This window comes from Cryptomeria japonica, chromosome 7 (assembly GCF_030272615.1).
Source record: "Cryptomeria japonica chromosome 7, Sugi_1.0, whole genome shotgun sequence".
Taxonomy (NCBI): domain Eukaryota; kingdom Viridiplantae; phylum Streptophyta; class Pinopsida; order Cupressales; family Cupressaceae; genus Cryptomeria; species Cryptomeria japonica.
Genome location: NC_081411.1, coordinates 339,870,167 through 339,942,255, shown reverse-complemented (window position 1 = coordinate 339,942,255; position 72,089 = coordinate 339,870,167). Strand labels below are relative to the sequence as shown.

The 72,089-nt window shown below is 35.7% G+C and overlaps 4 protein-coding genes across 4 annotated transcripts; all 4 read right to left on the bottom strand.

The window, feature by feature from the left end:
- Window positions 1–25,021: 25,021 nt before the first annotated feature.
- LOC131039080 (probable (S)-N-methylcoclaurine 3'-hydroxylase isozyme 2) lies at window positions 25,022–26,620 on the bottom strand. The gene is made up of 2 exons (XM_057971728.2): window positions 25,736–26,620; window positions 25,022–25,654 (listed from the first exon to the last, which is right to left on the bottom strand). Exons 1-2 carry the CDS (start codon window positions 26,618–26,620, stop codon window positions 25,022–25,024), a joined length of 1,518 nt encoding a protein of 505 aa, XP_057827711.2.
- Window positions 26,621–47,232: 20,612 nt separating this feature from the next.
- Window positions 47,233–47,814, bottom strand: LOC131039081 (cytochrome P450 76C2-like). Its single transcript, XM_057971729.2, has one exon. The coding sequence runs from the start codon at window positions 47,812–47,814 to the stop codon at window positions 47,233–47,235; it is 582 nt and encodes a 193-aa protein (XP_057827712.2).
- Window positions 47,815–52,404: 4,590 nt separating this feature from the next.
- On the bottom strand, window positions 52,405–53,291 carry LOC131039082 (probable (S)-N-methylcoclaurine 3'-hydroxylase isozyme 2). Its single transcript, XM_059208659.1, has 2 exons — window positions 52,641–53,291; window positions 52,405–52,530 (listed from the first exon to the last, which is right to left on the bottom strand). Exons 1-2 carry the CDS (start codon window positions 53,289–53,291, stop codon window positions 52,405–52,407), a joined length of 777 nt encoding a protein of 258 aa, XP_059064642.1.
- A 4,234-nt stretch (window positions 53,292–57,525) lies between these two features.
- Window positions 57,526–59,707, bottom strand: LOC131039076 (cytochrome P450 76T24). Its single transcript, XM_057971720.2, has 3 exons — window positions 58,700–59,707; window positions 57,995–58,619; window positions 57,526–57,855 (listed from the first exon to the last, which is right to left on the bottom strand). Exons 1-2 carry the CDS (start codon window positions 59,588–59,590, stop codon window positions 57,996–57,998), a joined length of 1,515 nt encoding a protein of 504 aa, XP_057827703.2. The 5' UTR covers window positions 59,591–59,707; the 3' UTR covers window positions 57,526–57,855; window position 57,995.
- Window positions 59,708–72,089: the final 12,382 nt, after the last annotated feature.

The following is a 72,089-nucleotide window of genomic DNA, read 5'->3' as shown; positions in this document are numbered from 1 at the left end:
TATTTAATTAATTCATTAGCCTTTTCTACCCATGACTCATGTCATTCATCTCTTAATTCCTACACTACCTACCCTCTCATTATTTTCTTATTTCTTTTACCTACCCTCTAATTATAGCCGACCATTTATCTTTTACACCTCTCAATCTTATCCCTCCATTTATTATAGTGTCTTCTATATAAGGAGATACTTCCTTCATTATCAACCCTAAGCAGTTGAATCAAGCATTCTAGCATTCGAACTTTCATATGTGATCAAGCCTACTTACAACCACATTTCTGTTCTTTGTTGAGCTCTTGTGCACACATAAAATCTGAGAGCAAATATATTAAGCAAGATCAATGGAGATAGGAAGAATGGATATCCAAACCCTATTGGACATGTGATGGTATAATCTTTGTGATTTCATTTGATTTGCATTGTCTTAGGTAATCTTCATATGTTATGGTGGATCTTTGTTGTTGTTAGGCTAGGGTTTTGTGGTTGAATTCATTTAGTCTTTCAATATTGTTGTTTCCACTTTTCACCATAAAAATTTTGGCATGCTCGGTGGGACTCTTGTCCCTTTTGCATTTAACATCTTTTGTTGTAGATTTCATGTTTTTGAAGTTGCAGATCTGACATTTTTGATATTTTCACGTTTGCGCACTTAGAGATCATGTTTTTGATTTTCTGCCACGTTTGTAATCTCTAGGATCGCATTTGCGTATTCGACATTATTTTACTTTTTTTTGTAGATTACAGGGCCGCGTCTATGTTCCCTAAATCGCGTCTGTGAAGCATTTAGACACGTCTGTGTTCCCGAATTGCATTTGTATTCAGAAGACGCATCTGTGTTAGATCTAGGCATGTTTGCATATTTATGTAGCGTTTGTGTTAGTTTTAACCACGACTGTGTTTTAGTTTTTGCATTTCGGTTTCTTTTGATTCAAATTTTCGTCATTTGGATTTCAGATCTGGTTTATATTGAGCTAACATCTTCAAATCTAGCTAACGAAATTGGTGCAGCTTGTCTTGAAAGCAAAATTGTTTTGTCGAAGGCCCCTATTTCACAAAGTCTTTTGGATCTAAAGTTTACCTAACTTGTGCTTGCAGGAAGGGGTGATCATTTGAAACAAGCCAAACTTCTAACAAATCATTGTTGTAGAATTTTGGCAAGGGTTTTTGATCTTTATTGTGTGCCTTATTTTCATAGACTAGCAAATACTTCAATTGGTGCACTAAAATTGTACCAGTGTCTTTTGCGTCTTGGGCAATAGGCTCTTTTTGTTTAATCTCTAGAGGGCTTATCTCCTTGTGTGGTCATTGGGACTACTAGTGAGGAGAGAATGACCCAAGTGGTAGCTAGGAAAACCCACCTCTTCTGAACCACTATAAACAACTGTATCCATGGTGAAAACCATGGGTAACATGTGTTGATTAGTTCATACCAACACTATGTCTCCCCATAAACCCGTTTGATCAAATTTATTTGATCATTTGTAGGACGTAACCCCTATCGGCTGGGAGCCTTCTATATTTACAGAGCTGAAAGTGTCGCATGTATGACCACACGAGCGAATGCCCTTACTATCACCTTTTTGTTTTAGAAATCCAAAATCCTTCTAGTTGTTGGGTCAGGAAGTCGGACTTCTAGAGCGACCCACACACATACGATTCTTAGTAGAGATACAAAGTTCGCCACGGGGAGTTTTCGTGGGGACTGGTGCTTGGCTGCCCTGAGAAGTGAGTGCCGAGGGTGGAGCCAATGGGGTCAAGCATCTAAGTATCCGCTCTGAATAGTGTAGCCTTGGGGGAAACACCATGTGGGATCAACAACTATTGTCCTGGCCAGCCATAAGAATTGTGCTTGTCTTCTTTTAAACATTCAAACATTCAAGACCAAACATCAAAACATTGTGTCTTTTGTGTCTTCAAGTGTATGCAAAACAAATTTTACATCAAACAACACACTTTTCTTTGAGTCATTTTGGGTCTAAACACTTGCAAACATTGAGTCTTCATCAACATTGTGTCCTCTTGTCAAAGAAAACAGTCAAAAATTTAGATTTGGTCACAACAAATAACTTTACAAATTGGAAAAATCGCACTCAGTTTTCATAAACACGCCTGTGTCTAACAAAATCGCGTCTATGTCATATGAACGCGTCTGTGAAGGGCAGAAAAATGTCCGTGTTCTCTTGAGCAACATTCATTTACAAAACCTCAGAAATGTCACGTGTCTGACAGAACCGCGTCTGTGTCCTTAAATCACGTCTATGAAGTATACAGGCACGCCTGTGTTCAGTATTGGGAAAAACACACAATCCAACAAACAAGAGCAATCGGTTTCAGAATCTTGAGCTTCCTAAGTTATTTCTACAGATTTTCATCTAGCATTCAACCTATTTCTGGGTCTCACAAAGTCCATCATTGCTTTACACCTTGCATTACATTCACATTTGTCTAAACTTGAGTCAAAAGGTCACTTGCTTGTCCTCATCTTACTTTGTCAACACACTACATACAACAACATTTTGCTAAGTGGTCCCTCATCAAGGTCTATCACCTTTGGGTCTCATTTGGTCTTAGTTAGAGTCAAGGTCAACTTACCTCATCAAGAGAAACTATCATCTCTTTGGAAGCCACACCTACTCTACTACATACATACTTGGTCTTACACTTTGGACATTGCAAGTAAACCTCAGATTCATTTACATTCCATCCAACTCTTGGTCTTCCATACTCTTTCCATTTTCATCTAGTCTCACACGTCTTGGTCAATACCTAGTTCATGGTTGAAACACATTTCCAAAAATCTAGGAGAGAAGCTAAAGAGGCTCAAGAGTCTGCAAACATGAGTGCCTATGAATATGACAATGATGTCTTTTTCAATTCTGATCATACCACATTACCTGACATGGACATCTATAGAAACATTCTAAATATTGAGAACATTGACACTGTAAACAACAATGATACACACAATGACAATATGGACAACATTTCAGTACATTTAGCAGAAGTGGAAGACTCCATTATGGATCCCTATTTCAATCGATTTGTTGAGAAAATAATGAGGGGAGATAGACAATACTTCTTACAAGTGATGGCACAAAGTGGAGCCAAGATTCCTCATGATTTTGATATGTCTCAAATAATGGAAAATCAACCTTTGCAACAACCTCACCCCCACATGGATCAAAGGAGGCCTAATAGTGGAGGCAATAGAGAACCACATCTTGTGCCTGAATCACCATCATCTTTGTTTCAAAAACCTGAGGGCCCATACACACATGGTCAAGCATATGATACTCATCTTCGCAGACCATTATGGAGGTCTTATGTAGAAAAATATACTCAATCACACGCCAATGCTAAGGACCAACCACCAAAGCAATTGGATATCCAAAGGCACGATCAAAATTTGGACACAAGGAAACCCCATGTCAAATTTGGGGGCAACACACTAGAACAAACTCATGACATGCCTATAGAGTATGGTATACATGGACAACGTAGATATTCTGTTCCTCATCATGACTCTATACCAAGTGGTCCTTATATGCAACATCACTATATACCTCCTCCATATGAACATGTGTATGATCAATATCATCCATATATGTAACATGCTCCTCCTCCACCCGGTGCCTCAGGCATGGGGTATGGTCCAAGAAGTCAGTATCCACCTAAGAACAATTTGGAGCAGCAAATTAAGGACTTACAAATGAAAATGGAGGACATAAATAAACTGAAGCCAACTTACACAATGAGAGACATATGTCCCTATCCATTTGACAAAAGCATTCCAATGCCTCCATTTCGTACATATTCCGTGACACCTAATTTTGATAAGTATAGAGGAAAAGGGGATCCTAAGGCACATATAAGACAGTTTTTCATAGCTTGCATTGAGGTAGCAGCAGAAGAGACATATTTGATGAGATTATTCCCACAAAGCTTAGGTGATCAAACTATGGAATGGTTCTCCCAACTCCCACCTAGAATTAAGTCATGGGGTGACTTAACAGAGGCATTTATCCAACATTTCTCATACAACATAGAGACAAATATATCAGTCACTACCTTGTGCAACACCAAACAAAAGGATGGAGAATCTTTTTCATCATTTTTACAAAGATGGAGGAATCTAGCCAACAGATGCTCTTGTGAAATTCCACAAAAACAAATGGTAGAGATGTTCACCCAAAATGTTAACAAAGACATTGGTTATGACTTGAGAAAATCTTGTTTGTCCACCTTCAAGGACGTCATTGAAAAAGGCTTAGCGACAAAGAAGGTCCTAATTGAGCAAGGCATCGTCAAAATATTCAAAGAAAACAAAGAGGACTTTAAAGGAAAAGACAAGCCAAGATTTTGGAACAAAAACAAGAACACAGTCAATGATGGTGTTGTGGATGCTAATACAGTACGACCCAAAAAAAAAATTTCCGGATCAAGCTCTACAAACAATCAAGTGAATACTCAAACAACTTCTAACTCACGAAGGAAGTACACCCCATTGGGCGAACCACTAGAGTCAGTTTTCAAGAAGCTAGTGGCAAACAAAATAATAACAATTCCAGATCTGCCTCCATATGAGCCAAAGGTTAAACCAAATTGGTGGAATGATGATGAGTATTGTGAATTTCATAAGAGCAAGGGTCATAAAACAGTAAATTGTCATGCTGAAGAACATCATACAAGATATCATTGATAGAGGTGACATTGAGATTGAAGGACATTCATCCAATTAAGAACATGAGATGTTTAAAGAACCATTCCCAAAACATGACAAGGGAAAAGCCAAAGCCACAGATGAGCAGACCAACTATACCAGAGCATCCTATAACTATGATTCAACTATCAATCACATTTCAATGGACAATTACGTCTCTACCATTATCATCAAGGACAAAATGCCTGAGAATTCTACCCAAAGACCCAAGATTGTCCTAAAAGGCATTGGATCTTCTTTCGAACCTACCTCTGAATGTAATGTTACAAATTGTCGAGGTAAATTCACTTTGCAAGGTGCTCCAGCTAAAAACACCGCTTCCTCAACAACCAAACCTGAGTATGACCTTGTAGAACAGTTAGGGAAGACACCTGCGCTTATCTCCATCCTTGAACTTTTACGCATATCCCCTGCACATAGAGCCATTCTTGACAAAACTTTGAGAGACACTTCCATCCCCACTAATATGAACATGGACTAGTTTCAAGCCATGGTGGGATACCTTTCTGTTCCACACTCCCTTACATTCACAGAAGCTGACGACGCCTCCATGAGCCAACCACATAATGCACCTTTACACATTGAAGCCTTCCTACACAAATATCGAATAAAACGAGTCTTGATAGATGGAGGAGCTGGTCTCAATATATGTACTTTGAACACAATAATACAATTGGGATATTCAGACAAAGCTGTGAATGCTACAAACAAAATTACCATCAAAGCATATGATGATGAAGAGCGTTCATCCAAAGGCACAATCACCTTACCTCTTAGAGTTGGGCTAGTTACGAAGGATGTGGTATGCCAAGTCCTTGATCTAGATCTCACATACAACATATTGCTAGGACATTCATGGATTCATGAGATGAGTGCAGTCCCATCTACATATCATCAATGTATCAAGTTTCCACATGATGGAGTTGAAGTGACCATCAAAGCTAACCCAAATCCATTCATATATTGCAACAATTTGTGACCTCAATCAGAAATCACAATCCCAGTCAATCGAGAGGCTATTCCTTCATCAGCATATGTGGATCCAGAATCCTTGAAAGCTTCTACGTCAACACAAGCAGAGATCAAAGAAAAGTTCAACATTAAAGACATGGGATGTGGTGAATATATCTTTCATGTTAATCAACTCCCACTATCTCCTAAGGTATTTAGTCGATAGGAACAATCTAAAAAAAAAATTTCAATGCCAAGGAAATGGGTGTGAACCACCTAGTGTTGTGGCTACTAAGTCTGAATGCAAATCTCCTCTAGTTGTGCAAGCATCTCTTGATATCAATAGTCCTAAGAGTGGTTCTAGCAAAGAATCTATTGAACGTATCGCTAGCCCTCTTGAGAACTCACATAGCTTTACCATTTCATCCGTTCATTCCATTTCCACTCCGCTCCTTGACTTGGATCAACAAGAATTAGAAAAGCCCTTACTCATTGGGGATCAAAAATCAAGATTTGAAAAGAAAAGTCTAAAAGTAAAAAATAAAGAAAAGTCCTTTAGTCCAAATCAAAATCAAAAGCTATTGGACTTTGCAAAAATCAAAGTCAAGGATAAAAATCCTATGAAAGAAAAAGAACAAGAGTTGATCTCCCCTAATATCAAAATAACTGGGGGCAAAAGTTCTACAATTTTAAGTCAAAAAACATACCTGTTGATCCTAAGTCTCCATCATGCTATCCTACTTTCACTTCTTTTCACAATCATAAGACTTCATCACTCATCCACTTGTTCCATACATCCTTCCCCTTTTGGTGATACATCATGGACCTTTAATGGAGCTTCCTCAAAGGACTTTGTTATCAGGGATGCCCAAACTTCTTCAAGTGACACACAAACGGGCCAGTGTAGTTCACAGGCTAGTAAATCTATCTCAATTCCTTTATCAAGGAAGATAGTCACTGGAGCTACACATCATTCAATCAAGCAACGACACAACTACAATCATAAGGTCAAGCCTCACACATTTGAGGTAGGTGACTTAGTTCTAAAGGAAAATCCTAAAAATCAGCAAGACAGAGAGAAGAAGGGCAAATTCGAACCAAATTGGCTTGGTCCTTACATCATCACAATCGCCTATGGATCCGGTGTATATCAACTCTCAACCACATAGGGTGAACCTTTAGAGGATCCTATCAACATCATGCACCTTCACAGGTTTTACACATAGCTCTTCAGCATATCGTAATCCAAAAATACAAAAAAATAAAAAAATATCAAAAAAATACATAAAAATAAAATCATAAAAACATAAAAAAATCGTTACTTGGTGAAAACCTGACAAACAGGCGCCTTGTGACACACAAAAAAATTGAAAAATCAAAAAGTAAAGAAAAACATTTTGTCCAACGGTGAAAACCACTTTGGTGGCGCCCTGGGCAAGTACCATGGTGAAAACCGAGTCACTGACGCCATGCATAGAGACATTGCTCCTCCCTCCTTCAAGATTCCATTTCATCCTTTCACTTTGCACACACTCACACCCTTTCCATCCATAATAAATCACCCCCTATCTGTGGCTAAGGCAAATCCTACGTCTAGTGATGGGTGTGGAACTAAGAGCATCACATGTTTCGAGGAGTACAGTTCTCCCAGTTTTCTTCAGTCTATCTGCACGCAATCCACAATAAAGAAACACTTGCATCACAATCCGCAATAAAGTTCCGCCTTCTCTGCAATGAAGTATCAGTTGCATAGATTCAGTCAGTTTCAGATGAGACACAACATCAACAATGGGCTTCAAAAAATCAAGTCTTTCAACAGACTCAGACAATATTATGGTTCAGTGCTATCTATCCTTTTGAGAAAGTAAACATTGTGACCACAATCAAATAAGACTTATACAAGTGACAAGAGACACTAAACTTGAGGACTGCAGTGAGTGTTGGTGTCAAGTCTTGGTTTTTTTTTTTTTTAATCTTTTGGTGACATGTCTTTTAGCTTTTCCAAGATGTCTCTGACTAGAGATTCTATCTCCAGGATGTCTTTGACTAGAAAGGCGAGGATGGGGTATCGTCACCTATTTTTCTTTGTTGTCTGTGGATTATCTCTTAGTAATTCTATGACTTGTCCAAGGATATGAGGACACTGTGAGTCTAGTGTGAACTGGGGTATTCCTTGTTTGTGACTGTCTTATCTCCATGCAAACGGATACAATGATTTTCTGGGTTGAACATATGCCTAGATTGTCATAACCTATTTTGCCATAATAAAGCTCAATAATGATAACGCACAAGAAGCTCTTTCACTTTCATATCTTCTATCTGCCATCCCCCTTTCTTGATTGCCCTTCATCGTCCTTCTCGAGTCCGTGTAGTCCAATATCATATGACTGAGTATAATGACACACCAAAAATATTTGCATTTCATGTAGTTGCACCTGCATTATCACATGTTAGCATTTCATACATACATATAGATATCACAATTGCATCACATCCTACACACAACACATGTTAGCACATGTTACATTCTCATTATGTAAATAGTTATTTGCATTATCATATTCATATGCATTTCATACATTCACATTCACATATGCATAACATATTAAAACATAAAAGAATAAAAATATTGCATTTCCTCATGTACATATTTGCATCCATATCATAAGCATCACATAGAAACATCTCATCAGATAGGTACACATGCATATAGCTGCTGCAAGGATGAATCATCTCATATATATATAATCATAAGTGTCATGATACAATAATGTCAAAATCATATGGCTACAATCACCCGAAGGTGTCATCATACAAAGTGGTACAAAAACTGATACATAGGGAGCCCTCTACGGCTATGATGAACTCCCTCCCTCGGAGCCAGCTGGCCTCGACGGAGTCTAAGCCCTGGAAGTACCTGCCCCAGGATCATCTCTCCTATCCCCTCTATCTGGTGGTGGTGGAGGACCCATGACCCCACCACTCGATGCCTATCTCCTATCCCTCCCTCCAGTGGTCATCGCTGTCCGTGATGGTCTACGGAAGCTCCTAGCCCGTTGATCTGGTGGCACTGCCTCATAGTATAGGTCTCTCCAATAGCCTATCTCCTCCCCGACTCGCAGAACTTAGGCATATCCAACTCCTGTGTCCTATGATACCTGTCTCCCTGCCCTTAGTGCTGTCTTAGCCTCTATATAGCGTAGGATAGTCTGATCCCTCTCCTGCTTAGTATCCCTCAGCTGTCTCCTGAGCCTATCCCTCTCCCACTCGAGATCCTTGATCTCATCTGCTTGTCCCTCGCAAATCTCCCTCAAAGCCTGTAACTCATCCTCCTCCTCTCCCCCCTCACCATGTGGCTGCTCCTGTGGCTGCCCCTGTACCTGTACCTGTGGCTGGTTTTGTACCTGTACCTATACCTATGGTTGCTCTTGTGGCTACCCCCATCCCTGTCCCTGTACCTGTCTAGGACCCTGTGCTGCTGGAACCTATAAAGGCAATCCACCTCTACCCCTCACCATGTGAGCTTGTCGAGCCTGCCTCTCCTCTCCACCCTCTCTCCGTGGAGCCACTCTCCTCTCTCCTACTATACCTCACCTCCTCCGTTAGCCTCTACCTCTGCCATCTCCATCATCATCCCCATCACCTCCGCCATCTCCATCTATCTGCTCCCCTGGATCCATCAACCGTGGAAACGGATGCTCAGCCCAATATGCAGTATACTCTGCATTCATCCCTGCATCCTCTATCTCTAGCCACATATCCCAAGGCAAGGGAATCATCTCTACCAGCTGCGTCACTACCTGATCATATGACAATAATGGCCCGAAGTGCACCTGATCCCTCACTGTTTGAGCATACATCCCGAAACCTCATGGCATCCACTATATCTTATCAAATTGCCTGCCCACCCTATCCACCAACTGCCTCTCTAGCACATATGGCATCCGCCCAATCAGATACATGCTTCTGAATGTATATGGCAGCTCCATTGCGTCATCCTCCCACTCCTTGCACTCTCGGTATGACCTCCATACTACAGTGTCAATCTCATCAATGACCCTGTGCCAGTACTCTAATCTCCCAATCCGCGGTTGCAATGTAATCATATCATATAAATGCACAAAACTGTGCCCATGGCCCCTGCCTCTAAAATGAATTAGTCGGGTAACCGGTAGATGCTCATATGCCCACACCTGCAACAATGTAACTCCGCAACCCAATCCTAGTGATCCATGGTATACAAACTGATGTAGCTTGTAATACAAATGTGCCGGCAGACATGGTCCTCATGCAAATATGGTATGCTGTGTCACCAATGTCTCCAGTGTGCCACCCCAGCCCACAGCCAATCCTCACGTTGCCCTATCCGGATAGAGGAACCCACTGATCACTCTTGCCAGTACTGCTGGTAGTGCTAATCCTGTCTGTGTCATGGTATCCCAAGCCACATGTCCAACCCTCATCTCTAATCCCGGATCTTGGAACACTTGTCTTAGTGCATCCCTATCTCCATCTCGATCATAGGGTACTAACTCCCCATCGATCAGTATCCTCAGTATCCTACAAACATCCTCTAAGGTGACTGTCATCTCACCCATCGACAAATGGAAGGTACAAGTCTCTGGGTGCCATCTCTCAGCCAACACAGTCAACAATCCCATGTTTGCCCAAAACCCAGGCACATATAGAATATGTCACAGGGCCATAGCCTGAATTGTTGCTCTCTCCTCAACTGTCAGCTCTGCTCGCAAACTCTGAGTCGATGAGAATCTCTCCTGTGACTCAACATAGGTAGGTACTCCTACAGTCAAACAAATCAGTCATGTCAGTCATAGTGGCATTCCCTGTTCATCACAAAATGCTGCTTACTATCCTAAGTGCTTATGGTATTCTATCCTAGTGACACTCCCTGTTCATCACAAAGTGTTGCTGTTTATCATAGTGGTACTCCCTGTTCATCATAAAGTACTACGTGTTTTGCACTCCCTGTTCATCACAAAGTGCTGCTCTTTTTAGTACTCCCTGGTCATCACAAAGTACTATGTTTTTGGTACTCCTTGTTCATCACAAAGTTCCTTGATCTATCCTATCCTAGGGCCTTTGCTTGAGTGTATCCTCTTGAGTAGTTTCCTAATTGGCAACGTATGTTCTATCACAGAATTGTCAATCCTAGCCCTATCTATTATTCTAGTCTTCCCTAGAGGACCTTCTTGAGTGTATCCTCTCAGCAGCTTATCCAATTGACAACGTATGTTCATCACAGAATTGCCAATTTGACCTTGAAGACATAAATGCGCTTACACACTGCACATACACGCCTGCTCTGCACAGACGCACCTAAAATACATAGACGTGCCTCTACTCTGCACAGACGCGTCCATATAGCACAAACGCACCCATACAGTATAGACGCGCTCGCATTTGACACAAATGCCTTTGCATTCATAGACGCGCTTGGCACAAACACAGATGTGCCTAGCCAACCCAGATGTGCCTAGCCAACCCAGACGTGCCTGGCACCAGTACAGACACGCCTTAGCATTTTTTTACCCTGCTTGACATTATCTAAAATTCATTTATTGCGCTACCTAACATGCATTAATGACAACATTTATTGCGACAAAGTACAAGGAGGTTTTGTGGTACTTACCGACTCTCCTGTATCTGCTGGCCTCTGAAATCGGCAAACGCGATCGAATTTGTGAACCAAAGCCATCATTGTTGATTGCTGCTGCTCTATTCTCTTTTTGCACTATGATCTCTTGGATGTGTGGATGATAATGAGGATGTATTTCCCTCGTGGTCTATCTTATAGACTGCCCTAGCCCTAGCCCTAACCCCAGCCCTCGTCTCTCGAGTCAGTATTCTTTATCCCGTGACTCTGTCACTCTATCTTGTCAGTCCATTCTACCCCATCTTTCTTATTGAGAGATTGTTTGCGATCTTTTTAGACGTTTTCATCCAATATCTCGAGGGGGCATATCATTCCCATCTTGGGGCAACTTTGTATCGGTTCATATTATCTTCTTTGAAACAACGCGACAAGTTGCAATGTCTCAAAGAGGGGCAAAATGTAGACACCTAAAATTATCTAGTCTAATTAAATAAATATATTTATTTATTTAATTATTTTAAGCCTAATTCTTCTATTAATTAAATAATGTTTATTTATTTAATTAATTCATTTATCCTCTTCTAGCCTTATTTCTCATTTAAATAAATACATTTATTTATTTAAATTATCCTTTATCCTTTTCCTAAATTAAATAAATATCTTATTTATTTAATTGATCCCACTCCCTCTATTAATTAAATGAATCTTTATTTATTTAATTAATTCATTAGCCTTCTCTACCCATAACACATGTCATTCATCTCTTAATTCCTACACTACCTACCCTCTCATTATTTTCTTATTTCTTTTACCTACCCTCTAATCATAGCCGACCATTTATCTTTTACACCTCTCAATCTTATCCCTCCATTTCTTATAGCGTCTTCTATATAAGGAGATACTTCCTTCATTATCAACCCTAAGCAGTTGAATCAAACATTCTAGCATTTGAACTTTCATATGCGATCAAGCCTACTTACAACCACATTTCCGTTCTTTGTTGAACTCTTATGCACACATAAAATCTGAGAGCAAATATATCAAGCAAGATCAATGGAGATAGGAAGATTGGAGATCCAAACCCTATTGGACATGTGATGGTATAATCTTTGTGATTTCATTTGATTTGCATTGTCTTAGGTAATCTTCATATGTTATGGTTGATCTTTGTTGTTGTTAGGCTAGGGTTTTGTGGTTGAATTCATTTAGTCTTTTAATATTGTTGTTTCCACTTTTCACCATATACAATAGGTATCTTTTCTCTTGCCTGAAAAAGGGCATCATCCTCATTCCCTTCTTTTTCTTTTTCAAAGTCTCCTTGCTTCTTGTCTATCTTTCCCTTCAACCCATCCAACTCTTTTCTCATCTCTTTGTTGGCTGCTGCCTGCTCACTTACCAACTTGGCCAATTCAACGTTGGTCATCCTTCTTCCATCACTAGTGTCTTCTCCTTCTGACATATTATCAATCTTCTTCTTCCACCCTCAAGAACCTTAAAGGCTTTGATACCATCTGATGCAGAGTGGGTAACAAGAAGGTAAGAAGACCCAATTCACCCTTCTATGCCTATTTAAGGGCTTATGACAACCCCACAACTAGAGTTCTACACACACCAATCTAACCAGTCACCCACAACACTTCCTAAGGAGGGTTTGGACTATTTTACAACCAAGGTCACTCACCCTAGCCTTCCAACCAAATTTGGAAGACTTCTTGCTACACCCGGGTCAAGAAACCCCTATTTAGACTTGTTTCTTGTAGCCCTAACAGATTGTTTTTTCTCAAATAATTCAAAATTATCTCAAAACACCCTAGGAAAAAATTACACATCAGAGTACCCTTTTGGGGCTTACATCCATTCCCAAGAGATAGAAGCTTGACCCTGCACCAACACCCCTAAGCACCTACTGGATTTGCACACCTAATAGGCCTAATTTGGTCAGTTTTCCAAAGCAACTACTTAAAGATGGGGTTGTAGAACTAAAATAACCACTTGGAATTGTCCCTTAGGATCCTAACATACCAAATCCACCATTAGACTAGTCACCAAACAAAAACTAGGTTATTGTTTGTTCATTCCTCCTTACGGGCTAGGCTAAACACATGGTTTTGTTTAACCTAGGTTTTGGTGGAAACCACACCAATTCTCTCTCCCAGATTCCACCCTTTTTAAATAATTATTTAAACACCCTCAAATTGAATTTCCCAAAGGGAATTTAAATTCCTCAATAGGATTTTCAAGTTAGGGCCATGTCTTTGGTGAAACCCTATGAACCGGGTCCTTGAGTGACAGTTTTTGGTAAACTGCCCACAACTCGCTCCAAACTCTATTAATTAGAGTCAAACAACTTGCATTCGAACCTGAACTCACACCATAATCCAACCAATTCAAATTTTCAAACCAACAAATGTTCTATCAGATCGTATAGTACGGAAACAATAGAAATTGGGCAAAATATGAGTTTTTCTTGTTATTCAAACCACCAAATTTTACATGCTTCATCCAACCCCCAACATGGATGATTTTAGAGGCACAAATAGGCTTTCCCCAAATGGCTACAACTATTTTCCAATTGGTTATGACCGTTGGAACTTCTTTTCCAATCGGTGGGAAAATGTTGCTTAGCAACTTTCGCAACTTTTAAAATTTTTGCATTTTTGACATTCCAAAGTCCCTAATGGACTTTTTAGACCTACCCTAGGCCTAAAACAAATTAAGAAAACCTAACAGCATACCTCCTACCCTACATGAAAACCATGGCCAAATTTGGTCTCTAGGCTCATAAATGACGTTAGAGCCAATTGACCTCACAATAGGTTCTTTATTACATTCTCAGGATCCAAACTGATCCAAATCACTATCCTAGGGTCTAAGACCACCTACCAACACACAAACAATGAATGAAATAAAAAACCAAGAGGTTCCTTGCACCATACTCCCAGGGTTAAAAAAAAATTCAAAGTCTCTTGAGTTGGCAAATCTAGAGCCTTGCATCTAATCTTCTCTAAAGCTTGCCATGTCATCCAAGTTGCATCTTCTAAGGGTTTATCCTTTCATTGGACCAGGTACTCATAATAGGTGTGCCTTCTTTTTTTCTTACTCATCCTTTGTTCAAGTACCCGCTCAACTTCAAGCTTAGGCTTCTTAGGGAGATCTTGTAATATCTCTTCCCTATTGGAATCATCTTGACCTGCATCACACACATCAATAATAGGACCTTTATATGCATAGATAAATGAAACATTGAAAGTGTTAGAAAGACCAATGTCTGGTGGGAGATCAATCTTATAGGCATTGTTGCCACACTTTTGAATGATTTTGAAAAGACCTATCTTCTTCATCATCAACTTGGTGTATTTATCCTTAGGGAGTCTCTCCTTCTTGAGATGAATCATCACCATATCTCCAACCTTAAACTGTAAATCTCTCATTTTCCTATCTGCTGCATGCTTGTACTTGTTTGAGGTTTTTTCTAATCTACCCTTTACTTGTTGGTGTATATCTCTCATCACTTCTGCAAATTCATCTGCTTGTGCACTTATTTTGTCCAACTCCTTCACATCTCACAACTCCAAGACACCTCTAGGGTGTAACCCATATACTATTTCAAAGGGACTGTGACCAGTGATCCTATTCACCAAGTCATTAAATAAGAAAATTCTTCTTTAGTAAGTATTGAATCCCATCTAGCTTCGTGATCCTTAGTTAGACACCTTAATAGGTTTCCAAGTGACCTATTGATGACCTCAGTCTGTCCATCAGATTGGGGATGATAAGCTGATATGAATGACAAATTGGTACCCAAGCTTCTCCAAAGAGTTTGCCAAAAATGCCCAATAAACTTAAAATCCTTATTTGAGATAATTGATAGTGGAAAACCATGTAATCTTATAACCTCCTTGAAGAATATACCTACTATATGAGATGCATCATGTGTGGTTTTACAAGGTAGAAAGTGAGCCATTTTTGAAAACTTGTCAACAACTACATAGATGCTATCATAACCCTGTTTGGTCTTTGGGAGTCCTAATACAAAGTCCATGCTGACCGAATCCCATGGCTTGTTTGGTATGGGAAAAGGAGTATACAAACCTGCATTTGAACTACTACCCTTGGCCTTTTGACAAATCATACAACCTTCCTCATACTTTCTGATCTCAGTCTGCATCTTAGGCCAGAAGTAGAATCTTCTAACCAATTCAAGGCTCTTGTCAATCCCAAAATAACTTGCCAATCCCCCACAATGCTTCTCTATCATAATTTTTTCTCTCATGGAACCTTTAGGGATGCAAAGCTGATTCCCCTTGAAAAGTAGACATTCCTGCAAAATAAATTCTGAGAAATCCTTATGGTACTTGTCACCCATTTCCTTACATACTTGGTATGCTTCCTTGAAATCCTCATCTCCTTGGTACATATCCTTCATGAAATTGATGCCTATGCTCTCTAATTGAATCTTCTTCACTTTCAAGTTCCTCCTACTAAGGGCATCAACTACCTTATTTGCCACTCCCTTCTTGTGCTTGACGGTGAAAGTGAATGCTTGAAGGTATTCCATCCACTTCATATCCTGGTGATTCAGCTTGTCCCACCTATTCAAGAAACTCAGAGCATGATTATCAGTATAGACTACAAATTCCTTTGGCAAAAAATAATGCCTCCATTTCCTCAAGGATTGAACCATTGCATACATCTCTAAGTCATAGGTTGAGTTCTTTTATTTGGCTTCATTCAATATTTCACTAAAGAAGGCTACCGGTCTACCTTCTTGACTCAAGACTCGTCCTACTACCTTGTTACTTGCATCACATTCTATGGTGAAAATATTATAGAAATTAGGTAGAACCAATGTAGGTTTCTCTACTACCCTTTTCAAATACTCAAAGGACTTATCTACTTCACTAGTCCATACAAACTGACATTTTCTACCCCCCTTGACAGTATCAATCATAGGTGCACATAAACCACTAATTTTTTTAATATACTTCCTATAGAAGCTTGCAAGACCATGAAAACTCTTTACCTCACTAGCATTTCTAGGTGTAGGCCAATTGAGGATTGCTTCCACCTTTGATGGATCCATCTTGAGGCTGCTCTTGGAGATCACAAAACCAAGAAATACTAACTCCTCCTGCAAGAAGACACATTTTTCCAAATTGATCTTCAACTGCTCTTCATTCAAACTTTTCAACACCAAATCCGAATGTATTAAAAGTTCATCCCTATTCTTGCTAAAAATCAGAATATCATCTAAGAACACAACAACAAAATGATTGATAAAAGGTTTCAAGACTTCATTCATGAGTCTTATGAATGTACTGGGAGCATTTGAGAGGCCAAATGGCATAACTAGCCATTCATAAAGTCCTTCATTTATTTTGAAGGTTGTCTTCCACTCATCGCCCTCACTTATCTTGATTTGATGGTAACTGCTCTTCAAATTCACTTTAAAATATTACTTGGCTCCTTCTAGACAGTCCATCAAGTCCTCTATTTGGGGCATAGGGAACCTATACCTGATTGTGATCTTTTTATGGCTCGAGTCCGTACATAATCTCCATGTACCTTCTTTCTTAGGGGCCAGTGCTGCAGGGACAACACAAGGGCTAATGCTCTTCCTTATGAACCGTTTCTCTATAACCTCATGTATTTGCATTGCAATTTCTTCATTTTGATCAGGGGTCCATTTATATGTTGATTTGTTAGGCAATGTTGAGCCTGGTATGAGGTGAATACAATGACTTACATCTCTAAAAGGTGGCAGGGTCTCTGGTTTGCTTCCTACAACTGTACCCTTGTATCTTTCAACCAACTCTTTCACTTCTCTAGGACCTGCAGTCCTTTCTTGCACCATGTCTTCCTCTTTCTTCCTTACTTATTCTCTTGGATTCACCACTATGGAAAATCATGGGGTATCCTTCTCTTTGATTGTCTACATAAACTCCTCTTTACCCACTAACATGACACTAGTCACAACATGACTGTCCTTACCATCATTCGGTAGTGGGGTCATAGTGAATTGCACACCATCTTTGGTCAACTTGTAGACATTTTTCCTCCCATCATGCCTTGAGTTTACATCATATTGCCATGGTCTTCCAAGGAGTAAATGGAAAGCATCCATCTCTGCAACATCACACAAAATCTTGTCTCTATACTCACCTATTTGAAAATCAACCCAAACTTGTTCACTTACAAAAGCTTGCTGCTCTTTTCTCAACCAAGAGACTTTGTAGGGGAAAGGGTGAGGAAGTTTCTTCAATCCAAGCTTGTTGACCATCTCATTTGAAGCAATATTATCAGTTGAGCCTGAGTCCACAATGACTCTACATACCTTTCCACTTACCTTGCAAGTGGTTCTAAACATTGCCTTCCTCTGTGGTGGCTCCTTGACAATTGGTACTTTCAAGAGGGTCCTTTTGAACATCAAACACTCCCCTTGCTCTAGATCTGCATGCCTTGAAGGTGAGTTCACACTTTGGGTGTCCTCCTCTTTTGCCAAATGAAGGCTTCTTTCTCCACCTTGACTATTATAGCCTTGCTTTTCCGGGCATCTAAATGATTGATGGCCAATTTGATTACATGTGAAACACTTTCCGGTGAACACGTTGGCTCCTGTACCTCCAAATCCACCTTGGCCATTTGGTCTCCTTCCTCTGAAACTATCCCTGTGACTTGGTTCTCCTTCTTATTCTTGATTACTTAGCTCTCCTTATGGTTTAGGAGATGTTCCTTTTCCACAAAATTTGTCTCTTCCTCTAAAGTTTCCTCCTCTTCCTCTACCTTGCTGGTCTCCCTTTATTCTAAACTTTTCTTCAATTCTTAGTGCCATGTGATAGCATTTATGAACTATCTTAGGATTGAAGAGACTTAGTTCATCTTGAATGGCATACTTGAGGCCATTCATGTATCTTTCCAACTTTTGCTTCTCATCCTCTGGTACCTTTGCTCTTAAAGACAGTTTGTGAAACTCTTCTATGTATCCACTGGCATCCAAATCATTTTGTCTTAGGCTATTCAAATTCTTGTGCATTTTCACTTCATAATCCTCAAGTACAAATTGCCTTTTCATGTCTGCAACCATCCTCTTCCATGATGAGATGGGATTCTTTCCCTCTTCTACTCTTTCATTTTGCAAGAAGTTCCACCAACTAAGGGCGGATCCTTTCATCTAAGAGACTTAGTCGTCTTCATCTTTTGGCTCTCAGGTAAATCTTCACACTCAAAGTGGTTCTCTAAGGCTTCCAACCAATCCATGACCTCCTTTGGGTTCATCTTCCTAGTGAACATAGGTAGGCTTGCTTTGTCATCTCTGCTACCTAGTCTCTCAAGGGCTTCAAGGAAACTTCTTTGGTCTGCAGGTATCCTTTCTCTTGCTTGCAAAAGGGCATCATCATCATTCCCTTCTTTTTCTTCTCCAGAGTCTCCTTTCTTCTTGTCGATCTTACCCTTCAACCTATCCAATTCTTTTCTCATCTCTTTGTTGGCTGTTGGCTGCTCCCTTACCAACTTGGCCAATTCAACGTTGGTCATCCTTCTTCCATAACTAGTGTCTTCTCCTTCTAACATATTATCAATCTTATTCTTCCACCCTCAAGAACCTTAAAGGCTCTGATACCACTTGATGCAGAGTGGGCAACAAGAAGGTAAGAAGACTCAATTCACCCTTCTATGCCCATTCAAGGGCTTATTACAACCCCACAACTAGAGTTCTACACACACCAATGTAACTAGTCACCCACAAAACTACCTAAAACCAAGGTCACTCACCCTAGCCTTCCAACCAAATTTGGGAGGACTTCCCGCTACACCCGGGTCAAGAAACCCTATTTAGGCTTGTTTCTTGTAGCCCCTACCAGATCGGTTTTTCCAAATAATTCAAAATTCTCTGAAAATACCCTAGGAAAAAATTACACATCAAAGTACCCTTTTGGGGTTTACATTCAGTCCCAAGAGATAGAAGCTTGACCCTGCTCCACCACCCCTAAGCACCTACTAGATTTGTAGACCCTAATATGCCTAATTAGGTCGGTTTTCCAAAGGAACTACTTAAAGATGGGGTTTTAGAACTAAAATCACCACTTGGAATTGTCCCTTAGGATCCTAATAGACAAAATCCACCATTAGACTAGTCACCAAACACTCCCTAGGTGACTGTTTGTTCATTCCTCCTCATGGACTAGGCTAAACACATTGTTTCGTTTAACCTAGGTTTTGATGGAAACCACACCAATTCTCTCTCCCAGATTCTATCCTTTTGAAATCTCAATTTACACACCCTCAACCTATATTTCCCAAAGGGCCATTGAATTCCTCAATAGGATTTGCAAGTTAGGGCCATGTCTTTGGTGAAACCCTATGAACCGGGTCCTTGAGTGACAGTTTTTGGTAAACTACCCACGAATCACTCCAACTTGAATTAATTAGAGTGAGACCACTTGCATTCAAACCTGAACTCACACCACAATCCAACCAATTCAAAATTTCATACCAACGAATCTTCTGTCAGATCGTACAGTATGGAAAACAATAGAAATTGGGCAAAATCTGAGTTTTTCTTGTTATTCAAACCACCAAATTTTAGATGCTTCATCCAACCCCAAACATGGATAATTTCAGAGGCACAAATAGGTCTTTCCCCAATGGCTACAAGTGTTTTCCAAATGGTTATGACCATTGGAACTTCTTTTCCAATCGACGAGAAAATGTTGCTTAACAACTTTTGCAACTTTTGACAATTTTGTATTTTTTACATTCCAAAGTCCCTAATGGACTTTTTACACCTACCCTAGGCCTAAAACAACTTAATACAACCTAACAACATACATTCTACCCTACATGAACCCCATGGCCAAATTTGGTCTCTAGGTTCATAAATGACCTTAGAGCTAATTGACCTTACAATAGGTTCTTTATTACATTCTCAGGATCCAAACTGATCCAAAACACCATCCTAGGGTCTAAGACCACCTACCAACACAAACAATGAATGAAATAAAAAACCAAGAGGTGCCCTACACTAGTCAGATAAAACCAAGAGTAATGTTGGAGGAAGAATAGCGCAACATAAGGCAAGATTGGTTGTCAAGGGGTACAAACAGTAGTTTGGGAGAGATTATGATGAAACGTATGCCCCTATTGCAAAGATGGAAGCTATGAGGGAATTCATAGCAATTAGAACCTAACACAAATGAAAGGTGTTTCAAATGGACATGAAGTCCATATTCTTAAATGAAGTGTTAAAAGAGGAAGCTTATGTGGACTAGCCACCTGATCATGAGATTCCAAGTCATGAATGCAAGGTATATATGCAAAAGAAGGCTCCTTGTGGGATGAAGAAATCTCCATGGGTACAATACACCAAGATTATCTCATATGTGATGAGAAATGACTTTAGAAAAAGCGATGGTGAGACCACTATTTACATCAAGACAACTAATGGTAAGATTTTAATCATTGTCTTGTAGATAGATTATTTAGATTTCATTGGGGATGATAATTTCCTTCTTTTTGATTTCAAAGAGACCATGAAAAGAGAGTTTGAGATGATACATTTAGGTCTCTTGAGGTATTTTCTAGGCATAAAAGTAAAACAAGTGCATGATGGCATTTTTATCTTTCAATAAAAATCTGCATTTGTGATCTTGAAGATTTTTAGAATGCATAATAGAAAACTTACACCAATACCAACACCAACAGTTGTAGGTCTTAAGCTAAACAATGAAAATTGCAGCAGTAATGTGGATCCGAACATGTACAAGAGTTTTGTTGGAAGTTTGATGTATTTGATAGTAACTAGACTTGATATAATGCATGCAGTGAGTTTGATTTCTAGATTTAAGGAGACTCCAAAGGAATCCCATTAGCAAGTGGGTAAAAGAATCCTAAGGTATGTGAATTGCACCAAAGGATATGGCATTTTGTGTAATGCAACAAATGATTTTAGGTTAGTTGGTTACACAAATTTAGTGATTGGGAAAGAAGCTTGGATGATATGAAGAGCACATCAGGCCATGCGTTTCATTTGGGTTCGAGTGTAATCTCATGGACGTCTAAAAAGAAACCCATAATTGCCCTATCTATCGTTGAGGATGAGTATATATTAGCAAATACAACAACATGTCAAGCTATTTGGCTAAGAAGAATCTTGGTAGATTTTAAGGAAGAACAAGAGCGTAGAACCACAATTTATTGTGACAATGTTTCATCAACAAATTTGACAAAAAGGCCTATGTTTCATGGAAGAAACAAGCACATTCAAATCGGTTATCATTTTATCAGAGGATCAATTGAAAATGGTGAAATTAAAATAGATTTTTATAGGTGTGAGTAGTAGCTAACAGGCATTTTCACCAAGCCATTGAGCACGGATAGTTTCGAGCACCTAAGAAGAAACTTGGGCATAGTTGATTTGGATTAGGAATGATCTTGTTTGTCGGCTCATGACCAAGGAGGAGTGTTGGAAAACTGAATTATTTTTAGCCTATGTGCACCTCCTTGCGCTACCATCCACACCTACCTTATTAGAAGTAGCCAAGAGTAATGCAACCTGGAGGTTTGCCAACAGTTCATTGGGATCTCGAAATCTCACTTCCTCTTGATGTTGCTGCAATTGGAGTTAATTTTTATAGAGTATTTATGCTGGTAAGTGATTTGAAAATTTGAAGGAAAATTTAGTGATATTTTCCTAGTGAGAGAACAACTAAAGATAGTTTGCGCTGTAGCAGCATAGAGTTTTATTTTCTGAGTTTGTAGTTCTCTTTGTAGTTTTATTTCTAGATTTAATGAAAGAAGAAAAACATAATATGTCTCTATTATTTATTTTTGCTTCTGCCCAGTAATTGGCAAACAGAGTTGCAATCTCTTATTTTTGTTTTTGTCGTAGTCTATCTCACAATTATCATCTTCCAAAACCCCTCTGCCATAAATTTATAGGTCTCCTTCCAGATTTTAGGGTCGCTTCCTATTGCCCACACGTTCATCATCACCTGAGCATCTTTGTGTATCAAATATCCCTCAATCTCGTAATGCCTCTCAGATTTTTTTGCATTTGATTCAAACTCATTTTGATTGATTTCTTCGATTTACATTTTTACAGGGAAATATTCAAATTTAATTTGACTGACTTCTTTCTTTTCAGATTTTCCCATTCAAATTCAACGCAATAATATTCAAAATTGGCTTTTTAACAGATTTTCCATACTTGATATCCACCCATATTTTTATATAGAAATATTCAAACTCAATTTGATTGATTTCTTCCGTTAACACATTTTCCACACTTGAAATTCTACGTGCATTTTTATACAGATATTTAAACTCAATTTGACTACTTCTGCCATTTACATATTTCTCACACTTTAATCCTAGACGCATTTTTATAAAATTGAGTTTTGATTGTATGATTAAAAAAATATCAACGATCATGGGTTCATGGCTCAAATCGTAGTTCCTCTTTTATTTATTATAGGATTGATAATATTAAACTTTGATAATATTAAGGGTAAATTTTTTACTTGTTTATAATGACAGGGAAAGTTTATGTTGATATCATTTTGTTAGGATATATGGAATTAATTTTGATTGTGCAATAGAGGAGAAATATTATACTTTCCGAAAGGATAAGGAAAGATAATTTATGCTGTTTAAAAGAAGTTGAAAAATGGATTAAATAATCAGGCTACAGTTCAAGTCCTTTTTGATCTTAAATTTTTGTTAACAATATATAATCAATGGTATTTATGGTGAAGTATATTCACAAATAATCATCAACAATGCATCCTGTGAAAATAAACATCAAATTGACAAATCACAATTACTTTATACATTTAAAAATTATACCATACAAAATATACATAGAAAAGCAACTTTTAAAAATATTTTTAAGAGTTAAATTATATTAAGGGAGTTTATGATAGAAACTACGGAGCACATACCAGTGGCATGATCATTGCCAAGAAACTTCTAAGAATAGGTTAGTATTGGTTTACTATGGAGAATGATGCTTGCCAATATGTCTCATATATTAGACGAATAGAGAGCTCACCTACACACCTTCTCAAGAACTGAAATCTTCAATGACTCTATGGTCCATTCTATAATTGTGGCTTGATCTCATTGGGAAGATAAATTCATATTTCCCTAATGATAATAATAATAATTATTACAATCATTAGATACTTCACCAAGTGGTTATAACTAGGAACAAAAATTCTCTAGTTCATTATAATTATTTCATTTGTAGTCATAGTATCCATTCTACCATGCTCACTAACAATAGTAATTTCTTTAAGAATAATAAAGTCAAATCTTCTTACAACCAATTCTATATCAAACATAAGCGACCTTGTACTCCATTACCTTCAAGGTAATGGCCAAGATGAAGATTCAAATAAAAATCTCATTAAAATTCTTAAATAGATTGTCAATAGTGCTAGTTGAGATTGACATATTCAACTGTATGCTAGTTTATAGGCTTATCATACCAAGATTTGCATAGATATAGCAACTACATCTTATTCACTTGTTTTTGGATTTGATATCATCTTAACTATTGAGATCAAGTTGTCATCCTTGTGCATAGCCCTCGATGAGTTGGTTGAGAAAGAGTAATATTATATTATTCATCTTCACGAGTCCTTCAATCAAAATATTCCACTGCACTTTATCATTTTAAGGAATATCCAAATAGGCTTGAAAGAAGCTTCAACAAGCATATCAAGTCTATAGAATTTGAAACTAGCAACCTTAAGATCAAAGAAAATAAAAAATAACAATTAGAATCATAAAATAAACGCAATTTTGAATCTAATTGGTTGGGCCCTTATGTCATCATTACTAAATTCATGTTAGAAACATTCAAGTTGGCCAAAAAAAGATGGATATGAGCTTGATGAACATATGAATATATTGCATCTCAAATATTTTTATGCTAAAAGTGGATCAAATGTTGCTATATCACAAAAAGGACATTAAAAGAAAGTAAAAAGTAAAATAGTTAAAAAAGTCATTCACAAGTGAAAATAATTTCTATGATGCCTTGGGTAGGTACCATTATATGATCCTATTATATCAATTAATTCACTCTATTGATATATTGATTACATTATATTAATTAATTAATCTTATTTACATATCGTCATATAAAAAATGTTTCATTAATTATAAATAATTAACTAATTAATTATTCATGTAGATATATCCAATTAAAATAAATTATCCTAACTATCCTTAGCCACATTTCACATATGTTAATTTAGTAGTTCGACTTTTCATAGATAGATTAAATTAGATAAATAATTAGTTGATCTAGTTAATTTTAATCAATTCAAATTGTCTAAGCAATCAAATTGATTTAGAATTGGTTGATTGAAAGTCAAGTCAACTGACTAAATTATCAAATCAACTGATTAATTAAGCAAGTTAACTAACTGATGGAATCATTAAGTTAAATAATCAATCAATTGATTAAGCTAGTCAATCAAATTATTGAACTCTAAATTGATTCTTTAGTCTTCAAAATATACTGTTCATTTTTCAGATAAAAATCTATAAATCCATCATTCCTTTCTTGATTTTTAAAGCTCTAAAAGTAATTTTTGATTTATTTTTCAACATCCAGAAGATGTTATCATTACCAAGAAGCGTAGACTAGACTCGCTAGACTGAACTAATACATAATTATAGAAAAACAAATCTAACGACAAGTGCAAAGACACGGTCTGTGATGGTCGAACCTAGTAAATGTGGTGTGGGAGACGGGGTTTGGGGATCGCAATCAACTTTGAAGCTTTCTTTAATACGAGTCCAAACTCGTCCCTCATGTCCATCTGCTCGCGACTCATTCCATGGGGAAATGTCCATTCAAACGAATGAATGAAGGAAGCCAAAACCAGATGAAGCATACGCATCGCGAAAGGATGTCCCACGCATAGTCTTCGTCCAGCTCCAAATGGAATCAGCTCAAAATTATGTCTCCTGTAGTCTATCTCACTATTCTCACCTTCCAAAAACCTCTCCGGCATAAACTCAAGGGGCTCCTTCCAGGTCGCAGGGTCCCTTCCTATTGCCCACAAATTCACCAAAACGTGAGCGTCTTTGGGTATCATATATCCCTCAATTTCACAATCTTTCCCAGCTTTGAGGGGCAGGAGCAGAGGAACTGTCGGGTGCAATCGGAATGTTTCTTTCACCACTGCATTGAGATACGAAAACCGATTTATATCATATGCTTCCACTTTTCGCACGAGACCAACTACCCCATCTAACTCTTGCTGCACTCGCTTCATTTTCTCCGGATGGCGAATGAGTTCTGTCATTACCCATTCGATCGTAGTGGTAGTTGAATCAGTACCGGCAATAAGCAGTTCCTGAAATAATATTAGGGCCACAATAAGAAAACTAGAAACTATCATGAAGTTTATCTATCTAATTGCATTTTAGGTACTTACAAAAATCAAGGCTCTAACATCAAAGAGAGTGAAATCCTCGGTTCTCATATCGAGAAGAACGTCGAGAAAATCTTTGTGGGAGTCATTCTGCTGACGCTTGATGTTTTTGGTGGCAATCCTATCTTGTATGAACAAATCAATGAAGTCATGTAACCTCTTCATATGCTTTGCCATCTGACGGCACACACTCTGAGGATCCACCAATCTAAACAGAGGATAAAAGTCCGACAAATTGGCTGTTCCAAGAAGCTTCACCGTCTTCCCAATGGTATCCTTGAGCCCCACAGAAGCTGGATTAAATGGATCGATCAAGCTTGTGCCGAAGATCATCTTGCCTAACACATTCATAATGTTGAAGAACGCCATTTGCTCAATATTTACAGCCTTTCCCTTGCTCTCAAAAATCAGCCGAACTGTGTGAAATACCTCGCCTCTTCTGAGATGTTCTTGAGCTTCTAGTCTTTGTGGGCTGAAAAGTTCAACAGTTGTAATTCGTCTGAGATACCGCCAGTGAGGTCCATGCTCACCCCACACTAAGGAAGACTTGTGGTGGGAAAAGACTTTGGTTGCTTCTATGACTGTCCGCCCAACAAAGATATGGTCGTGGGTTTTGAGAATCTCCTTCGCCATGGCAGGAGTCGAGGCCACCACTATTCTTCTCATGGCCAGACGGAAACTCATGAGCGGTCCGTATTTCTGAGAAAACTTACAGAGAGACTCATGGGGCCTTTTGGCCAGCTGAAAAAGGTTTCGTACAATATGCCAAGCAGTAGGTCCAGGTGGAAGTGGAAGAGCTGGCGCCCTTTTACTCTTCCATTGGAACCAGAGTAATGGTAGAAGAATGATGAGAATCACAGAACACCAATAAAGGTGTGGGCTATCCATTAGTGTAAAAAGGGAATAGAAAGAGTGAAAAAATACAAGGCCAAGTAATTCCCTTTGCTTCTCAACGATTTGTAATCTATTAACCATATTATAATTTTCAAGGGAGAAACCATGTAAAAAGACACATTTATAATACTTATATTTGACCAAAATAATCTCATCAAAAAGTTTCAAACGACTTAAATGCACATCAATGATGAAAATATATACTTTTCAACATCTACAATTCAAATGTCCTAAATTTTTACTATGGTCAATTATGGCACCTTAGTTTAGAAGAAAAGACACTTTATGAATGTAAAAATTTCTTCAAGAAGGTTGATTAAACTTTAAAAATGGAAGATTCATGAAGTTTTAGTTGAAAAATAGGAAGATTTTATTTAGAGGTGACATAAAATCTTTATGTAATTATGTTTCAAAAGTAAAATATTGAAGAGATCAAATTTAATTAGGACACTACTTATTTTAAATTCTAAAGAGTTGAAATATTGGAATTTTGAAATATTCAAGACGATAAATTAAATTGAAAAATGTACATTTGACCAAAATAATGAATAAAAAAATAGTTCAAACAATTTTTCTATATTTATTATTTTGATGAAATGTGCATTGAGTATTCAAATTTATATTACTTGACACCCACCATTGTAATTAGTTATAGAGCCTTAGGTGACAAGAAACAATGAGCAAATACTGGCCCAAGCAATTTCCTTTATAATTTGTTGGTAGAAACCTTCTGAAAAGTATAACAGTTTGGAAAATGGGAAAAAATATATACTATTCAACATGTATCATTGGAAGAAGGGAAGACTATATATAGAAAGACCAAGCCTGAAGAAATTTAGAAAATTTCATTTACTATAATTTGGCTTTTGGCTCTATTCATCAAGATTGGAACATACTCAAATTTGATGTTTTATTAACATATTTGGAATTTTGATGATACCACCTTTGAGCACAATTCTTATGAAACCAATAAACTAGTGGATACTATGGCTGCTATTTATTTACCTCCTAGGATGCATTAAGATAGGAAACAATGACACCTTTTTGTAGAGATCCAAATAATTCTAGCATATGACGTGCTAAAATCAAAATCTGCATGTGAGGTTACCTCCATGACATCATCCCTATTACCCTTTCAAAAAATCAATGCAAAAAATTTCAACCAACATCCATTCTACTTCACACACCCTTAGAACATCCTTTATCACAGAGGTTATGTGTTTTCTTATTACAATGTTTAACCATAAATAAAGGTAACATAGGAATCAAGGAAGTTCATGATAGAAACTATACAGAACATACTAGTGGCACAATCATTGTCAAGAAAATTATATGAAGTTACTATTGGCATACTATGGAGAATGATGTTTGGTAGTATGTCAAAATATTTCTAGTATGTTAAAAGAATAGAGATCTCACCCACTTAAATTGTTAAGAAATGAAACCAATGGCAACTTTATGGCCTGCTATACTTGTTGGTTGATGTCATTGAAAATATAAACCCCCCTTTCTCTAATGATAACAAATATATTATTACAATCATCAAATACTTCACCAAGTGCTAAAAGGCCATTCTCCTCACATATTTAATGGGAAAAGAAAATTTCCAAGTTCATCCTTAATTATTTCATTTGTAGTTATAGTATACATTTGACCATTGTCACAATGGTAATTCCGTTAAGAATAATGAAGTCAAATCTCTTTACAACCAATTATATATATTAAACATATGTAGTTACAACCCATTATCTTCAAGGTAATGGAGAAGTTGAAGCATCAAATAAAATTTCAATTAAAATTCTTAAAAGGATTGTAAATAATGCTAGTTTGGATTGTCATCTTCAACTCTATGCTACTTTATAGGCTTACCTACCAATAGCTACATACATATTAAAAATACATCTTATTCCTTATTTTTTGATTGATATCATCTTACCCATTGAGATCAAGTGGCCATCTTTGTTTATATCCTTTCATGACTTGGACTAATGAAGAGCAATATAATATTACTCATCCTCATGAATTAAATTATTTAATCAAAATATTTTAATGCACTTGATCATTTGAAGGAATATCTAAATAAGCTACAAAGAAGTTGCAACAAGAATAACAAATATAAATAATTTGAAACTAGTGATCTAAAGAAAATAAAAAATACCAATTGTAATCATAAAAATAAAGGTAAGTTTGAACCTTATTAACATGGCCTTTTTGTCATCATTACCAAATTCTTGTTAGAAACATTGAAAGTTGTCAACAAAAGATGGATATATTCTTGATGAACATATGATAATATACTGCTTCTCAAATATTTCTATACTTGAATGATCTAATGTTTATATATCACAAAGATGATTTTAAAAAAAGAGAGTAAAATGTAAATAGTACAAAAAAAAGCATCCCCAAGCAAAAACTATTTTTATCATGCCTTGGGCAAGTACCATTATATGACCCCATTATATCAATTAATTCACCCTATTGATTAAGTGATTACATTATATTAATTAAATAATCTTTGTTAGATTTATATCACTTCATAAAAAATATTTGATTAATAACTATTGTCAATTAGTTTTTCTTTTTTTTTGGTAACTTAGGGTATCCCTGTGACCCAAGCCCTACACCTAACCTACCTTACCTTGGGCTTACATACTACCAAGTTGGGGTTCAAGAAGGGGTGAGCTTTAGGCGAGACTAGTCCTTGGGGATGGACCAGGCCACTCATAAGCCAGATCCATCAGGTGGTTAACTATTATCAATTAATTATTCACACACACATATATGCAATTAAAATAAATAATCCTAATTATTCTTAACCATATTTTTCTTAGGCTAATTTAGTAGTTCCACCAGTCACCTATAAATTAATTTGGTTAACTAATTAATTGATTTAGCTAACTCTCAATCAACTTAGTTACCTAAGAAATCAAATTAATTGATTGAAAAATCAAGTCAATTGACTAAATAATCAAATAAACGAACTAATCAATAAAAGAAATTCACTTCTGAATCATGTTAGTTGACTAATCAATCAATTGAATGAAATAGTCAATCAAAATATTTAAATCTAAGTCAAATATCTAGTGTTCCAAATTAAATCAATCTATAATATTCATTTTTCACTTAAAAATCTATAAATCCACCATTCCTTTCATGAATTAGAAAGCTCTAAAAATAATATTTGATTTATTTCTCAACATCTAGAACATGGTATCATTATATTGTTAAATATGTTGCACAATATAGATGTCCATTTCATGCTTTATATAGAATTTAGATGATTTTTTTAAAAAATGATTATTATTATTTTTATAATTTTCAATTAAATTTTAATCATTATAAATTTTAATTAAAAACATTGTCATAGCCAATCATTTATGAAAAAATGATTTTATAAAATCCCCCTCATATAAGTTGTGCTTCCACCAAAGGTCATTGTACATATCATCCAAACACCATGCGAACAATAACAATGAGGTTTGTGTTCAAATCCCTTTTGCCTCATCTTTAATGTTGTCAAGCATTGCACAATGTCATTTTTTCACTTTGAATGCTTTTCACTTGAAAAAAAATCAAAATCAAAATTTTATTTCGAAGTGTCATGATTCAACCTCGAATATGAGTCCATACATGGGTTGCTTGTGGCTTTAAAATAACATACATTACATTTACCAAGAAACAAAGGCTAGACTCACTAGTCTAAACTAATACATAATTATAGAAAAATAAATCTATTAATAATAAAAAAATTATTGATGGGAGAAACCATGTGAAAAAATAATTTATAATATTTATATTTGACTAAAATAATCAATAATAAAAAAAATTCAAATGACTTAAATGCACATCTATGATGACAATATATATTCTTCAACACCTACAATTCAAATGTTCTAAATTCTTACTAAAGTCAATATTGACACCTTAGTTTAAAAATTTATGAACGTAAATTTTTCTCAAGAAGGTTGACTAAACTTTTAAAAGGGAGAATTTATGGTGTTTTAGTTAAAAAATAGGCAAATCTATTTTATTTAGAGTGTAATTCAGTTTTAAAAATAAAATATTTAAGAGATGAAGTTAAATTAGGAAATTGTTTATTTGAAATTTATAAGTGTTAGAAATTTTTGACCATTGAAGTATTAAACTAAAAAATGCATATTTGATCAAAATAATTAGTTAAAAACAATTCAAACAATTTTTTTTGTATTTATGATTTTGATGAAATGGGCTTGAGTGTTTAAACTTTTATTATTTGACACATACCATTATAATTAACTGTAATTAATTATATTGCCTTAGTTGAGAAGAAACAATGAGAAAATAGTAACCCAAACAATTTCCTTTACAATTTGTTGGTATGAACCTTTCGAATAGCATAGCAATGTGGAAAATAGGAGAAAATTTAGGTAGACTTCTAATAGTCAAGTACAAAAATTGAGACCAAATTTTAAAATGAGAGAGCTAACACTAAAAAATGGTTACAATTTTTAAAAAAATTGGTGGGTATAGTCTGCTAAACACTATAGTTCTTATAGGTGACCAATTTAGGCACCATATTCCCACAAAAATTATACCTCCAAAAGAGAGTAAAGAGTGTTGAGGTTTGTAATGTTAAATCAAATTTTAATTTGAGTATTTGATTATATTTGAATTCTAGGACTGATAGTTTGAATTATAGAGTGGAATGGGGCCCAAATAGGTTTAAAATGATATATGAGAGAGAACACTAAAGAAAGGGTTGAAACAGAGTGTGAAATATAAGGCAATATAATTCACAACACTACACAATCATAGTTGTTATGGAGGTAGGAACACCAACATGGATTCTTGCCCATTTTTGTGTGTCCAAGTTTAGATTTTGTAGTAGAGAGGGTTACAAATGGGTAGACAATATAGTAACAGATAGTCCCATATTTCAAATCTGTAGAAACACTTGGACTAGGGTTACTGGCACCCATGATCTATACTTTTTGATTGACTTTTTGAGAGACAAACCTATACTATATCTCTTGATTGCATTTCTACTTCATTCTTTATGTTTGGATACCCTCAGTAATGGAGCACCCAACACCTTTATCTAGCACTTAGAGTTCTAGATTATAGCTACAATTTATTTTGCTTCTCCTATTTCTAGATCTATCCTACTATGTTGGTTTTTGGTTTTGTAATTTATTGTTATTGCTAAAAGTTATGATTTTTATATCATTTAACCTAGTTCATTTACACACACTTCACAATCTCAATTTTATTGCAACAAATTGCTTATTGTGAAATGGGAGCAAGTTAGGGTTAAATCTAGAATTCACTTTCACGCAAACATTGAAATACGAAGATATAAAGATGTGATTGAATTTGACTAACCATTGTAAAAGAGAGTCAAATGCTACGTTAGAGCTTCTATTCATTTCTTGCTTTCAAAAGTTCATCGATTTGAACTAAGTTCAAACTAGAATTTAGGTACAATGCAAATTAAAAATTAAAAGATAGTTGCAGACTAATATATAGATAGAATCTTAATAGCAAGTGCATAATTGAAAAAAAAACACAAAGATGCACCTATGATTGCAATCTAGAGTTGAATTCACTAGACTGAGGCACCTAGAGCACATTGGTCTTTTTTCTCTTTTACACAAACTGAATAGAGACTTCTTGATATCATGTCTTCTATTTCCACAAAATTTGATGCAAACTCTAGAGGACTACAACATCTAGAGTTCCTTGTTATTGGATAGAGGCACCTAGACTGTCCTGGTCTAGGGCATTTTTAACCTAATTCAAGGTGTTGATCTATAACTATGTGCTTATTTACCCAGTTATCCTTGTTTTTGTCGAAACCCTATAGTTGTACCTACAAAGTAAAAAGAGGGTAGGGTGGTGGCTATATAGAGATTTGCGTTGGTCAAATTGTTGTTTTGGTGGTTTCCATCACCATGAATAGTCGGTATTAAAATTGGAATAATGTGTACTAGAGTCTACCCAAATGTGCTAGAGAAAATCCTAAATGATATGATTTGAAGGTAATAACATATGAATCACATAACTTGAATGGTAAAATGTAGATCTGAAGCTTAGTGAAAAAAATATGAGAACAACATAAAATCATATCAAATCCCTTAAGAAGAGGTACAATCCAATCATCAATTAGTAATTCCCTATTATCCTCCAATATCTCTTGAAGATTATGTGGTTGATATATGTTGATGAAGATTTGATGATGAATAATTTGCACATATAAAATTCTCCTAAAAGAAACACTTTCACTTCATAAGTATATCTGTAATTCACACCTTTAAATGATAAGCTAGATGGATATCACAAATAAGAAAAGGAATGCTCATATATGAGATTCTAGGTTTAATTTATGAATATCCAACCTAGATTTGTTATTTTTTCACAAAATGATAAATTTGAATAGGATAGGACCACCTTATTATCGTCCCAAAATTTGGGGCAAAAAGTGCAAGACCGAAATGCATTTATCGACCTAGTCTTGACAATTTTAGCTTGAATTTTCAAGAATGCAAGATAATAGGGTTCTAATGCCAAAATTAAGTTTGTACAACAATATATAATGTTTAGGTAAGGGAAACATGTCTTCAGATTGAAAATAGGATAGGATCTATGATAAATTAGGATGATTAATAGATAAAAGACACACCTAAAATTAAGGGTTCAAAGGAGAGTGTAATGAGGTTAGAATCAAGAAAGGACCCATATTTTGAGTTAATTATTAGTTATGAGCATATGTGATTCCTATAATGTATATTATAATGAGACATACTAAAATGAGTGCTAACAATGCGTGGAAATGGACACCCTAATTAAAGGTATACAATTTACAACTCTACATTTATCTCCCATTTTAGCGGTCATATGACATTACATGCATATGCAAGTTAAATTACACCAAAAGTAAACATTCATGTAAAAATAATATTTTCATAGGTGTAGAACAAATCCCTGGACGATATCTACAATACAATGTCAGGAACTACATTCTAGAAAACCACTTTGTTAGTTGAAATAAAAAATCTTTTAGAATGCTTACTAAGAGTAATGAAATTTGAGGGTACAATATATCATCACCTATTTCTACTTGCTAAGTACGAGGTAAAAATAGAGTATCATGTTTACCACTTCAAACTATGGAAGGTGTAATACCCTGCCTCACATATAACTAATACAACCCTAAACCGTTACATGATTTTCTTTATAATATATAGTTAGATAGATCAAGATATTATAAATAAGATGAATGTATATGCAGGTTGCCAAGAAGGTTGTGTAGGGGTGGGTGGGAGGTAAGTGTTAGGAAATTGCTCATAACTCATAATAGCAGGGGAATATAAAGCAAAATTAGAAGCATAGCCAGCTTGATATTGTTGATAGAGAGGTGGAATGCTTCCATTTTCATGGAAAGGAGGTGGAAACATGCACTGTTCGTAATATCCCTCCATACTAAAGCATTAGGAAAATAGAAGATCTACAGATAATTTTCTAAATAAGAGAAAAGGGTTTGCTCAAAATAGAGAACCTGGTACATACCAATTAGAATCACCCAAATGATTTAAACCTACAGAGTCGCAAGGTGCTTGTAGAATACCTACAAAGTCGGTCCCACTAGGCATGCTAGAAAAAACTATTGATCCCCAATATCTCCATAATGTGAAGCTCACGAAACACGGTCCCACTAGGCATGCCAAAAAAAATTGTTGATCCCCAATATTGGCTTTTGCCAACTTTCAAGGGCAGTTTGGGAATTTCGTAGGTGTGGGACCAGATGCGACTTGTGAAACAAACTTTAGGATTATAAAATCCAACTCTTCAAATTTTAGAGGGGATGGAAAGGGAAAGAAGAGATACATAAGTAAGTCTAACCTAAGGCAATAGGCCAAAGCTTTTACAACACTTCAAATCTCCTTAATAAATAACAGGAATTGATGACTCCATAAGATCAAGCACAGAACACCACAGACTCTTCATTGGTGGAAAGAGAACACAATGCACGAAGTGACATAGACATAGGGTAAAATATCCAGATCTTTTCGTGAGAAGCAGTCGCTAAGGCTCACAGGGACATTCCTATTATCTCGCTAAAACTATTATTGCATATGGATTTTGCTTACCAAAAAGCATAATATAAACTCAAACCACAAATTACTACGATGATTGAAAGAGTAAACCATGATTAAATGACCCATGCATCTATGATGAAATTATAAAAGCTGGAAACCATAACAATTAATAGCTACATCCATTTGAAATGACATAGAGCTATAAACTCATCCATAAAAATAGAAATAAACATACATCAGAGGCAAATTGGGCACAATCTGACATGCTTTTCTTTCTATCGATTGACTAATTACAATGCTAAGGTCTGAACTAAAGCTATTTTTTTTAGTGTTCTTTTTCTTCAAATTTGGTAAACAATTGGGAACCCATTTACAATGCACCTGCAAGCTTATATAGAGAAAACCTCTCTGATCTAAAATGGTGGTTGAAACTGAAAAGGATTTTGCATATCTACCGTGTTCCACCATCGTCATGGAGGTTATTGCAGTTTTTGTGAGCTTGATCTTTGCATCGTTATTTTCCTCCATGCACATGACATGGTTGCCACCTGGAAATTCCCTTTTTTTGTTGCAACCGCTAGATCATGCAGGCTTTTTCTTTTTCTTCATTCATACCCTCTCGTTTCACCACGCGATGCCCCCTATGACCTTCCATGTTTGACTAAAACAAAGACGCTCTTTTCAAAACTCCCTGGGCTCAAAGCATCTCTTGGCCCACGCTTTGTCAACACATGACATGCTGGTAGAGCTCCTAGAGCCTTCCTCTCCCTTCGCTTTTGAGAAACCCATGGTGCCAACACATGGCACCCCTTCGTACCTTTAGGAGAGTGAGAAGTTGCGGTCCTGCTAAAAACTAAGCCATGTTGGCACATGTCATGCTCCTACCTACTCCCCATGAACAAAAACAAATCGGTCTTGACTTGGCAGGCTCATAACTTTCTGCTCAGTGCTCGAAATCTTAAGCCGCTTACACTATTGGAAAGATCTTCAGAAGCTCTAATTTCACTCCCTTAACACCATGCCTTCGGATATTTAGTTAAGGGATTGGGAACAATTTCAAATATCACTCTGAAGGCCTCCAAAAATACAAATTACTAAAACATAGGAGAAATACCGAAAAATTGGATTTTTTGTTTTTCTCACCTCTGATCAGTTCAGATCTCCTTTGAGCTGATTTTGATATGTTTCCATCAATACTTTGATCATTAACCCTCGAAAGTGTAGATATTATCTATAGTAACATCATATTATAGTCTTATCATAGTACCATATTTGCAAAATGTGTTTGATTCTTTAAGTGGAAGGAGCATCAATCAATCGTTTTTTCTTTAGCACAAAGTAGATGATGACATGAAACAACGTGAGAGTTATATGAATGACCCATTTTAATAGTTGTTATAAATAATGGAATACCATGTAAGAATGGTCATGATAATGAAAACTTTGAGGATTTAGCAATACCTAGAACATGATCACAAGGACTTTTTCATAAGAAATAAAAAAGTATAGAGGTTTATATATCTTTATTATATACGCCTAATACATTTTCAACATCAATATGTGATTCATATGGTAAAAGTGATTATTCATATTAGTATTATTATCAAGAGAAATTATGAATAGAGATTCCACTCCTACAAAAAAATGAACAAATTTATGTTAGACATAAGATCTCCAATAATGCTATCAAATATATCATCATTAGAAGGGCATAGAATACATGATATAACTAAAAAAATTAAGACTGGTTGACTTATATTTTTCTCCATTATGAGTTTGTCTTTGAAAGGTCCTCTTCCCATTATGGAGATATTCACTCCATAAGTTGATCAAGAGGTTTGCGAAAAATATGATAAAAAAGATATATATGATCAAGGTAAAAATGATGATGCACAAGGTGATACAAATGTACATGAAGTACAAGTAATGATTAGCACGTTTCTTTAATTTCTTACAAGTGATTAGACATGTATAAACAAATAAAGAAAAATTATACATGCTTCCATTTTATGTCATGTCTTAGTTCTAATTAATTTAATTCCAAGAAAAGATGCAAATTCAATTATTTTTTTAAATTAAGGCAAGATTTTGGAAATTAATTTAGTTAGTATTTAATATTTTAATAAAATTAGTTAAGGTTTTGAAGCTACTCTCTTAGGACCAATTGAATATTAAATATTTTAATATTATATTTTATATTTGACAATATAAAATGGGGTGTGGAGGCTCTTACAATACAGTTCATATATCTAACATGCAAAGCAACAACTCAGTTAATTCATGTAATGGTATCCATCACAAGGTCGAACCAATTACAACACTTATAATTAAAATTCTCTATTATTTATGTTTTATGGATGTCCATAACTCGTTCAAATCTCCCAATCCTTCACACCATTAGTCTCCTCTCCTACCAAACATCTATCCAATCATTCTAGTATTTCCTGATCCCATGCCTCATTAGATTTTTATTAGTAATTATTTTATAGTAAAATATCTTTGGAATCTAGCTCTTATGATAATATAGAGAAGACAATATCATTTGCATTTCTATGAATTATAGAAATTACATCATCTACCCCATCTATAATGAATCAATAAATACACAAGTGATGCAGGTGTAGGAGCACCGGGCCAGATTGGTGATCTGCACCATCCAAAAATAGATTTCTCTAATTGTTTTCTCACAATAGATCTGTGGATCTATTTATATAGTTAGTGGGTTAATGGCAATGGGCAAAAGCTTTATTGGATTCTAGTTTTAGTTTTGGTGTGTTTTTGTTTGGCATCTCTTCTTGATCGGCTTTGACTTGCGACAGACTTCTTCTCTCAAAGCACATAATGAGGTCAACAAAGCTTTGAGGTTTTTGCGTTATTAAAAAAAGTCATCTTATGAAGCAAATGAAATTTGCAGGCGTTAAGCTAAATTCTACAACCTTGTCCTAAGGGGTCATATGGTATTTTAACGGGCTATATAGTGTCCTATGACGCCTTATGATACCACATAATCCCTTACGTATCGTTAGGGTTCACATTGTGTCCTCAGGGGTCATATTGTGTCCTATAACCCCTTAGGACACTATATGACCCCTTAGGACACCATATGGTGTCATTATGGGTCATATGGTGTCCTAAGAGGTCATTAGGTGTCTTATGATCCCATAGGACACCATATGACCCATAATGAAAACATAAAGTGTCCTAAGGGGTCATATTGTGTCTTAAGGGGTCATAAATCACCATATGACCCGTTATGACACAATATGATCCCTAACGACACCTAAGGGGTCATATCCAGTGTCCTATGACCCCATAGGACACCATATGACCCCTTAGGACACCATAGGACCCATAATGACACCATATTATGTCCTAAGGGGTCATAGGACACCATATGACCCCTTACGACACCATGTGAGCCCTTAGAACACCATATAGTGTCGTTATGGGTCATATGGTGTCCTAAGGGGTCATATGGTATCCTAACGGGTCATATAGTGTCCTATGACCCCTTAGGATACCATATAACCCCTTACGTGTCGTTAGGGTTCACATTGTGTCCTAAGGGGTCATATGGTGTCCTATGACCCCTTAGGACACTATATGACCCCTTAAGACACCATATGGTGTCATTATGGGTCATATGGTGTCCTAAGGGGTCATATGGTGTCTTAAGGGGTCATAACACACCATATGACCCATTAAGACACAATATGATCGCTAACAACACCTAATGGGTCATATGGTTTCGTACGACCCCATAGGACACCATATGAGCCATTAGGACACCATACGACCAATAACGACACCATATTGTGTCCTAAGGGATCATATGGTGTCCTAAGGGGTCATAGGACACCATATGACCCCTTACGACACCATGTGACCCCTTAGAACACCATATAGTGTCATTATGGGTCATATGGTGTCCTAAGTGGTCATATGGTGTCCTAACGGGTCATATAGTGTCCTATGACCCCTTAGGATACCATATAAGCCCTTATGTGTCATTAGGGTTTACATTGTGTCCTAAGGGGTCATATGGTGTCATATGACCCCTTAGGACACTATATGACCCCTTAGGACACCATATGGTGTCATTATGGGTCGTATCATGTCCTAAGGGGTCATATGGTGTCTTAACGGGTCATATGGAAGCCCTTATGTGTCATTAGGGTTTACATTGTGTCCTAAGGGGTCATATGGTGTCATATGACCCCTTAGGACACTATATGACCCCTTAGGACACCATATGGTGTCATTATGGGTCGTATCATGTCCTAAGGGGTCATATGGTGTCTTAAGGGGTCATAACACACCATATGACCCGTTAAGACACAATATGATCCCTAACAACACCTAAGGGATCATATGGTGTCCTATGACCCCATACGACACCATATGACCCCTTAGGACACCATACGACCAATAACAACACCATATTATGTCCTAAGGGGTCATATGGTGTCCTAAGGGGTCATAGGACACTATATGACCCCTCAGAACACCATGTGACCCCTTAGAACACCATATAGTGTCATTATGGGTCATATGGTGTCATAACGGGTCATATAGTGTTCTATGACCCCTTAGGACACCATATAACCCCTTACATGTTGTTAGGGTTCACATTGTGTCCTAAGGGGTCATATGGTGTCCTATGACCCCTTAGGACACTATATGACCCCTTAGGACACCATATGGTGTCATTATGGGTCTTATGATGTCCTAAAGGGTCATATGGTGTCTAAAGGGATCATAACACACCATATGACCTGTTAAGACATAATATGATCCCTAACGACACCTAATCGGTCATATGGTGTCCTATGGCCCCATAAGACACCATATGACCCCTTAGGACACCATCCGACCCATAACGATACCATATTGTGTACTAAAGGGTCATATGGTGTCCTAAGGGATCATAGGATACCATATGACCCCTTAGGACACCATAGGACCCATAATGACACCATATTATGTCCTAAGGGGTCATATGGTGTGCTAAGGGGTCATAGGATACCATATGAACCCTTACGACACCATACGACCCATAATAATACCATATTGTGTCATATGGTGTCCTAAGGGGTCATATGGTGTCCTAACGGGTCATATAGTGTCCTATGACCCCTTAGGATACCATATAACCCCTTATGTATCGTTAGGGTTCACATTGTGTCCTAAGGGGTCATATGGTGTCCTATGACCCCTTAGGACACTATATGACCCCTTAGGACACCATATGGTGTCATTATGGGTCATATGGTGTTTTAAGGGGTCATATGGTGTCTTAAGGGGTCATAACACACCATATGACCCGTTAAGACACAATATGATCCCTAACGACACCTAAGGGGTCATATGGTGTCCTATGGCCCCATAGGACACCATATGACCCCTTATGACACCATACGACCCATAACGACACCATATTGTGTCCTAAGGGGTCATATGGTGTCCTAAGGGGTCATAGGATACCATATGACCCCTTATGACACCATACAACCCATAATGACACCATATAGTTTCCTAAGGGGTCATATAGTGTTCTAAGGGGTCGTAGGACACCATATGACCCCTTAGGACTTAATGTGAACCCTAACGACACGCAAGGGGTTATATGGTATCCTAAGTGGTCATAGGACACTATATGACCCGTTACGATACAATATGACCCCTTAGGACACCATATGACTCCTTAGGACACAATATGGTGTTGTTATGGGTCGTATTATGTCCTAAGGGGTCATATGGTGTCCTATGACCCCTTAGGACACTATATGACCCCTTAGGACACCATACGACCCATAACGATACCATATTGTGTCCTAAGGGCTCATATGGTGTCCTAACGGGTCATATAGTGTCCTATGACCCCTTAGGATACCATATGACCCATTACGACACCATGTGACCCCTTAGAACACCATATAGTGTCATTATGGGTCATATGGTGTCCTAAGGGGTCATAGGACACCATATGACCCCTTAGGACACCATGTGACCCCTTAGAACACTATATAGTGTCGTTATGGGTCATATGGTGTCCTAAGGGGTCATATGATCTCCTAACGGGTCATATAGTGTCCTATGACCCCTTAGGATACCATATAACCCCTTATGTGTCATTAGGGTTCACATTGTGTCCTAAGGGGTCATATGGTGTCCTAAGGGGTTGTACGACACCATATGACCCCTTAGGACACCATACGACCCATAATGACCTCATATGGTTTAGCATATTGGGTTATAGGGTCTATGGTTATTGTATAGGGTCGAGGATTTAGCATATTTGGTCATACAATCTAGGGTACTTGTTATAGGTTTGAAATGGTTTAATTTTTATGGTTGTGGCTATCAAACTATAGGGTATAGAGTATAGATTATAGGGTATAGAGTAGAAATTTATCAAAGGTTAAAAAATTTCAATGGAAGTCATTTGGCTAGCGCCAAATATGGCACTAAAAAATGGTTATATGGGACCCTTGACTTGTGATCCAAGCCCACATTCTCTCATAAGGTGCACGCCTTATAAGGCGCACGCACTATAGGGTGCGCGCCCTATAGTGTGCGGGCCTTATAAGGCATGCGCCTTATGAGATTTTTTCATTTTTTTTGAAGTGTGGAACCTTTTTGGTACCACAACTTCATGCATATACCCATCTCTTGAAGATTATGTGGTTGATATATGTTGATGAATATTTGATGATGAATAATTTATAAATATAAAATTCTCCTAAAAGAAACACTTTCAATTCATAGGTATATCACCAATTCTTACCCTTAAATGATAAGCTAGATGGATATCACAAATAAGAAAAGGAATGTTCATATATGAGATTCTAGGTTTAATTTTATGAATATCCAACCTAGATTTATTATTTTTCACAAAATGATAAATTTGAATAGGATAGGACCACCTTATTATCTCCCCAAAATTTGGAACAAAAAGTGCAGGATTGAAATGCATTTATCAACCTAGTCTTGACAATTTTAGCTTGAATTTTCAAGAATGCAAGATAATAGGGTTCTAATACCAAAATTAAGCTTTTACAACAATATATAATTTTTAGGTAAGGGAAACATGTCTTCAGATTGAAAATAGGATAGGATCTATGATAAATTAGGATGATTAAAAGATAAAGGACACAACTAAAATTTAGGGCTCAAATGAGAGTGTAATGAGGTTAGAATCAAGAAAGGACCCATATTTTGAGTTAATTATTAGTTATGAGCATATGTGATTCCTATAATGTATATTATAATGAGACATACTAAAATGAGTGCTAACAATGCGTGGAAATGGACACCCTAATTAAAGGTATACAATTTACAACTCTACATTTATCTCCCATTTTAGCGGTCATATGACATTACATGCATATGCAAGTTAAATTACACCAAAAGTAAACATTCATGTAAAAATAATATTTTCATATGTGTAGAACAAATCCCTGGACGATATCTACAATACAATGTCAGGAACTACATTCTAGAAAACCACTTTGTTAGTTGAAATAAAAAATCTCCTAGAATGCTTACTAAGAGTAATGAAATTTGAGGGTACAATATATCATCCCCTATTTCTACTTGCTAAGTACGAGGTAAAAATAGAGTATCATGTTTACCACTTCAAACTATGGAAGGTGTAATACCCTGCCTCACATATAACTAATACAACCCTAAACTGTTACATGATTTTCTTTAATATATAGTTAGATAGATCAAGATATTATAAATAAGATGAATGTATATGCAGGCTACCAAGAAGGTTGTGTAGGGGTGGGTGGGAGGTAAGTGTTAGGAAATTGCTCATAACTCATAGTAGCAGGGGAATATAAAGCAAAATTAGAAGCATAGCCAGCTTGATATTGTTGATAGAGAGGTGGAATGCTTCCATTTTCATGGAAAGGAGGTGGAAACATGCACTGTTCGTAATATCCCTCCATACTAAAGCATTAGGAAAATAGAAGATCTACAGATAATTTTCTAAATAAGAGAAAAGGGTTTGCTCAAAATAGAGAACCTGGTACATACCAATTAGAATCACCCAAATGATTTAAACCTATAGAGTCGCAAGGTGCTTGTAGAATACCTACAAAGTCGGTCCCACTAGGCATGCCAGAAAAAACTATTGATCCCCAATATCTCCATAATGTGAAGCTCATGAAACACGGTCCCACTAGGCATGCCAAAAAAAATTCTTGATCCCCAATATCGGCTTTTGTCAACTTTCAAGGGCAGTTTGGGAATTTCGTAGGTGTGGGACCAGATGCGACTTGTGAAACAAACTTCAGGATTTTAAAATTCAACTCTTCAAATTTTAGAGGGGATGAAAAGGGAAAGAGGAGATAAATAAGTAAGTCTAACCTAAGGCAATATGCCAAAGCTTATACAACACTTCAAATCTCCTTAACAAATAAAAGGAATGAACGACTCCATAAGATCAAGCACAAAACACCACAAAATCTTCATTGGTGGAAAGAGAACACAATGCACGAAGTGACATAGACATAGGGAAAAATATTCAGTTCTTTCCATGAGAAGCAACTGCTAAGGCTCGCAGGGACATTCCTATTATCTCACTAAAACTATTATTGCCTATGGTTTTTCCTTACCAAAAGGCATAATATAACCTCAAACCATAAATTACTACGATGATTGAAAGAGTAAACCATGATTCAATGACCTGTGCATCTATGATGAAATTATAAAAGCTGGAAACCATAACAATTAATAGCTACATCGATTTGAAATGACATAGAGCTATAAATTCATCCATAAAAATAGAAATAAACATACAACAGAGGCAGATTGGGCACAATCTGATATGCTTTTCTTTCTATCCATTGACTAATTACAGTGCTAAGGTCTGAACTGGAGCTATTTTTTTAGTGTTCATTTTCTTCAAATTTGGTAAACAATTGGGAACCCATTTACAATGCACCTGCAAGCTTATATAGAGAAAACCTCTCTATTCTAAAATGATGGTTGAAACTGGAAAGACTTCTGCATAGCTGTCGCATGTCCACCATCGTCATGGAGGTTATTGCAACTGTCGTGAGATTGATCTTTGCATCGTTATTTTCCTCCATGCACGTGACATGGTTGCCACCTGGAAATTCCCTTTTTTTGTTGCAACCTCTAGATCATATGGGATTTTTCTTTTTCTTCATTTGTGCCCTCTGGTTTCACCACACGATGCCACCTATGACCTTGCATGTTTGACTAAAACAAAGGCGCTCTTTTGAAAATTCCCTAGCCTCAAAACATCTCTTGGCCCACGCTTTGTCAACACATGACATGCTAGTAGAGCTCCTAGAGCCTTCCTCTCCCTTCGCTTTTGAGAAACTCGTGGTGCCGACACGTGGCACCCCCGCACACCTTCAGGGGAGTGAGAAGCTACGGTCTTGCTAAAAATTGAGCCATGCTGGCACGTGTCACACTACTACCTACTCCCCATGAACAACAACAAATTGGTCTTGACTTGGCGGGCTCATAACTTTCTGCTCAGTTCTCGAAATCTTAAGCTGCTTACACTATTGGGAAGATCTTCAGAAGCACTAATTTCACTCCCTTAACACCATGCCTTCGGCTATTGAGTTAAGGGACTGGGAACAATTTCTAATATCCTTTTGAAGGCCTTCGAAAATGCAAATTACTAAAACATAGGAGAAATACCAAAAATTGGATTTTTGGTTTTCATCACCTCTGATTAGTTTGGATCTCCTTTGAGCTGATTTTGACATGTTTCCATCAATACTTTGATTATTAACCCTCGAAAGTGTAGATATTATCTACACTAACATCATATTATAGTCTTATCATAGTAACATATTTGCAAAATGTGTTTGATTCTTTATGTGGAAGGAGCATTAATCAATCATTTTTTCTTTAGTACGAAGTAGATGATGACATGAAACAACGCGAGAGTTATATGAATCACCCATTTTAATAGTTATTATATATAATGGAATACCATGTAAGAATGGTCGTGATAATGAAAACTTTGAAGATTTAGCAACACCTAGAACATGATCACAAGGACTTTTTCATAAGAAATAAAAAAGTATAGAGGTTTATATATCTTTATTATATATGCCTAATATGTCTTCAACATCAATATGTGATTCATATGGTAAAAGTGATTATTCATATTAGTATTATGTTCAAGAGAAATTATGAAAAGAGATTCCACTCCTGCAAAAAAATGAACAAATTTATGTTACACACAGGATCTCCAATAATGTTATCAAATATATCATCATTAGAAGGGTGTAGAATACATGATATAACTAAAAAAATTGAGATTGATTGACTTATTTTTTTCTCCATTATGAGTTTGTCTTTGAAAGGTCCTCTTCCCATTATGGAGATATTCACTCCATAAGTTGATCAAGAGGTTTGTGAAAAATATGATAAAAAAGATATATATGATCAAGATAAAAATGATGATGCACAAAGTGATATAAATGTACATGAAGTACAAGTAATGATTAGCGTGTTTATTTAATGGAAAATTTCTTACAAGTGATTAGACATGTATAAAGAGATAAAGAAAAATTATACATACTTCCATTTTATGTCATGTCTTAGTTCTAATTAATTTAATTCCAAGAAAAGACACAAATTCCAATTATTTTTTTTAATGAAGGCAAGATTTTGGAAATTAATTTAGTTAGTATTTAATATTTTAATAAAATTATTTAGGGTTTTCAAGCTACTCTCTTAGGACCAATTAAATATTAAATATTTTAATATTATATTTTATATTTGACAATATAAAATGGGGTGTGGAGGCTCTTACAATACAGTTCATATATCTAACATGCAAAGCAACAACTCAGTTAAATCATGTAATGGTATCCATCACAAGGGCGAACCAATTACAACACTTGTAATTAAAATTCTCTATCATTTATGTTTTATGGATGTCCATAACTCGTTCAAATCTCCCAATCCTTCAAACCATTAGTCTCCTCTCCTACCAAACATCTATCCAATCATTCTAGTATTTCCTGCTCCCATGCCTCATTAGATTTTTATTAGTAATTATTTTATAGTAAAATATCTTTGGAATCTAGCTCTAATGATAATACAGAGAAGACAATGTCATTTGCATTTCTAGGAATTATAGAAATTACATCATCTACCCCGTCTATAATGAATCAATAAATACACAAGTGACGCAGGTGCAGGAGCACCGGGCCAGACAGGTGATCTGCACCATCCAAAAATAGATTTCTCCGATTGTTTTCTTACAATAGATCTGTGGATCTATCTATATAGTTAGTGGGTTAATGGCAATGGGCAAAAGCTTTATTGGATTCTAGTTTTAGTTTTGGTGTGTTTTTGTTTGGCATCTCTTCTTGGTCGGCTTCGACTTGCGACAGGCTTCTTCTCTCAAAGCACATAATGAGGTCAACAAAGCTTTGAGGCTTTTGCTTTATTAAAAAATGTCATCTTATGGAGCAAATGAAATTAGCAGGCGTTAAGCCAAATTCTGCAACCTTGTCAAACTTCCCGCAGCCTGTTTAAGACTTGAAACAGGGCACATGAATTGTTTGGAGATGTGGTCATACGGTGGCTTTAGAAATCGGTATGAACATACATCAAAGGATAAAGGATATTAACTTTTGTCGGATGCTGAAGTTGCGACTGCCGTAATCGACATGGTCTGCGAACTGTCTGACAAAATGCCTCGAAGAGACGTCTCTTGGATTGCAGCGACTTCAGGATATGCACAAAATAAACTCGTTGAAAAGGATTTAGAAACTTCCAAGCAATCTGCAAGCGCAACCTTTGTCCAAGGACGTGAGCTTTGGAACAGGGTGCAGCGTCCATCAGAGTATACTAATTTTGGTAGATACGTGTGCAATTTGTGGAAGCAGGGACAAGGCAACGAAATGTTTGACAAAATGCCTCATCATCGATGAGGCAATGATTGAAGGATATAAATCGATTTGTAGAAAGGGATTTACAAACTTTAAGCAAATGCAAGTGGTCGCTGTAAAGACTATTTCAGATATCCGCTTTACCTATCTTTGCCAATACAAAACAATGAAAACCGCAGAACAGTTAAAGGGTATAGGAATTCGATGCAAATAGAATGCAGATATAAATGCTGCAAGTTAGTAAAAGGTGGAGGGTAGGCTGCGTAGAATTGGAAGAAAGAGCTCACGGTGTGAAATATTTTTAATCCAACTTTCACTCGTACACTATATTTTTTAAGATAGGTATCATAAAATTATACAACTTTCAAACAAAACTCCTTTTAAACTAATTAAAAAATTAACAAAGAGAAGGAATACTCCATGCTTACCACAGCAATTATTTACTGGTACACCATTATATAAGGAATGTTCATTCGCACATAATCTTTAACAATAAAGATTGTAACTTACATTTGTCTCTTTTGTCTTTCTTTAGAAGGAACGACTTAAACCTTCCTTTGTAATTCATATTTATAGGACAAATATAACAATAACAGGAAGTAGAAATGAAAAGACATGGTCGGTGGGTACCTTAGTATACGTGGTGTGGGTACCTTAGTTGACGTGGTTTGGGGACCGCAGTCAACTGTACAGCTTTTTTTAACATTTGTCCAAACTCATCCCTCATGTCTATCTGCTCGCGAGTTGGAAGTGTCCAGTCAAATGAATGAAGAAAAGAAGCCAAGACCAGATGAACCATACATATCCCGAAAGGATACCCCACGCATTGTCTTCGTCCAGCTCCAAACGGAATCAACTCAAAATTGTGTCCCTTGTAGTCTATCTCTCTATTCTTTTCTTCCAAAAACCTCTCCGGCATAAATTCAAAGGGCTCCTTCCAGATTGTATGGGCCCTTCCTATTGCCCACATATTCACGAACACCTGAGCGTCTTTACGTATCATATATCCCTCAATCTCACAATCTCTCTCAGCTGTGTGGGGGAAAAGGAGAGGAAGCGCCGGGTGCAATCGGAATGTTTCTTTCACCACCGCATCTAGATACGGCAACCGATCTATATCGTATCCTTCCACTTTTGGCTCCAGACCAACTACGTCATCCAATTCTTCTTGTACTCGTTTCATTTTCTGCGGATTGCGAATGAGTTCTGCCATTACCCATTCGATCGTAGTGGTGGTTGAATCAGTAGCGCCAAGAAACACTTCCTGAAATTAATTAAGGGACACAATTAGAAATCTAGGCACTATCATGAATTTATAACTCCAATTCTAGTTTGGGTACTTACATAAATCAAGGCTTTTGTTGATAATTGACGCTGCTCTAGCATGGAGCTGCATTTGTTGATAATTCATGCCGCTCTAGCATGCAGCGCCATGTAGCTCCAGTTTGGACATGAATCTATCCATTCATCACCATGTATAAGCTATTTTTAGTTTAAATCAGTTTTTGTTTATTCATGCAAATAAAGCATGTACTCCACCATGCATTAATCCTTAGGACTATTTTTAGCTTTGTTTTTTGTATGAGTTTGTTTTTAGTAAATAAAGCATGTTGTGCATGCACTTATTGTATTCTTAATTTACGGAGTAGTTTGTTTTTTAAGTTTGAGAGCCTTAGTAGCTTTCTATGCAATGCTAGGAATATATTTAGAACTGCACTTATTATTAATTCTTCTAGCTTGCAAATTCTTTATATATACAACCTCTATGTAATTTTTTAATTAAGCTTCAATAAAGAAATTGGTGTGTGCAATTCCAAAAAATAGGGCACTTTGTTTTTTATTCTGAATTGTGATTTCTTTTTGCAATTTTTTTTTTTTGTTGTTATTGTTTGCTAATCAGCTGGTTCAGAGAGGATAGGTCAGGTTCAAAATTCTACAAGTGGTATCAGAGCAGGTAAAATTGTTTTGGGTTAAAGTTTTATTGTTGGAATTTCGCCAAAGTTAATCATGTCGAATTCTAACAATATGCCCGTTCCAGAATTTGATGGGAATGATTATGATTATTGGTGCATTAAGATGCTGACCTTTTTGATTGGAAAAGATTTGTAGGAGATTATTGAATCAGGTTATGAAGAGCCAGCTGATTGGAATGCCCTTACAACCAATGACAGAATAGTAAGAAAGGAAGCAAGGAAAAAGAATGCTCAAGCTTTGTTTCACATTCAGATAGCTCTTGATAAGAGCTTATTTCCAAGTTAATTAGGAGCAACAACTGCCAAAGATGCCTGGAAGACTCTACAAGAAGCTTACCAGGGTAGTGATCAAGTTAAAGTGGTCAAGCTTCAGACATTGAAGCGAGAGTTCGAGAATTTGAAGATGCAAGAAGCTGAAAGTATAAGTGATTATTGTGTCAGAGTCAAAGATGTGGTCAATAAAATGGCTACACTTGGAAAAATTGTAAGCAATGAAGCTTTGATAAAAAAGGTGTAATGCATGGAGGGCTCATCACCCACTTTAGCTTGTTCATTCAGATATATGTGGTCCTATGTAGACTAAGAGTTTGGGTAAGTCATCATATTTCATCACTTTTATTGATGATTACTCACGAAATTGCTGGGTATATTTTTTGAAGGCCAAAGATGAAGCCTTAGATACATTCCAGAAGTTTAAAGCCCTTATGGAAAATGAGAAAGGATGCAAGATCAAGTGTTTAAGCACTGATCATGGAGGAGAATTTTGCTCAAAGACTTTCCAGAGTTATTGTGATCTAAATGGCATCAAGAGGCAACTCACAACTACATACACACCTCAACAAAATGGGGTATTTGAAAGGAAGAATCATACTGTGGTTGAAATGGCAAGGTGTATGTTACAAACCAAGGGATTGAGCAATTCTTATTGGGGAGATGCAGTTGCTACAATAGTGTACATCCTCAACCGTAGCCCCACCAGTGCACTAGAAATGATGACTCCTTATGAAGCTTGGTATGGAAAAAGGCCTAATGTTAATCATTTCAAAGTTTTTGGTTGTTTGGCTTATGTGCATGTACCTGATCAAAATAGACATAAGTTAGATGCAAAGAGTGAGTCATGTATTTTTATTGGATATAGTGAGAAAAGCAAGGCTTATAGATTGTATAAGCCCCTCACTAGCAAGCTTATTGTCTTAAGAGATGTGATTTTTGATGAAGGGGGAGTTTATGGCCATAAAAAAGGCCATGTTGAGAAGCCAAAATCTATTTTGAATGATGATATAATTGCTGATATTGATCATGAGCAGCCAACTAATGTTCCTGTATCCAGTGGTTTAACTTCACCAAGCAACCCTTCATCACGTTCTTTAGTACCAAGTTCAAGTCCAGCTTCTTCTCCAAGTTCTACAAGGAAGGTAAGGAGATTGAGTGATATCTACCAGAAGAGTGGAAATCAAGTACATGAAGAAAACCCAATAGGTGAGACAGTGAATTTTGCTTTATTAGCCAAGGCTGATTTTGAACCATCATGTTTTGAAGATGCATGTACTAATGAGGTTTGGGTGAAAGCCATGGAAGAAGAGATGGATTCCATTCACAAGAATGACACTTGGGAGTTAACAAAGCTCCTGTGTGAGAAGAAAAGGATTGGCACCAAATGGGTCTACAAGACCAAATTTAACAGTGATGGGAGTGTTGAAAGACACAAGGCAAGATTAGTTGCTAAAGGCTTCACACAGAAGTATGAAATTGACTATGAAGAGACATTTGCACCAGTAGCAAGACAAGAGACCATAAGAATGTTGATTGCATTAGCAGCTTAGAAGAAGTGGAACATACATCATATGGACATGAAAAGTGCCTTCTTGAATGGGTACTTAGAAGAGGAAGTATATGTGGAGCAACCACAAGGTTTTGAAGTGGAAGGAAAAGAGCATCAAGTGTACAGGTTGAAGAAGACTTTGTATGGCCTCAAGCAAGCATCAAGAGCGTGGTATTCCATGATTGATGGATACTTTCAGGAGAATGGCTTCCAGAGAAGTAAGAGTGATCCTGCCCTATACTACAAACATGAAGGTACTGATATCCTCATCATAAGTTTGTATGTTGATGATCTTTTGTATATGGGTAGTAGTTCTAAGATGAAAGATGAATTCAAAGCTGCTATGATGAAAGAACTTGAGATGAAAGATCTTGGTCTGATGAAATATTTTCTAGGAATGGAGGTTTATCAAAGTAAGGATGAGATTTTCATTTGTCAAACAAAGTATGCACAAGATATGCTGAAGAAATTTAATATGACTGATTGTAACCTTGCCTCCACTCCAAGTGCTCATGGATTTTTGTTATGTCGAGATGATGGTGCTGATTTAGTTGATGAGACAGCTTACAGAAGTATTGTGGGGAGCTTGATGTTTCTAATCCACATGAGGCCTGATATTGCCTATTCAGTTTCACTTGTTTCAAGGTATATGACAAATCCATCTGAAATACATATGAAGGCAGCCAAGAGGATTTTGAGGTATGTGAAAGGGAATTTAAGTTTTGGTATTCATTACCACTCTTCTGAAAAGTTCAATCTTGTAGGCTTTAGTGATTCAGATTGGGGAGGTAGTATGGATGACCGTAAATCTACATCTAGAAATTGTTTTTCTTTTGGTTTTGGTTTAATTACCTGGAGCTCAAAAAAGCAAAGTATTGTTGCCCTCTCATCTACAGAAGCAGAGTATGTTGCAATTACCTCAACAGGTACACAAGCTCTTTGGCTCAGAAAAGTTTTGGAAGAAATTGGAGAAAAAAAAATTCAGCCTATAGTAATTTATTGTGACAATGTGAGTGCCATCAAGTTAGCTAAGAATCTGGTTCATCACATCAGAACAAAGCATTTTGATTTGAAATATCACTTCATATGAGATTTGGTGCAAAAGAAGGATGTTGAATTGAAGCACATCAACACCCAGGATCAACTAGCAGATATATTCACCAAAGCGGTTGCGAAAGCTCAGTTTATAGCACTACAAGATAAGATTGTGAGCCCTCTCAACATCAAGGGGAGTATGTTGATAATTGATGCTGCTCTAGCATGCAGCTCCATGCAGCTCCAGTTTGGACATGAATCTATCCATTCATCACCATGCATAAGCTATTTTTAGTTTAAATCAATTTTTGTTTATTCATGCAAATAAAGCATGTACTCTAGCATGCATTAATCCTTAGGACTATTTTTAGTTTTTTTTTTTGCATGAGTTTGTTTTTAGTAAATAAAGCATGCTGTGCATGCACTTATTGTATTCTTAATTTAGGGAGTAGTTTGTTTTTTAAGTTTGAGAGCCTTAGTAGCTTTCCATGCAATGCTAGGAATATATTTAGAACTGCAGTTATTATTAATTCTTCTAGCCTGCAAATTCTTTTCTATCCATTCATCACCATGCATAAGCTATTTTTAGTTTAAATCAATTTTTGTTTATTCATGCAAATAAAGCATGTACTCTAGCATGCATTAATCCTTAGGACTATTTTTAGTTTTGTTTTTTGCATGAGTTTGTTTTTAGTAAATAAAGCATGTTGTGCATGCACTTATTGTATTCTTAATTTAGGGAGTAGTTTGTTTTTTAAGTTTGAGAGCCTTAGTAGCTTTCCATGCAATGCTAGGAATATATATACAGCTTCTATGTAATTTTTTAATTAAGCTTCAATAAAGAAATTGGTGTGTGCAATTCCAAAAAACAGAGCACTTTTTTTTTTATTCTGAATTGTGATTTCTTTTTGCAATTTATTCTTTTTGTTGTTATTGTTTGCTAATCAGCTGATTCAGAGAGGATAGGTCAGGTTCAAAATTCTACAGCTTTAACATCATAGAGTATGAAATCCTCAGTCCTGGCCTTAAGCAGAACGTCGAGAAAATCGTTATAGGAGTCTTTCTGCTGACGCTTTATGTTTTTGGTGGAAATCCTATCCTGTATGAACAAATCCATAAAGTCATATAACCTCTTCAAATGCTTTGCCATTTGATGGGACACACCTTGGGGATCCACAAACCTAACAAGGGGACTGACAAATTGAGCACTCCGGAAAGCTTCACGATTTTCCACATGGTATCCTTCAATCCCACAGAAGCTGGATTGTGTGGATCTAACAAACTTGTACTGAATATCATTTTGCCTAACACATTCATAGTGTTGCAAAACACCAAATGCTCAATGTTAACTGCCTTTCCCTTGCTCTGAAATATTTGCCAAACCGTGTGAAATACTTGATCTCCTCTGAGATTCTTTTGAATTTCTAGTCTTTGGGGGCTGAAAAGTTCAATAGTTACAATTCGTCTAAGAAACCGCCAGTGAGGTCCATACTCACCCCACAGTAAGGACGACTTGTGGTGGGAGAACACTTTAGCTGTTTCTACGACGGTCCATCCAACGAAGATGTGGTCATGGGTTTTGAGAACCTCCTTCGCCATGGCAGGAGATGAGACCACCACTATTCTTTTCATGCCCATACGAAAACTCATGAGTGGTTCGTATTTCAGAGAAAGCTCATAGAGATACTCATGAGGCCTTTTGGCCAGCTGAAATAAGTTTGCTAGAATATGCCAAGCAGTAGGTCTAGGTGGTGGTGGAAGAGGGAGAGCTGAAGCCTTCTTCCTCTTGCATTGCAAATAGAATAATGTTAGAGGAATAATGAGGATTGTAGAACACCAATAAAGCAGCGGGATATCCATAAAAAATGAGCAGAGAGACTGAACAAATACCGGGCAAATCAATTTCCTCTTCTTCTTAACTGCGATCTATTAACTGGATCACAATTTTGTGAGGAAAAACCGTGTGACTGGGAAATGCGCATTGGACCAAAATAATGTATGAGTAGAAAAATTCAATCGAAAGAAAGAAAATAAGGGCTTTAGAGACAATTCTTAGACAAATACTCATACTACTCAATTGACTGACTTCATTCGTCCACAGACTTTTCACATTTGAATTCCACGCACTTCTTTGTAAAATTAAGACTTAATTATATCACCAAAATTCCATCTATTAAGGGTACTTGATTTAATGTCGAAGTTCATGTTGTAGGTATCTATATGATTTTGAGTTCAAATTTTTTAAAATTAAAAAAAACACCATCAAAATTTGATCTATTAACTAGATTACAATTTTGTTGGGAGAAACCGTGTGACTAGGAATCACTTTACATAAATACTCGTACATTCTTTTATTTACAGACAATTTTTTATAAAATTAAATTTTAACAGTATAATTAAAACTAGTATACTTATATTAAAAAATATATATAAAATATGCTAGAGATATCTTATAATAGAAGAGAATCATCTGTAAAATAAATGTTTTTCTAAAATACTCAACATCAAGAATACAAATCCATTAAAGTCTTGCATGCAAAAAGCTGTGAATCCACCTTCACAAAAGCTGAAACATGACATATTTCATGAATTTACTTGTCATTTTTGCATGTCAATTTTTTTCAAAAATGGACTTTTGTTTAAGGACATTTTGATGTCATTGTAGATGCTTCTCGGTATGAATATCACAATATTTTTTCATTCATGGGTCAGTGGTTCAAATAGGTGAATATCATTAATTATAGGATGGATGGAAATGAATTTTGACACTGTAATAAGGAGAAAATTTTGACTTGTTTAAAATGAAGAAGCTTATGTGAATATTATTTATTATAAGATGAATCCAGAATTGAATTTTGATAGTGTATTAGGAAAAATATTTGACCTATTTCAAATGATAAGAATATTCAACTTATAGTGGATTAAAGATATTGAAAAAGAGGTCAAATAATGAAATTAAAATTCAATCTTTATTGTTTGGTCTCTAATTTTGTAAACAATATAGAATCAATATCATTATTATGGAAGGAGATTAAAAAATAATCAATGCATTGTGGAAAAAGAATAACCAAATTGAAAAAACACAAATGCTTTTAAAATGATATATATTTACAAGTTATACCATACAACATGTGTAGAGAGACTTCTTTATTTTTAAAATTAAGGAGAGAATGAAGGTGATAGAAAAGGCAAAAAACGTAGTATCATAAGCAACAACCTTAGCATTGACTATGAAAACACTAGCCTCTAGCGATGGTGATTCAAATGACAATAACTTAGGTAATGGTGTTTCATGCTATGGTGATCTAAATGTTGGCATTTCAAATGATGGGTTTTCAAAGGAAAAGTTTTGTTTGAATGATTGGGTTGAGGAGGATGACAAATTGGTGCTCAATTTTTCATTAGAGGCTCACATGAAGGAGCAGGGGTAAAAGAACCTATTGTTGTCAGGGAATATTTTGTTGTAGCCTAGAAATATAAATTTAGTTAGGAGGCAATGGAAATGCTTTCTTCACCCCCTAATGGCTAGATTAGACTCTCCTTCAACTGATCAATATGTGGCATCTCCCAAGGAAATATTTCCTCATCATGTTGGTATTAGGCTCTCCTTCGACTGATCAATGTGTGACTAGAGAGTTCTTGTGGCCTCTACTTATGAAACCAAGGTGTTTGTTAAATCATCTGTTGGTATTAATTTAAGCAAGACTACTTATGTGGTCATTTGTGTGCATCATATTAGTGTTGTGATGGGGCATTGTTTGAGGGAGGGAAGATCTATTGTGGGGTTTCACTCATCTAAGAAGCCCCCACTTTCACCTTCTTAGGTTTCATTGGCTTGTATTCTACCAAATATCTTAGGGTTATTAGATTGAGGGTTGTGGTGCTAATTGGGGCTAATTTTGTTGGTCTAGCAAGGGATGTGTTTCATAGAAAGAGCACAAAGACACTGATGATGCCTTTTGATAGAGAATATTCCAAGAAATAGGTTTAGATGGAGGTGGAAGAACAAGAGGGAGTGTTAGCGATGTCTTCCTCTTCTCTTGGAAGTAGAATATTATTCTAGGAATAGTAAAAGCAATAGAACACCAATAAAGTAGCGTGATATCCATAAATTTTGAACACAAAGAGTCAACAAGTATAATTTCTTTTTTTCCTTTGCTTCTTAACTATTTTTTATCTATTTGACAAAAATAATTAATTTAATTTGAAAAGTTCAAGCAACATGCTTGAATTTTTTTTATTATTTATTTTTTTGGTGAAATGTGCATTGAGTGTTGAATTATGGAGCCATAGATGAGGGAAAAAAATGATTTGAGAAAATACATACAAAAATTTTCAAAGAAAATTTGACTAACTTATTTCATTTAAAAAAATCTCACACTTAAATTTCACACATATTTTAATATTAACTCTTAATAATATGATTTATAATATCATCGAGACTTGTTCCATTCATGGGCTAATATCATTTATTATGGGATGGAAGGAATTGAAGTTTTCTATTTTAAACTTGTTGAAATGATAATGCAAGTTTAGGTGGATATTTTTGTTATAGGATGGATGGAGTCTAGTTTTGAGAGTACAATAAAGAGATTTTTTTTTTTTTTGAAATGATAAATGAAGATAATTAATGGTGGATCAAAGAAGTTGAAAAATATGCTAAATAATGATTTTAAAGTTCAAACTTTCCTCTTCAATATTCAATTTTGTAAACAATATAGAATCAATATGAATAATTCACAAATAATCCTAAGCTATGCATTGTAGAAAAAGAATCATCAAATAAACAAATAACATATATTTTAAAAATTGCATGATCCATTATTTATAAATTTACTAATTATACCGTACAAATTTTATATAAAGAAGAAATTTTTCAAAATATTTAAAAAGCTAATGTTAAATCCACAAGGAAATCATGCTTAAAAATGAAAAAAAATTAACTCAAAAAAATAAAAAAAATATTTAATAGGATTTAGTTATTTTCATAAACAACCCACTTTATATCATGAAGTGTTGAAATTGTTTTACATCTTTATTTATTTTATTCACCTATATTTCAGCACAAGTTTCTACCTATTTTGATTGAAAATTATGATGTTATATTTTTTTTACTTTTGAAAAATATTTGGATACACATTTTAAGTATTTGAATTGTCATGTTACTAATATTTAAAATATTTATAGTATAAAATATTTTTAACATTTAGAATAATTATTTATGTCTAATTGGATTTTATTGATCTATTTTTATTTATAATTATTTTACCTTTATTAATTCATATGTGTTGATGGAATTTAAATTCTTTTAAAAATTAATAAAAGAAATAACTTTATATATTTCATGCATAATTTAACATAATTGTTTGTTATTAAGGATAAAGAAAGTTTTAAGGGGACCCAAAACCTCTTAAATATATGTTGCTTAGGCAGGGGTCTCATGAGGGGGGCTTAAGCTCTATTTTTAAGGAAGAGGCGGTCCCATGAATAAAAAAAAATTGCGCTGCGAGATTATTTAGAAGCTTTTCCATAGAAATAGAAACCCCTACTTTTTAGGCATGTAAATTTGAGCAGTGAAAAAGGGGTGGAGCAAGAATTTGCCCCACTAGCTTAGGGATGTTATTGCCACTTGTCAAACACTAACTTTAAAATTTTCCTAAAAAATCTCAGCAGTTCCAACTCTATTTTTCAGGAAGCCCCCCTCCATGGGACCCCAGCCTTAGTGTGTATGGTTTAAGGCTGACCCCTCCATAATAGTTATTTATTTCAGCCAACCTCTAAGGATCTCCATTAATATGGCCAATCATTGACTACATGAGGACTTCACAGTGAAACCATCTATGCATAAGTGCTCTATGAATGTAAGTTTCCTATCAACTATTCTATCTAAATGTCACACAAACACAATGCTTCAAGAATATCATGGTACAAAGTTCATTACGAATCAATAGCTTTAAGACTCGGTATATTCGTCTTCTTTGCAGCCGTGTCTCTCAAATATTATAATAGTTTTAAAAACACTCACAAAATACATATCATCAACTAAGAAGAGTGTATATTATTCATATGAAAAACTTAATTAAAAATTACAGGAATAGTGATTACATTTATAGATTGCTAAAGCCTACCAAACATGATTAGAAACTAAAAACTAATAACAGTTTTTCTACTATGTAGACAGCAGTTTCTAAAATAACAGTTTCCAAACTGTTATTTTATTAACAAGATAGAATACACATTCTTAATAGTTTCCATCACAGCCTTGATCTCCAACAAAGTAATCTTCAGCGCATTATTCTAATCTTGAACATATCGAACTTATCTTCACTCTCCTGACCGCTCACAACCTTGATCTCCAACAAAGTAATCTCCAATGCATCATTCTAATCTTGAACATATCGAACTTATCTTCACTCTCCCGACTCTAAAATCATCCACATCCAATTCACCAAGAACATTCAGTTTGGACTCACTAGACTTAAGTAATTCATATTTATAAGACAAATATAACAATAAGAAGAAGAAGAAATGAAAAAACATGGTCTGAGGTGGTCGGTGGGTACCTTAGTATACGTGGTGTGGGAGACGCGGTTTGGGGACCGCAGTCAACTGTACAACTTTCTTTAACATTTGTCCAAACTCATCCCTCATGTCTATCTGCTCGCGAATTGGAAGTGTCCAGTCAAATGAATGAAGAAAAGAAGCCAAGACCAGATGAACCATACGTATCCCGAAAGGATGCCCCACGCATTGTCTTCGTCCAGCTCCAAACGGAATCAACTCAGAATTGTGTCCCTTGTAGTCTATCTCTCTATTCTTTTCTTCCAAAAACCTCTCCGGCATAAATTCAAAGGGCTCCTTCCAGATTGTATGGTCCCTTCCTATTGCCCACATATTCACGAACACCTGAGCGTCTTTATGTATCATATATCCCTCAATCTCACAATCTCTCTCAGCTGTGTGGGGGAAAAGCAGAGGAAGCGCCGGGTGCAATCGGAATGTTTCTTTCACCACCGCATCTAGATACGGCAACCGATCTATATCGTATCCTTCCACTTTTGGCTCCAGACCAGCTACGTCATCCAATTCTTCTTGTACTCGTTTCATTTTCTGCGGATTGCGAATGAGTTCTGCCATTACCCATTCGATCGTAGTGGTGGTAGAATCAGTAGCGCCAAGAAATACTTCCTGAAATCAATTAAGGGACATAATTAGAAATCTAGGCACTATCATGAATTTATAACTCCAATTCTAGTTTGGGTACTTACAGAAATCAAGGCTTTAACATCATAGAGTGTGAAATCCTCGGTCCTGGCCTCAAGCAGAACGTCGAGAAAATCGTTATAGGAGTCTTTCTGCTGACGCTTTATGTTTTTGGTGGAAATCCTATCCTGTATGAACAAATCCATAAAGTCATATAACCTCTTCAAATGCTTTGCCATCTGACGGGACACACCCTGGGGATCCACAAACCTAACAAGGGGATAAAAGTCGGACAAATTGGGCGCTCCGGCAAGCTTCACGATTTTCCACATGGTATCCTTCAATCCCACAGAGGCTGGATTGTCTGGATCTAACAAATTTGTAGTGAATATCATTTTGCCTAACACATTCATAGTGTTGCAAAACACCAAATGCTCAATGTTAACTGCCTTTCCCCTGCTTTGAAAAATTTGCCGAACCGTGTGAACTACCTGATCTCCTCTGAGATTCTTTTGACTTTCTAGTCTTTGTGGGCTGAAAAGTTCAACAGTTACAATTCGTCTGAGAAACCGCCAGTGAGGTCCATACTCACCCCACAGTAAGGACGACTTGTGGTGGGAAAACACTTTAGCTGTTTCTACGACGGTCCGTCCAACGAAGATGTGGTCATGGGTTTTGAGAACCTCCCTCGCCATGGCAGGAGACGAGACCACCACTATTCTTTTCATGCCCAGACGAAAACTCATGAGTGGTCCGTATTTCAGAGAGAGCTCATAGAGATACTCATGAGGCCTTTTGGCCAGCTGAAATAAGTTTGCTAGAATATGCCAAGCAGTAGGTCCAGGTGGTGGTTGAAGAGGGAGAGCTGAAGCCTTCTTCCTCTTGCATTGCAAAAAGAATAATGTTAAGGGTATAATGAGGATCGCAGAACACCAATAAAGCAGCGGGATATCCATAAAAAATGCGCAGAGAGACTGAACAAATACGAGGCAAATCAATTTCGTTTGCTTCTTAACTATTTCTGATCTATTAACCGGTTCACAATTTTGTGAGGAGAAACCGTGAGACTGGGAAACGCGCATTTGACCAAAATATATCCAAGTAGAAAATTCAATCCAAGGAAAGGAAAGAAGGGCTTTAGAAACAATTCTTAGACAAATACTCATACCTACTCAATTGACTGGCTTCATTGTTCACAGACTTTTCATATTTGAATTCCACGCGTTTCTTTATAAAATTAAGTCTTGATTATATAATTAAGAATATCACCAAAATTCGATCTGTTAACTAGATTATAATTTTGTTGGGAGAAACCGTGTGACTAGGAAACGCTCATTTGACCAGAATAATGAATAATTAATAGAGTTCAAACGAATGAAAGAAAGATAAATATTTGACCTGTTCTAAATGAGAAGAAAATTTAGTCTTATGCTGAATTAAAGATGTGGAAAAAAATGTCGAATAATGAAATAAAAAATTTAATCCTTATTGTTTGGTTTCTAATTTTGTAAACACAGTCAATATCATTATTATGGAAGGTGATCAAAAAATAATCATCAGTGCATTGTGAAAAAAAAAAATAAAAAAAATTGGAAAATCACAAATTTCTTTAAAATGATATATATTTACAAGTTATACTATACAACATGTGTAGAAAGAATTCTTTATTTTCAAAATTAAGAAGAGAAAGAAGGTGATTGACAAGGCAAAAATCATAGTTTCATATGCAACAACCTTAGTACTAAGTATGAAAACACTAGCCTCTAGGGTTGGTGATTCAAATGGCAATAACTTAGGTGATGGTGTTTCATACGACGATGACCTAAATTTTGGCATTTCAAATGATGGGTTTTCAAAGCAAAAATTTTGGTTGAATGATTGGGTTGGGGAGGGTGACAAATCAGTGCTCAATTTTTCATTAGAGGCTCACATGAAGGGGCAAGGGCAAGACCCTATTATTGTTAGGATGTATTTTCTCATAGTCTAGAAATAGAATTTTAGTTAGGAGGCTATGGAAATGCTTTCTTCACCCCTTGATGGTTTTTTAGGCTCCCCTTTATTTCATCAATGTGTACTATCTCCCAAGAAAATAGTTCCTAATGACGTTGACTAGAGAGTTCTTGTGACCTCTACTTATGAAGCAAATGGGTTTGTTAAATCATTTGTTGGTGTTAATTTGAGATAGACTATTTATGAGGGCATTTGTGTGCATCCTATTAGTGTTGTGACAAGGCCTTGTTTGAGGGATGGAAGATCTTTTGAGGGGTTTCACTCATCTAAGAAGACCCAACTTTCACCTTCTTAGGTTTCAATGCCTTCTATTCTACCCAATGTCTTACATTTATTAGATTGGGTTGTGGTGCTAATTAAGGCTAATTTTGTTGGTTTGGAAAGGGATGTGTTTCATAGAAAGAGTACAGAGACACTGATGAGGCATTTCTCTAAAGAATATTCCAAGCAATAGATCTAGATGGAGGTGGAAGAAGAAAAGGGAGAGTTGGAGATGTCTTCCTCTTTCGTTGCAAGTCGAATAATGTTAGAGGAATAGTGAGAATAATAGAACACCAACAAAGTAGTGTGATATCCATAAATCTTTAAAACAGAGAGTGAACAAATACGAAGAAGAAAAAAAATTGTTTGCTTCTTAGCTATTTTTTATCTATTTGACAAGTTACAATTATGTCAAAAAAATCGTGTGATTGGGAAACACAGGTTTGGCAAAAATAATGAATAATTTAAAAAATTCAAGCAACATGCTGGAAATTATTATATTGTTTATTACTTTGGTGAAATGTGCATTGAGTGTTGATTATTATGGAGCCATAGATGAGAAAGAAAATAGTCATCTGAGAAAATATAAAAAAAAAATTTCAAAGAAAATTTGACTAACTTATTTCCTTTAAAAAAAATTTACTCTTAAATTCCACACATATTTTTATGAAATTAACTCTTAATAATATGATTGAAAATATCACTGAGAGTCAAGTTCCATTTGTGGGCTAATATCATTGACTATGGAATGGAAGGAATTAAACTTTTTTATTTTGAACTTGTTTGAAATGCTAATGAAAGTTTAGGTGGATATTATTTGTTATAGGATGGATGGAATCTAGTTTTGAGAGTACAATAAGGAGAATTATTTTATTTTTCTGAAATGACAAGCGAAGATAATTAATAGTGGATCAAACAAGTTGAAAATAGGTTAAATAATGATGTTAAAGTTGAAGTTAAAACCCTCCTCTTCAATAATCAATTTTGTTAATAATATAGAATCAATATCATTCATGTTGAAGCAAATTCACAAACAATCGTAAACTATGCATTATGGAAAAGGAATCATCAAATAGACAAATCACAAATATTTTCAAAATTGCATGATCCATTACCTATAATTTTACTTATTATAGCATTAAAATTCTATAAAAAGAAAAAACTTTCAAAATATTTAAAAAGATAATGTTAAATCTAGAAAGAACTCATGCCTAAAAATTATATATTATATATATATAAAAGATTTAAGTTTAATCTAAAGCAACCCAGTCTTTAAAAAATAATAAATTTTCAAATATTTAACATATTTAAGTTATATTCATAAACAACCCACTTTATATCATCAAGTGTTACAAATTGTTTCACATCCTTATTTATTTTATTCCCCTATATTTGAGCACAAGTTTCTACCTATTTGAATTAAAAATTATGAGGCTGTTGGGAGAAAGAAGCAAAGACATTGGTTCATGGGAGGGGGGGAATAGTAGGGGCCGCTATTGTTCATAACGGCTGCCTCTTTCTCTCGATCCCCCACTATAATTCCTTCCTCTCGATCCCCCACTATTTACCCTAAAAACAGTGATCGGGGGACTCTTTTGTACCATTTTAGCTCACTTTTATCCACTTTAAGCAGCCGCAGTTCTGCTTTTACAGAAGGCAGTCTCTTGTGTTTGAAGGGGATGCTTAGATCAGGCATTTCTGTGATGGTCCAAGTCTTTTTGAATTTGGCTGGGTGTATTTGTGGAAGGCCTTTCTTTTAGTGAGCATGTGCATTACCATATCTTTGACGGTGTTTTGTTTGGTGAGGAAGTGCCATTAATAGTAGCGTTTTCCATGCATTAATTTGTGGTTATTACCACCTGTGATTTGTGTTTTTGGTCAGCATTGCCGGCCAAATGATCAAGTTGGCCAAACAACAATGGGTATAAATGACACGGAGTAGGCCAATAAAGCTGCGTCAATTCAAACATCAACCATAATACTTGCAAGCACATTTTCATGAGATATAGCCTTGTACTTTGACAAGTAAGTTTATCCATTTATTGCCACTGGAATCCATAGTTAATTCTTGGCATATTGCCATATACTTTGATCAATATAATTGCCTTGGTCAAGATGACTCAAATTTTTTGAGATCCCACATTTTTGTTTACATCGGCACATCTTCTTCGAGTGTGGGGTTGGGGTGGGCTTCTTCACAATTTGCAATAGGCAGCATGTTTTCCCTCACCTTCGTTGCTGGTGCTTTTATTGTCTCGACCCATTTTTTTTGTTTACAGAGTTTGATTCACAGCTTATTAATTGGTCATCGCTTTTCAACAAGACTTGTTGGTAGTCTATTGAAGCGTAGAGTTTCATATATCATGGTCAACATTGGACATAGCACATTAATTGGTCATTGCTTTTCAACCATACTTGTTGGTAGACTATTGAAGCGTAGAGTTTCGTATATCATGGTCAACATTGGACAGAGCACATTGACGTATTGGTTTACATAGTCTACCTGGTCTACATGGACTTCTCTTAGCCATGGATTTTTTGTTCAACATTTTTGGTGCACCTTAGTTTGTGGCATGCGTGCATTGACCGATCAATGGAAAGCTTGCAAGTGGGACCGTCTACAACTTTATGTATTAAGGACCTTAGTCCCACATAGGTGGTGCGCGAAATTTATTGGCTATATTTATAGCCTAGAACTCAACTTGGTTATCCTAACTATTAGTAGAGTCTTTCATACGCAAGTGGTGATAATGAGAGGGGTCAATAGTTCTACATTTAATATAATATTAAATTTTGTAACATAATTATATTCTAGAACTTATAAATGTTATATAGTCTTGTCACATATTTATACTATAGAACTTATAAATGTTATATATAAAAAGAGCTTTAATACATTCTAAGACAAGCGGAATAAATCATATTTTGTTTCAAAAAAATATCGTAGCTATAAGTGTGTCATTTATAAAATAAGATGCTCACTTAAACAAGTACTGTTATCATAGTGAAAAAATATTATTCTTATGTATACAATTATTGTGGTAACAATGTACATGTGTTGGAATATTTCATATTAATAATTTGTCTTATCAAAAATATAAAAGGTAAACACAATAATTACCTTGTTTTTTTCCACGAAATGTGAGGGATTGTCCAAAGGTTTTAGTGTTCAACAATTGGTTCCTTTGCGTTCAATATTAGTTGTATTTTATATAATAGTATGTTGCTTTTATAACAACAAATACATTTTTCTGTTCAACTATTGGTCCTTTGGTGTTGGATATAAAAGTTAGAGATAACACACAATTATGATTACTAATAGGTATTTGGTCTATTTAAGTTGCATATAGGTTATATTTAACATAAAAATATGACATTATACTAATTACAATTGATATTTTTTAATTCAACTACCAGGGTTTTTAGATTAAGTTTTGGTCGAATCTTTAAAAAGTTATTTTTTGGACTCTTTGCACTAGATGTGTTATTTTGACAAGTTACATGATGAGTAATGCCTTCAAATCTTAGTTGTAGATATTTAAGTGTCCATTTTACATTTCTAAAAAAAAACTGGAGGTCTTACGATATTCCATGTCACGGCTACATGTTGATGAATTTAGCCCTCACGACTACTGGTCCCTCTCCCCTAACTTGTCTTTGTTGAACAATGTGTCTTGTGGAAATGCTTGAACTTTCAAAACATGGTGCATGGGATGTTCATGGTGCCTTCTTTTTGGCTGGTTGATACTTATTCCATCATGCGAGACATTTATTTTGACCTTTTCAGCTAAGATCGCCTCACGACCACACTTTACCCCTTGGGGGTTTTATAGAGGGGTGAGCCATTTCTTTCACTTATGACTGGTAGTCTACATATTTCTTCAAATTGACATAACTTGGCCACCTGTCATGACTTTTTGGCAAACAAGGTATCATTAGAAAGGTCTTTTTGTGCACTATTCCTTGATGCAAGTATTTTCTTTGCAATTTTCTATTCTTTCTTTTGGAGAGAAGTTTTCTCTAATGGGTTTTTTACTTTTTTCTCTAGTTATGAGATATTGCATTTTATTGCATTGTAGTTGTACATGGGTACCTAATATGGTGATGATGCTAAGACCCATAATGCATCTCTGATTACATTTGCATTCTTATTCACTAATTGCATCTCTTGAATATTTCTTCCTAAGTTGTACTTAATGAGGGTGTTGGTGTGCATGTTCATATCGTGCCCACCTACTTAAGGAAACATGTGGAATCATTTAATTTTAGGTTGTCTGTCACCTTGTTGGTAGCCACTCTCGCATGTGTTATGTGGGAGTTGGTCACTGCTCCTATTTGGATCCTATGTTGATCTCATGTGCATTCCTTCTTTAAATATAAGATACTTTATAAGTTGTATCCATCTCATTTTCTATAAATACAAATCATTGGTTGTTAAACTCATTGCTCTTGTGGAGATTCAATTTATAAGTCAGGGTCCTCGATTCTCACAACATAGACACTTATCAAATTAAAATAAAATACAACTACTAGGGCCCTATCAAAAATAGCATGAGTAGACTTCTGCCCTCAAAAGGGAAGAAGGAACCCCTAACTGAAAAGATAACACAACAAAAAATTATTACCCTAAAAGGCAGGGAAGATAAACAAAATCTTGAGTAGAGACCCATAAACCTCTCTCACAACCATCCTAAACTACAAAAAAAGGAACTACGAACCAAAAAAAAATAGTAGGACTACAAAATTTTGGAAACAAAAAAGAAAAATATTGATACAAAAGTAGAACAAAAGTATTAAGAAAAATATTTGACCCTTTTCAAATGTTAGGAATATTCAGCTTATGGAGGATTAAAGATGTTGAAAAAGAGGTCAAATAATGAAATTAAAATTCAATCTTTATTGTTTGGTCTCTAATTTTGTAAACAATATAGAATCAATATCATTATTATGGAAGGAGATTAAAAAATAATCAATGCATTGTGGAAAAAGAATAACCAAATTGAAAAAACACAAATGCTTTTAAAATGATATATATTTACAAGTTATACCATACAACATGTGTAGAGAGACTTCTTTATTTTTAAAATTAAGGAGAGAATGAAGGTGATAGAAAAGGCAAAAAACATAGTATCATAAGCAACAACCTTAGCATTGACTATGAAAACACTAGCCTCTAGCGATGGTGATTCAAATGACAATAACTTAGGTAATGGTGTTTCATGCTATGGTGATCTAAATGTTGGCATTTCAAATGATGGGTTTTCAAAGGAAAAGTTTTGTTTGAATGATTGGGTTGAGGAGGATGACAAATTGGTGCTCAATTTTTCATTAGAGGCTCACATGAAGGAGCAGGGGTAAAAGAACCTATTGTTGTCAGGGAATATTTTGTTGTAGCCTAGAAATATAAATTTAGTTAGGAGGCAATGGAAATGCTTTCTTCACCCCCTAATGGCTAGATTAGAATCTCCTTCAACTGATCAATATGTGGTATCTCCCAAGGAAATATGAATGAATCTAATGAAGCAAATCATCTGCCTCCCAATCTTGCTGAACATTGTTTTGGGAAGGTGGTAAAGTTGCAAGAGGATAAACTTTGAGCATAGTAGATGGAGCTACTGCAAGTTCCAAACAAGGACCATGCTCTAACAATGAGTTACATTGTTTGTAACTAGGAGATAGGATTATTGCTTTTGAAAATTGTTTAGATAAATCATTTTCAACATAAACAATCTCATATTCGTCATTAGAATCATTAGGATCAACATTTTTATCATGAATTCATAGGGCCCCACCTCTACTGTATAATGGGTCATCCTCCCGTAGGTCCAATTTGATTCATACCTCTACCCGGGTCCACTTTTTTAAGATAAATAAAAATAGGAGCTATAATACGATAAGAACATGAACCATCATCTTTTTGAAGAATTTTTAATCTTAATGATTTATGTTGAAATTCCTCCCTAAGGTTAGTCAAAGGCTAGAAAAATGAAACTAAGTCAACATTTGGGGTCATAGGGGAGGAAATAGGTTGAGAAGCAAGTTCACAAGGCTTAGCACAACATCTCCATCAGTGTTCTATGGCACAATGGTTTCTTTTAGTTTTAGCTGAGGGTTGTGAAATTTTAGGATCAATGGACATAGTGTTCTTCTCTTCCTTGAAAGGAGGACGAATGGGAGAAGGTCTACTAGGTTGAAAAATTGGAGATGTCAGGTGCTTCCATTTGTAAGATGTAGGAGGCGGGACAACAACATTTATAGGAGGAATAGAAAGTGTAGGAAAGATAAGAGGTCCATCACGAGGATGAGGAATAGGTCTAGTATCTCTAGGATTACTCAAAGATAAGATCATCTCAATCTTCCACTTTAAGATTAAAAGAGAGCATCACATCGAGGCTTAAGAGGCTCAAATTATTTAGGCCAAAAGTAATCAGGGTGACATCTCCATGCCTCACCATGGGTTGATACATTCTATGATTAATTATGATTTTTTCATTATGATGAAATTTGAGATATTTATGAATAGTACAGAAGGGATTCCTTTCGTGGAAAAGAGCCAAGGATGTCTCAACTTCACACAAAATTGATACGATGTGAGAATGATAGAAAAAATGGCATCTAAGAAGTTATTACCAACCTCAACTGGAAGAGTAATAGAACCAATAGTAGGGAAAGATAAACCATCATACACCTTAACCACTACACCAATTTTATCATATGTTACTTGAAGAGATTGTAAAGTATAAATATATTCTTCAATGATCATATTCACCATACACATTGGATCAATGACCACCCCTCATGAGATTTTGTCTTTAATCTTTGTAGTGATATATAGTGGGCCATCAGGTGCAACAATAGTCTCACTAGGATCAAAGGTAGTCCATATGTCCTTAGGAGATGTAGGTTTGTCAACAAGATTCACCACATTATTAGACTCAAGGCCAAGGTCATTGGGAGAATATGCAAGAGGCTCAGACTCAACCACATTCGTAGAATGGGATGACAAAGGATTAGTAAATATTTTAAGGTTTTGATTAGGAGGAGCTAAAAATTTGTTTTCTTTGTCATTCACACTAGCTACATATATGGCATTGTTATTAATAAAGTCTTGAGTCCTACTCCTTAAGGTATAATACTTTTCAGTATCATGATAGGTTTGACGATCAAAATGGAAAAAGGATTTGGGATCATGATAAGGTGGAAAAGGTTTGGAGGTATCGATTGTCTTGATGGGAGGAAGTTTCAACACATTTTTATTTATCAATTGTGTCATTATGCTATACAAAGATTCAGAAAGAGGAGTAATTTCTTTTATAAAGTATTTCGATAAAAGGACAACACCTGATGGCGTGACTGCCACTCGAGTATTGATGTTGTCACTGATCTTGATGTATCCCTTGTTCGGTTTCAACTTCATAAAATATTTTTGACAACTTTCATTCTTATGAACCAAAGCCATTCAAGGAGATGATTCAAATTGACTCACTTGAAGCTAATAATTATGAAGCATTGCACACAAGTACGTGAAGGAAGTAAACTTAGAAAAGAGAAGCTTATCCCTAATATATTTTTATAAATTAGCAATAAAAATTATTTGAACATTACGATAGGCATAGGATAAGCAATTTGAGAATACAAATGTTTATAACTACCAATAAAATCAGCCACTTTTGAACGTTAATACCTTGCTTACAATGAATCAAGTCAGTCAAAGTAATATTAGGACTAATATTATTGTGAAATTATTGAATGAAAGAAATAGATAATTGTTTAAATGATGTAATATAATAAGGAGGAAAATACCAATACCATTGAAAGGCTTTATCCCTAAAGATTTGAGTAAAAAATTTAGCCATAAGTCTTTGATCATGAGAAAAGTCACTACACAAAGTTTGAAATATTTTCACATTAGTCAAGGGATCACTTTTTCCATTGGAAATCTCCAATTGAGGGACTTACATATGTTTAGAAGGGACAAAACGGATGATGCCATCAAATAATGGGCTCACTATATCAAATGTGGGCACTTTAAACTTGGATTAGGGAATGGAAGCCAATCGTTGTTATAATGATGAAATGGTTTGGGTTAATTTATTGATGGTTTCTTTAGTCAATTGATTGAAATTCGACATATTATATTGTGATGTAGGAGTAACATTGTTGTATGTAGGTTGAGGTTGAGAGTAAGGACGTGGAACACTATGATATGTAGGTATGGGAGATGATTGGGTCACAAAAGGAAGCCTCGTTGAAGGAGGCATAAAAAGAAATTTCTTAACAAAGTTTCCCCCTTGACTAACATGTGTAGGATTAAAATTTTGTGTGGAAGTAGTCACGATAGAATATGTAAATGTAGCCACACTAAGCAAGGATGTAGGCATAGGAATAGAATGATTGGCTTGACTAGTAGCCTGAGTGCAACCAAGGACTTCAGCATAAATTTTCATAGGCATGATATTAGTATAAATAATATGAGCAAGGCCACACAACAAATCAACACCAATTTTATCACTTTGAACCATTCTTTTTAAACCTTCAATCAATGAGATTGCCTCACTTTTTGGGTATTGTTGCCTCATTCATTGTTAAACATTTTCAAACATCATTTGTTGGGTTAGAGGAACCACCAACATTCTCATGAAATAAGCTATTCAAATTAGGCTCCTTATCCATAGTAATTAAATCTTGGGAAGCCTTAATTCTACAACTTCTTCTCGTAAGAATATTGTAGGTAGGACTAATGGTAGTAAAACTCATGCTCAAAGGAGAGAAATTTGAATTTGAATTGAAAATTGTGATTAAACAATGCAAAAATTTATTAAAATGATTGATTAACCAATAAATTAAGAAATTTGAAAGTTATATGACTCTAAATAATAGCATAGCATATCATAAAGATCAGATCTAAAAATAGATTTGAAAAATTATGCAACCCACAAGTAAATTTTACAATAAAAAAATTAGGGTTTTTGTGAATTCAACCACTATATTTATGTACTTCAATTGAAAATGAGATCTATGAGTGCAAATTTGAATTTTAAATTGCATAAACAATTAGACCTGAAATAATTATTTTAAATTAAGCAATCCACAAGTTCAATTTTAGAATTAAAAATTGGGGTTTTTGTGAATTTAACCTCTAAATTTATGTAATTCAATTGAAAATCGAACTTGTAAATATAAATTTTAAATTTTAAATGCATAAACAATCAGATCTAAAAACATAAATAAAAAATTAAGGTGTAAGATGTCCGTTTCATGAAAATGTAATATGGTGAAAAATATTAAAGTTTCACCCAATGATGTAGTAAAACCACTAATATTTTTCTTAGGGACCAATTACATTAAACATGGGTGAATCCAATAGATCTAGCCTTAATCCACCAAGAATAGGGAAAATAATTTTGATTATATTCAATGGTTGGAATTTGAATCCCTCAAGTTCTAAGTTGAATTGTGAAAATGTTGAAATTAGGGCAATGTGTGTAAATTGAAGAAATTATGCATAAATAGTGCACTACATTTGTCAAATGAAGCCATGAAACTAGATCTAAGCAATATGTGAAGATTTAGAACTATTCCTAGAAGGTCAACCTGAATTGTCAAGATTAGAATGCTCGTCACTCTAGTCCTCCACACTTTTTGTCATCCAAAGGGGAACTTGATTGTCTTTTCAAAATAATGTCAATCCTTAAAGTGATAGCTCTATACCTAATGTTGCACATAGTGGAGAAGGGAAAATAGTTGGGAATAGAGATTTGCCTTAAGTCAAACCCTAGTTTTGGAATTAACCATGAAATAGAATTGAAATGTAAATGACGTACTATAATGGAAATGATTTTGGTTTGAGGGAAATGTTGAAAATGTCTGAAACACTAATGATATACATTTTTTTATGTAGTGTTTGTCTTCACAAGGAATTAGGGTTTCATGTAGAGAGTCTTCATAAATAATAGAACATAAATATAATCTCCAATGCTTGAAAGAAGACTAATTGCTTGCTCACTTGAATTTGAATGAATGCTTCATATGAATGTGTGATTAACGAATGTATATGGATATGAAAATGAGAGGCGTAGACCTCCTTTTATACATTCTTGGTAAAAAAAAATATCATTTTTCAACATGAGCCAACACAACATCTAGTTTCCTACCCATTTCATGTTATCGTTGAGAGGCACAAAAAAAAGGCCCTAATTGAGAAGACCAAGGCGTGGGCACTTTGGTCCCTGAGGCCTAGGCAATTTGGGACTCATGATTTTGGGGGAGAAATTGTAAATACTGAAAATATTGAGTTTTGGTACATGGTGTGAGCAAAATCAGGGCTCCAATTAGGCCTTGGGGGACGAACACCAAGGTGAGGGCCCAAATGAGGACTAAATTGTAAGGGAGTACAATTTAGGATGCTACAATATATGTATATATACATATATAGACATTTCTATCTATGTATATGTATATATATGTGTATACACACACACACACACACACACATATATATATATGTATGTATGTATGTATGCATATAGATATGTATATAGATATATATGCATATATATATATATATACATATATATATACATACACACACACATACACACACACACATATATACATGTATATATATATACATGTATGTATATATATATGTATATAAATATGCATATATATCTATATACATATCTATATGCATACATACATATCTACGTGTGTGTGTGTGTGTGTGTGTGTGTGTGTGTGTGTGTGCATATGTATATATATATATATATATATATATATATATATATATATGTATATATATATATATGTATATATATATATATGTATGTATGTATGTATGTATGTACGTATGTATGTACGTATGTATGTTTATATGTATACATATATATGTGTGTGTGTATATATGTATATATATATGTATGTATGTATGTATGTATGTATGTATGTATGTATGTTTATATGTATACATATATATGTGTGTGTGTATGTATGTATGTGTGTATATGTATATGTATATACACATATGTATGTATGTATGTCTGTGTGTGTGTGTGGGGGGGGGAGTGGGAGCGGGGGCGGGGGTGCATGCACAACAAAGAAAATGAAGAAAGAACCAATAAACAAAAAGGCTAATAAAAAATAATAAAAGAAACAAAGCAAACAAAGAAAGAGCCAAAAACCATT

Coding starts and splice junctions, on each gene's coding strand:
- LOC131039080 (XM_057971728.2), bottom strand. CDS start 26,620: ATGGATAGCCCACACCTTTATTGGTGTTCTGTGATTCTCATCATTCTT. Junction 25,655..25,735: donor ATGTTAGAGCCTTGATTTTT/GTAAGTACCTAA, acceptor ATATTATTTCAG/GAACTGCTTATTGCCGGTAC.
- LOC131039076 (XM_057971720.2), bottom strand. CDS start 59,590: ATGGATATCCCGCTGCTTTATTGGTGTTCTGCGATCCTCATTATACCC. Junction 58,620..58,699: donor ATGTTAAAGCCTTGATTTCT/GTAAGTACCCAA, acceptor AATTGATTTCAG/GAAGTATTTCTTGGCGCTAC.
- LOC131039082 (XM_059208659.1), bottom strand. CDS start 53,291: ATGGATATCCCGCTGCTTTATTGGTGTTCTACAATCCTCATTATTCCT. Junction 52,531..52,640: donor AAATCGTGAAGCTTTCCGGA/GTGCTCAATTTG, acceptor TTGTTCATACAG/GATAGGATTTCCACCAAAAA.
- LOC131039081 (XM_057971729.2), bottom strand. CDS start 47,814: ATGGCAGAACTCATTCGCAATCCGCAGAAAATGAAACGAGTACAAGAA.